Genomic DNA, 70697 nt, shown 5'->3' with positions numbered 1-70697 from the left:
GAATTCAGCTGCAGTAAGTGCTCAGACACTCAAGGCAGCAGGCCCAGTCACCACAAATGAGGCGCGCCTCTCATTTGGAACCAGGATCCGATCCAAATGCCATGGGCTTTGGGATTCTCAACTGGGAACTGGAAGCACGCCTGGGTGAGAGAGAACTACCACCATTTACAAATGGCACCCGCAGGATTCCCAACCCCAAGGTGCTTCATGAGCAGTGTTTAGGAATCTCTTCTCCCCCCCCACAATGCAGCTGCTTCTGGGGTGGAACACTGTAGCAATTTAACAGCCCATAGCAAAACAATTTAGTGCAGGAAGTGAAGCATAATGTATCCAATTAAAACTGCTACGGAAACCTAAGGAGGTGAATGTAATAATGCAAACTGGAATTTATCCAGGACTCTGGTGATTATTAATCCTTTCCATGAGCAAGGGCTAGCCTGTGTCCCACCTGGTGTGGAGAGGTTGGGCTGCTTGTGACAGCTGTCAAAGGGTTAATTAACTCTGAGAGGTCAGGCAGTTAGGTAACAGTGCCCTGCCCGTGGGTTATTTTCAGCCAAAGAAGCTTGTTCTCAGGACCTCATGCTTCTATCTTTGTTTAAGTGGCTGGCTGTGTTGAGAGTCAACATCTTGCTGAGGGAGGGCCATGCCACACCTTCAGAAATCATGGGTTGGGGCCACATCAAAACATCAGGAGATCGGCTTCAAAGCATGAGATTTTTTTTTCTTAAATTCCTTTGTGGATGGTTTTGTATTTGCCTCCTGTTTGCCGTGCCTTTAGCCTGCCCTCACACCAGATTTGCACGGGTTGCTCCACAACCATAAGGACTAGAAACTTACTTTTCTATGAGATCCTTACAGAATCACACGGCTTCAGGAGCTGGGCCTTTAAGAAAAACACCAAGTAGCCTGAGAGACGGCAACCCAAAATCCCCAGCGGTCTCACACTTGCTTGTGTAGAGCAATTGATCTCCCCTAAAAAATACAGATGAGGTTGGTTTTTTTGTTTGTTTTTCTCTCTCCTCTAATTCCCTGTGGTGGCCGTGGATCTACTGTGTAACAAGTTATGAATACTGCATGTGAGCTGGCTATAAGGTGTTTGGGGTTTGTGTTTTTTTTTTTTTTTACTGTATGGATATTGTTTGCCATGTGGGAAAACAAGCCCTGGTCTACACACGCTGTCCTGTGTTGACCTCATTCTGTAAGTGTCTAGGCTCCCGCCAACATAACTCGCCCTCTACACCAACTTAATAGCGCCCTTCCACAAGCGGCACAGAGTCAAGATTGACGTATTTAGGTCGAAGCAGTGTCAATGTGGATGCCGTGTTGCCTACGGAGACTGTTGCTGGCTTTCAGAAGCCGTCCCACGCTGGCAATTCAAGCAGGGTAAGTGCTCCTGGTGAGGACATGCACCGCCGACACAAGGAGCCTAGTGTAGATGTGCACAAGTGATGTAATGCTGATTGTAAATTAGATCAACTTAATTTTGTAGTGTAGACATGGCCCAAGCAGGAAGAATAAAGAATGGCTCAGGATCTGCTGGTGAACGCTTCAGGGTTGAGAGACCCTGTCTCAACTGTTAGCTGTGAAGATCCTATCTCCAGGCTCCAGCCAACAAACAAAACCGGTTTGGCTGCATGGGGGTCAGTGCTGAGAACCAAGTTCAAAAGGACTATACACCATTAAACAGACTCCATCCTGAGACTGGGGGCAGTTGCAGGGAGCTGTTCAGGTTCACAGTCAGGACCTGCTGGTGTCTGAAGAAGCTGGGCCTGCCGGCCTCACCAGCAGGGCTCTAGGTGAGAGGGATACATGTGCAGGAGTGGCAGAAGGTCCTTAAAAGTAGGGGGGCCACCGGTGCCTGAAATGTGGCTCCGCCCCCTTGCACGGCCCTTTCCTCCAAGGCCACGCCCTCATGCCGCCAATCTCCGAGGCCCTCCCCCTGTCACTCGCCCTTGCGGCCAGTAAAAAGCGTGGGGAGGGGCTCTCTTCTGGGGCTCCTGCACGTGTGTGTGTGCGCTGTCTTATTTCGAGGAAGAAGGATTTAAAACCCTTTATTCCTACCAGTCAACCAAAGTCGTGTTTAAACTGAAGAAGGCCTGTCTGGTTACTGCCCCCGGCCTTCTGAAGGGAAGCACCACAAGTGATGCTGAACGCAATAAGCCCAGTGGATACATAGCGAACTGTAGCCCAGTCTGAGAGTGGAGGAATTGTGTGATTCCACCCCAGGGGAGCTAAAGGCATGAGGCCTGATCCGTGAGGGACTCCGAGACCGAAGAAGGAACAGAGGTGCAGCCAGCCCTGTAACCGACCGTCCCTTCTGGACAGCGGCCAAACCAGCCATGGATCAGAATTGTCCCAACTCCAAACAGTTTTTCTAACCGGTGTGCGCTGGGATCAAAAGCCGTTGAACACTGATTTCAAACCCGAGTTTAACTAGATTCAACAAGGGCAGGATACGTTTCATCACAATGTTGCTAACGCTCATGATTTTTATTTAAAAAAGAAGTACTTGTGGCATCTTAGAGACTAACCAACTTATTTGAGCATAAGCTTTCGTGAGCTACAGCTCACTTCATCGGATGCTTATGCTCAAGTAAATTGGTTCGTCTCTCTAAGGTGCCACAAGCACTCCTTTTCTTTTTGCGAATACAGACTAACACGGCTGTTACTCTGAAACATGATTTTTATTGTTAGCCTCACACTAGTTGGGTTTTTTTCCCCCTCTTAAAGCCCCAGCTCCTGGAGTCAAGTGATTAAAATGGAAGCTGAGCGCCTCATATAAATAAAATAAAATGTCTAGCCTTCATGGATGAAGAGAAAAGCCTGGAAATGTGACCTTTGAGTAGCTTAAAATCTCAAAGGCAAATAAAGATAAGATCCTTAAAATTGGGGGAGCGGGATGATTTTTAAGCTTAAACTCTCAATTTTTTTGAGGCCTGACTCGTGAGCTCTGAGCGCTTGGGGCTGTTGGTACTGCTACTCCACAGCCTGGCCCCACAGCCAGACTGCAGTCCAAGTGGTGTGTAACCCCCTTTGCATATGATTTTCCAGTGTTCCCCACAGCTGGGGAATGAAGGCTCTTCGCTTCCCGTCATTGGAAATGCGTCCCAGCATTGGAGAGGGGAGCACGAGGGTGGGAATGGGATGTAGCCCTTCTGAGAGATTGCCTTTGGCAATTAATTCTCTTACAGCCCTTAATGGACAAGTGACTAGGCGACATCTCTCTGGGAATGGCAGATGGTTGCAGAGTAGTAGGAAGGGCCTAATGAGTTAAATCCGTTTCTGTGCCAGTTAGCTTCTCTGCTCCAAATCTCTCTATCTTGGGAAGCACTTGCACTTAAGGGGGAAGGGGAGAAGGTGCCTGGGGGTGTTTCATGTGCCCATCACCATTGCATCTGGCTCCAGGACATTAATTAGATGCAACAATGAATGCAATGAAATCATCAGAGACCCACCCTACTAAAAATCCAAGTGTTGGTCCAGCATCAAGCAAAAAGAGGTGCCTTTGTCCGATGATGATCAGCAAACTTAGCCTCTGACAGGTCATCAGGGGAGTTCATAGGACTCAATAGCCCTGTCCTTGCTACTGCTAGTCTGAGTTATATGTATCCGGGCTCTGCTAGGCTCACCTGACACTCGGGCTGTAGACGACCCATGCTGCAAAGCGTGGTCCAGAATCTGACCTTTCCCAGACTCCAGGGGTTTTCAGCTTCAGGGGTCTGATTCTGGCCCATCACTAGCTTAGTTGGTCAGTGTGGTCCTTACTACAGCTACAAACATGGCTGTTCTGATGCAGCTTGGTATCCCCAACACTCACTGGCCAAACTGGGCTTCAACTCCGCTGCTGTTGGACAGCGTTTGAATTGTGCTTTAGCTGAGATTTTTGAATCACTAATTTTGGCCAGTATGGGCTGGACCAGAGATTAACCTGTCATCCTGCTCACTCGCTCCTGTCCCAAGCCTCTCTTTTCCTCCCCCGCAAGCAACCTTCCTATTTTAAACAGGATTTGAGGGTTTGTTTGTTTTCCCAGTACAGCTGTGTCCCTGTCCACCCCTGTCACGCTGCATACCTGTGTTAATATTGGTGCATTCTGGGGAAATCTGGTCCGCACTCCCATACTGCCTGAGTGGCAGGCACCATGGAAAGACGACCATGGCTGTTTTTCCACGCGGGGCAGTGACCTTCAGCATCTCCTCCTGCCCAGAGCCACAGGAGATGGGAATGGATCCGTGTGAATGCCACTACCCCGGTTAGGAATTCTGTGTGAACCGCGCATGCCATGTCGGAACTGAAACTGTAACCTGGGCAAGGCCTTGAAATCTATGCTTATTGCACTAACTCTGTGTGATGCCTACAACCAACTCGGCAATGGCTAGGCAGCTAGTGGGCTGTGACAGCTGCTTACCATGCTGATCGGATTGTCTCTTTGTTACCTTGTTCTTTCCCCAGCTATTTGTTGAATCTACCTGTTCTCGTCTCTTATACTTAGATTGTAAATGTCTCATCAGGGTAGGGCCATCTCTTTGATCTGTGTTTGTACAGCACCTAGCGCCCTCGGGTCCTGCTCCATGACTGAGGCTCGCAGGCATTATTCAATATAGAAATAGAACCTCTGAGTCTGGCTGGCAAAGCTCAATGCTGAGTTAAAAGCATTTGCCGTTGCTGGATTTCTTGCACCTTCCCCTCGCAGGTCCCTGTCTAGCCATGAGCCTGAGCAGTTCTGCACAACTCAGTCTCTCCATCACCTGAGCGCTTTCATGCCTCGCAATCCTGGGAGTGAAAGAGGGGGAGAGGGGAGACTCCTTCCGATGCAGTGCGTAAGAACTGTCTCTGAGGCTGTCCAGGGCTCCTGACAGAAATGCTTCCTCTGGACAATGCAGCAGTTCCTGCCAAGAGTCATTAATAATGCCCGTGATGTAAACCACTCTGAGCCTGCTGGAAGGGGCTGCCTGACCACAGCATGAGTGATGCAGTGTGATCAGATTCGGGCAGCCAGACTGAACGAGATGAGCCTCCCATTCCTGCCTGCCTTGTGCAGCTGCTATTCTAAGGCATGCGCTCAAGAGCATTAAGCCAGCTACCCAGGGCAGGGGACAAGGGTGAGTCCTCTTTAAACCCTTGGAAAAATCTCTAGATTTGGACCAGAACCCACAACTTCTACGTTCTCTGGGGCTGCTGCATTCTGGGGTTTTTACAGTTCAACATCCCCTCCCCCTTCCCAGACTTCTTAGAAGCAGGGCCACAAGAATCTGAGTTCTCAATCCTCCACTTAGCGGAAGGAACGTGCGGTTGGATTAGTGCATTTCCCTTAAACAACTGGTTCAAGTTATGGGGAAACTTTTTTTCAAAACACAATGCGGGGTGTGGGAGTCCAAAACCCACATTCTGCCAGTTTCTCCCCTCCCCAAAATGCTGTGTCAGGGTTGATAGCCAGGCTGTGGGGGCATACTGTGCCAATAGCAGACTGCTGAGACATGCACAATGCATTCTGGGATACCACTCTGGGGAGCCGGTGCCTGGAGGTGGAGCCATTCCCTGACCACACCCACCCAGTCCTGGGTGGGAGGCATACTGGTGGGTGCACTAATATAATCAAGGTGTGAAGCTTTCTCAGCCAAGGGGCTGGATGTGTGGGTAGAGCAGGTGGGCGGACCTGGGGGACAAGCTCCTTGGCTCTCTGGAGGTTTCCTACTTGAGCCATGGCAATCGAAGTCTTGGTGCTGGCACTGATTTCCCCAGCTGCCCTGCCGGTGTAAACCGCACCCACGCCGTGCGTCACGACTATGTGTCACACCGTGGCCCTGCAGGGGCTGCTGGCACCAGAGCCGGAACCTGGCACCTGTGGATCCAAACCCATGAACTTCTGCTGCCAGAGCTAAAAGACCCAGCCTGCAATATGTGGCCCAGCCACCAACAGAGAGGCCAGGATGCTACACAGGCCTGGGGACTTTCCATGCCTGCCCCATTAATGTGAGACTGCACGGTTCCTGCCCCCCAAACCGGGTCACCATCCATATACCTGACTACCCCGTGAGCTCAATGCTCTGCTTCCACCTGCAGAGCCATGGAGGGGTCGCGCGGCTGGGCCGTCGAGCGCTGAAGCGGTTAAACCCGGCTGGATGCCAGGAGCAGAGAGGCCAGGGGATTAGGTCCATTAACTTTCAGACAAAACAAACTGATTTCTGAGGTTTAACCGGATCAGTGACTTAAGGAGCTCAGGTGGGAAGAGGAACTAGCACAAGCCAAGCTTAGCACAGTAATGCAAGTGGAAGGAGGGGTGGTGGGGATCAGACCGACAGGCAGAAATAGGCTCTTGATACGTGGCAACCTGTCACCGAGTTGGTTACAGGCCGACACGTGGCCTGTCCCACCTACACCCTCTTCCCCCAGGTGAGGCTGGTGCTGCCCTCAGAGACCTGCAGCGCTGGCTGGTGGCGACGCTTGTCAGGCCAGGAGAGCTGTCAGCACTGAAATGGCTAGACAGGTGTGAGGAACCAGAAAGGGGGAGACAGGGCAGAGGAGAGGAAGAGAGACGGAGCAGGGACGCTGGCGTTTGGCACATTGTACTCACCACAGGGCCCTGAGGGCACCTGTATAAGCCAGCAGACAGTGATGAGGAAGTGGAAGAGGAGAGCGAATGAGAGGAAAAGCAAGAGAGGCCTTTGGGGTCCCTTACTGAGGGCAAAATAAGGAGAGCTCTCGACCCAGAAGAAACGGGTCTGCACCCAGCTTACGCCTGGCTGACCTCCCCAGGAGGGAGCTACCGTCTGTCTGCACCCAGCTTAAGAAAAGCAGCCACTCCCGGGGGCACAGCGTCTCCGCCACAGCTCCCTGGGCTGGAGTCTGCCATTCGGATGGGGCGCGGCACTAGCCCCGTGGTTTGGGGCTGAACCCCTGTTGGAATTTGAGATGACAGTTGCGAGGGCTGAGCGCCTCTGAGACTCAAGCCCTCTGTTTTTAAGGTGGTAAAACCCGCTGCAGGCAAAGCACCGATTCGCCCACCTGTTGAACCCACCCCCTCAGCCCTGGACTCTCTGCCCTGCCCCTGCCCTCCCACGACTGGGCTCGGCTGCCTCGCAATGCCTGCTGCATGACTGCAGCCTAAAAGGCCGTCGCCATGAGGAGGGATTGGGGGGCAGGGGCTAGAACAGGGGACTGGGAATCAAGGCTTCTGGGCTCTGATAAAAAGTTCTGCCAGACTCAGGAAAGGATGAGCAGTTGATATGAATAAACAAGAATATCCAGTTACCTGAGCTAGAACAGGGGCTGTACGCTGTCCTTGGCTGGGCTGTAACTTCCCCCACAGACCGCAAATTCCATTAAGGAGACTCGTACGCCTTCCTCTGCAGCGTGGGCCACTAGTCACTATCTGAGATGGGACCCTGGGGTAAATGGACCCTGGGGTAAATGGACCCTAGGGCTGATCCCATGTGGCATCCCCTCCTGTCCTTACTCCTTTTGACTCTCTCAGAGCCATGGGGCAAGTTGCTCAGCCACCATTTCCGCATCTGTAAAATGGGGACACTGATCCCAACCTGCTTCTCTGAGGTATTGAGGCTCATGGGCTTTGAGAGCCATGGGGTAGAAAGGCAGAGAATTAGTGCTGGTTCTGTGGTTTTTGTTAATAGCCTCTTGTCACCTAGCTAGAATTATTCCTGGAGTCATAAAGGCCCCTCTTCCTCTTCCTGCATTTTGGAAGCACGGCCAGATAGGTACTCCAGCAACACACCACCTTCTTGGCTCTAATCCGCAATGCCTGCATCCTCCCTGCTTACGCTGCAGAGGGATTTGTAAGAAACTGGATGGCTTCTAATCCCACGGTTCTTGGGGCAGGCTGACTCAGCAGCCAGCTGCTATCTGGCTGGGACTGGCAGTTGTGAAAGAACTAATGCAGTAGTCATGGGGTGTGGTCCCAGAGGGAGCTGTCATGTCCCCAGCTCCTCCAGAACCTGACCCAAAGCATCTGACTTTGCAACACTTTATCGTGGGATATTCCTACCTGGCTCCCATCCAGAGACCAGTTAACACCCTGAAGCAGGATGGACGGGGAGCCCTGATTATTTTGTTTTATTTTTTAAAATCCTGGTGTCCACATAAGAACGGCCATACTGGGTCAGATCAATGGTCCACATAGCCCACTACTTTGTCTACCAACAGAGGCCAGTGCCAGATGCATCAGAGGGAATGAACAGAACAGGGCAAATATCAAATGATCCATCCCTTGTTGTCCAGTCCCAGTGGCTGGCAGTCAGAGGTTTAGGGGCACCCAGGGCAGCGGGTTGCATCCCTGACCATCTTGGGTAATAGCCGTGGAGAATAGGTCCATCAGTGAACTTATCCAATTCTTTTTTGAACACAGTTATACTTTTGGCCTTCACAGCATCCTCTGGCAACAAGTTCCATAGGCTGACTGTGTGTGGTGTGAAAAAATACTTCCTCATGTTTGTTTTATACCTGCTGCCTATTCATTTCATTAGGTGACGCCGGTTCTTTTGTTATGTGAAGGAGCAAATAACACTTCCTTACTTTCTCCACACCCTCCTTGATTTAATAGATCTTGATCACATCCCTCCTTAGTCCTCTCTTTTCTGACCTGAACAGTCCCCAGTCCTTCTAATCTCTCCTCATACGGAAGCTGTTCTATGCCTCTCATCCTTTGTGTTGCCCTTCTCCGTACTTTTTCCAATTCCAATATTTTTTGGTATGATGGGACGACCAGAACTGCACACAGTATTCAAGGGGTGGGGGTACCATAGTGGCATTATTGATATTTTCTGTTTTGTTGTCTATCCCTTTCCTAATGGTTCCTGACATGGTTAGCTTTTTTGACTGCCGCGGCACACCCGAGCAGATGTTTTCAGAGAACTCTCCACAATGACTCCAAGGTCACTCTCTTGAGTGGTAACAGCTCATTTAGACCCCATTGTTTTCTGTGTATAGTTGAGATTGTTTTCCAATGGGCATTACTTTGCATTTATCAACACTGAATTTCATCTGCTGTTTTGTTGCCCAGTCACCCAGTTTTGTGAGGTCCCTTTGTAGTTCTTCACAGTCAACTTTTGGACTTACAAAATTACTCAAGATTGCGATCATCTGCAAACTTCATCACCTCACTGTTTACCCCTTTTTCCAGATCATTTATTAATATGTTGAGCAGCATTAGTCACAATACAGATCTGTGGGGGACCCCATTATTTACATATCACGTTTGTCTCAGTGTCTGATCATTCTGTTCTTTAGTATAATTTCAACCAATTCATCTGGCACTGAAGTTAGGCTTACCAACCAGTAATTGCCATGATTGCCTCTGGAGACTTTTTTTTTTTTTTTTAACTCAGTGTTTCATTAGCTACCCTCCAGTCATCTGGTACAGAAGCTTATTTTAAGTAATAGGTTACATACACAGTTAGTAGTTCTGCAATTTCATAAGAGTTTCTTCAGAACTCTTGGGTGAAGACCATCTGGTCCTCATGACTTATTACTGTTCAAATTATCAATTTGTTCCAAACCCTCCTCTACTGACTCCTCAGTCTGAGACAGTTCCTCAGACTTATCACCTGAAAAGACTCTTCCTCACATCCTCTGCAGTGAAGACTGATGCAAAAAATTCATTTAGCTTCTCTGCAACAGCCTTGTCTTCCTTGAGTGCTCCATGAGCACCTCAATCGTCCCATGGCCACACTGGCTGTTTGGCAGGCTTCCTGCTTATGATATACTTTTAAAAAATTTGCAGCTGGCTCGTGTGTCTTTTGCTAGCTGTGTTTCAAATTCTTTTTTGGCCTTCCTAATTATACTTTACTTGATAGATTTATGTTCCTTTCTATTTTCCTCAATAGGATTGCCTTTTAGTTTTTAATATACCTTTGTGTTTCCTAACTGTCTCTTCTATTCTGTTTAGCCATGGTGGCATTTTTTTGGTCCTCTTACTGTTGGGGGGGGGGGTTATTGTTGTTATTTGGGGCATACATATAGTTTGACCTTCTGTTATGGTGTTTTTTAAAAGTTTCCATGCAGTTTGCAGGCATTTCACTCTTGTGACTGTTCCTTTTTAAATGTCTGTTTAACTAGTCTCCATATTTTTTGTGTAGTTTCCCTTTTTTGAAGCTACATGCTACCGTGGAGGGTTTCTTTGGCATTTTCCTCCTATAAAGGATGTTAAGTTTAATTACATTATGGTTGCTATTACCAAGCAGTTCAGCTATATTCACCTCTTGGACTGGATCCTGTGCTCCACTTCAGACTAAATCAAGACTTGTCTCTCCACTAGTGGGTTCCAAGACTACCTGCTCCAAGAAGCAGTCACAAATAGTGTCTAAATTCTTATCTCTGTGTCCTGGCCTGAGGTGGCATGTTCCCAGTCAACATGGGGATAGTTGAAATCCCCCATTATTACTGGTTTTTCTGTTTTTTGTAGCCTCTCTAATCTCCCTGAGCATTTCACACAAGATGTAGATAGGGTGAAATCCTAGCCCCAGTTAAATCCATGGCAAAACTCCCATTGAGTTCCGTGGTATCAGGATTTTACCCATAGTGCATAATCCTGCTTTTGGATCTTACTAAATTGTTTGGCGCATTAATCCCCTGCAGCAGTGGGTCCCATGGGTTAAATGCACACAATGTGTGTATCTCTCTGGATTCCCTCACCTCTCAGCGACTGCCCTGAACTCAACGGATGAGCACAGCCCAACCTCCACTTCCAGGCAGCCTGGATCAGCATTTGCTGGGAGCAGCGATGTTTTGGAGAGCTCCGATTCTCACTCCCCTCCCTTTCCCAGCCAGCAGGAGCAGCGTGGCACCTATTGATATTATCCCCCTGAACCAGAGCCTCCTCCTCTGGGAGACCCCATGGTCACTTGACTACCCCACGGGAGGGCGGGGGACACTGCAGATCCATGATCATTTCAGTTCTCCTGCTTCCTTAATGGCTGCTTCTAATCTGCACAAAGCAGCCTTAGGGTCCCTAGTTATTTCCTCAGACTATTGCCCCTCCGATAAGAGGGGGAAGAGTGGCAGCAGCCAGAGGACGGCTGCTCTCTACTGTGGCACTCCTGTAGGTGAGGCAATGGTGAGCCCCCACCTTGAGCTGGCTCCAGTAGCAACAGGGGACTCTGTGGCCGGAGCTGCGCTGCCAGGATGCCCAGGGGAGGTACAAACCAGTGCAGAGGCCTCTCAGGACTTGGCATCTCCAGATTATACTCCAAGATCTGGATGGATCTCCAGGGATCCACTGACTAGGGGGAGGGAGGTAAATTACATCACAATGCCCAAGAGACAGATGAGGAGGGAGCCCCCTCTACTGGGGACAACATGGTCCAAGCTCTGAAGTTCAGGACCAGATCCTGTCTTCCCAGCATGCAAAGGGTTTTTGAACCCATCTCCAAGTCAGGCTCTAGCAACACCTGGGAAATACCAGTGGGATTTAGCATCAGTAGCAGAAGGCAACGTGACGATACCAGAGACAAAATGGCAATTAGTCCTTCTGCGTGTCAGAGTTCTGAGCTAGGGCAGAACCTGATGCCTTGAGTCAATTGCCTGTGCACAGAGCGAGGGACCTTTCTGTGTCGCGTATGGCCTGGCGCAATTGCTCTGGGGCAAGATGGTGGCCTTTTGCCTTCCTCAGAAGTAGGGTTGCCCCAACTTTGTCCCAATGTGGGCAACTTACCAGAAGCCCTGCTCCGCTGCATGAAATTGAGCAGACTGCAGTCTCTGTGACTTTTAAGCAGAGCTGTGGCCTTTGGTAAATACAGGCCCCAGCAAGCGATGCTCAATTGGAGCATTCTGTAGCCAAATGTGACTGCCCGCTCCCAGCCACCAGAAGTCATCCATGGGGATCAAACAGGGGACCTTTGGCACAAGCCCTTACCCAGTAGTGTACTTGAGGGTAAACGCAGGTAAATGGAGTTGACCCACTTCTCCTTTGGGGAATGTGGCAGGTACCCACTTTTCATGGAAGGAATAAAGCATTTGCTCCCTCCTTCTCTCCTGTGAGAAGCAAATCCTGGCTGCACGACCAGTCAGCCAAGGTTCATGTTGTCTACCAGCCGGTAATGCTCAGCAACAGATCAGTCCTGGAAATCGTGGCCTGCAAAAAACTGCAACAGGCCATCCTGGGCTACTTCCCATGTGGTTTGACTGAATGCATTTGCCAACCATTGATAGCGTACAATATTTATTTATTTTTACAACTTTATGTATCTTACTTTAAATTGGGCTTAGGCTAGTAAGGGCATCACTGCACACCCTTTGTGCCTACCTTACCACTGCCCGGCCTGGAACACCAAAAAGGTTACGTTAGCCACTTCATTAGTTTTACCACACTCCCACCACCCTTCCCGCTTGAGCGAAAGGCGCAAATGTGTGAGGTTACGTCTACATTGTACAGCACTGGGTGTAGTGCACGTGTAGCTACACAGCAGACTGAAAAGCAAGCTGCGTCCTTGCTGCGGTGTGTAGCTACACACAGCAGGGAAAGACTATATCTGGATGGAGGCAGCAGGAAAGACTCTGGCAGCTGATGGAGCCTTTCCCTGCCGCCTTTCCCTGTTGCCAGAGTCTTTCGCGGCAGTGGGGAAAGGCTCCTGCAAGAGGGAGCCAGCAGAACGCGACACTGCTTAAAATAGACGTGTAGACAGGGCAGGCACTGCTTGGGCTTGTAGAGAGCTGTGTCGGGTACGTACCTACAGGGTTCAGGCATGTCTTTGCTCACCTAAGCAGTGCCTTACCATCCACACTGCTATTTATACCTGCACTGGAGGGGGGTGCAGTGTAGTATTCTACATGCCACCATAAGATTTGTGCAGTGTCGGCATACCTTTAGTTGCAAATAGCAGGGCTCAGCCACCGGAGGGAGACATGGTAACAGACATAGTAATGGACTGTTATAGCTGAATTCTGGAGCCCGCACTCTGTAGGTGGCATCTGTGGATTAGAACTGGGATCAGCTGTAGGACCAGGATAATGAATGCTGAGCTACACTTGACCCACAACCACGGTTGGACCGCTATTGGTCTGAGTCATCAGGTACAGGGTACTGCTGGGTTAGACGGACCAATGGTCCCATTGGGTATAGCGAACCCTCTGTTTCTAACCTCTATTTTTATTTATTTTATTTCCAAACAACTTGATGTTTAATGAGAAAAAGCTAGCCAATATAAATGACAGATCCATCATAGGCAAAGGGTTTATGCCTTAACAGCAAACTTCCGGACAGGGTACAGGCGCTCTTTTCGCTGCTGTTTTTTGGTCTTATTTAATCTGCGGTGCATGGCATGAGTCGTCTTTGGCCGTAGGTCAAGAGGCTTGTACTTTTTGCCTTTGTAAAATTTCCTCAGGTTCTATGGAAGGCAGATATTGCATCCCTGGACTTCTTGGTAATGCATTTGATCAGTGGGGTCGTAACTTGTTGCTGTTATTCCCTACTGGTATTGCGGTAGGGCCTAGATGCCTCTACCACACCTGGGCCCTGTTTCACAAGGGGCTGCACAGATATATAGCCGGCCTATACAAATAAATGGGCTATTAATTAATGTGGCATTGGAAGATGGAAAAAATAGCCTTTCTGGCTTCAGATGCAGGGCCTGTAGGATGAAAGTTTCCTCCATCTCTTCCCAGAGCTGCTTTCTCGGTTGACATGTGGCCCTGGAGCACCCTGTAATATACAATCTGTTCGGTGTATTGGCAGCACATGGTTATCCTGAGACTAAAGTCCCTGTTCCAAAAGTTTGTCCAAACTGGCTTCCTCCCAAGCTGATTTCTATGCAAGGTATCCAGGGAGATTTCATGCTCTGCAGATGGCTAAAGGGTAGATTTGGGTGGAGTTTCTTGCGGGGGGAGGGTCAGTTGTTTGCTTTGACACAACACGCTTGAGCATGAGTTTCCCTTAGCAAAGACAGGGATGGTTGAGTATTCAAGGGGTGGTTACAAGGGGAGTGGTTTGGTTTCTTGGGGTTTTTTTTGTTTTGTTTTGTTTGGTTGGTTGGTTTGTTTGTTTTTTTGTCAAGCCCTTCATTGCGGGGAAACAGATGGGATTTGATTTTACGGCAGCTCCAGGGAGCTGCAAATAACAGCCCTGAAATCAGTGCTGAGGCGGTGGAAAAGCACAAGAAAAACACCTTTGTGTCCATCTGGACACTGAAGTGAGGAAATATGGCATGACATGCAGAATAAGCGCAAGTGTGACATGCCTTCTTGATGACAGGTGGGTCATATGACAGCCCTACATTCATATTATTACAGTAAGCGCCTAGCTCACTGGGGAGACGACTGCATAATGAATGTTAACATTGCTGACAGGTTTCAGAGTAGCAGCCGTGTTAGTCTGTATTCGCAAAAAGAAAAGGAGGACTTGTGGCACCTTAGAGATTAACCAATTTATTTGAGCATAAGCTTTCGGGAGCTACAGCTCACTTCATCGGATGCATTCAGTGGAAAATACAGTGGGGAGATTTATATACATAGAGAACATGAAACAATGGGTGTTACCATACACACTGTAACGAGAGTGATCACTTAAGATGAGCTATTACCAGCAGGAGAGCCCCCCAACCTGAAGCAAATACTCACCAGCAACCACACAACAGAACCACTAACCCAGGAACCTATCCTTGCAACAAAGCCCGTTGCCAACTGTGCCCACATATCTATTCAGGGGACACCATCACAGGGCCTAATCACATCAGCCACACTATCAGAGGCTCTTTCACCTGCACATCTACCAATGTGATATATGCCATCATGTGCAGGCAATGCCCCTCTGCCATGTCCATTGGTCAAACTGGACAGTCTCTACGTAAAAGAATAAATGGGCACAAATCAGACGTCAAGAATTATGACATTCAAAAACCAGTCGGAGAACACTTCAATCTCTCTGGTTACTCAATTACAGACCTAAAAGTTGCAATTCTTCAACAAAAAAAACTTCAAAAACAGACTCCAATGAGAGACTGCTGAATTGGAATTAATTTGCAAACTGGATACAATTAACTTAGGCTTGAATAGAGACTGGGAGCGGATGGGTCATTATACAAAGTAAAACTATTTCCCCATGTTTATTTCCCCCACCCCCCACTGTTCCTCAGATGTTCTTGTCAACTGCTGGAAATGGCCCACCTTGATTATCACTACAAAATTCCCCCCTCGCCTCCTGCTGGTAATAGCTCATCTTAAGTGACAGGTTTCAGAGTAACAGCCGTGTTAGTCTGTATTCGTAAAAAGAAAAAAGAAAAGGAGTACTTGTGGCACCTTAGAGACTAACCAGTTTATTTGAGCATGAGCTTTCGTGAGCTACAGCTCACTTCATCGGATGCATAGCATATTGATCATCTTAAGTGATCACTCTCGTTACAGTGTGTATGGTAACACCCATTGTTTCATGTTCTCTGTGTATATAAATCTCCCCACTGTATTTTCCACAGTACGCATCCGATGAAGTGAGCTATAGCTCACGAAAGCTTATGCTCAAATAAATGTGTTAGTCTCTAAGGTGCCACAAGTCCTCCTTTTCTGTTAACATTACTGTTACTAATAGTATTTATTAAGCTCCTGGAGCATGTCTAATTCACCCTCTGATTAGGGTTTTCCCAATTATCTTTTGCTGCTGCTTGGCTTTTTGGCTCCGATCCACAGGTCCACCAACTTACTGGAGGGTATGTCAAATACAGCTCCCACCAGCGCAGACTAGCAAGCCTTTTCTCCAGGGTTTTGTTTATTGACAAAGCAAATCAGTGTCAACTCAAGCCACCCCAGAGCCTGCCGTCTGCCCCTTTTTAACGCCTCATCCCATTGATGCTTCTATCACTACTCCCTGCTGGTTATCTTCCCTACCAGACTTTCCAGCTGGCTGGTCCCAGGTCCTTCACCTGATCTCACCTCTGCCTATTTGAGCAGGTGCTAGGCTCCCTCTTCCAGGAAGGACTGCCTCCAAGCTGTCACATGACCCTGTCTTGGTCACCTGACTCAACCCATCAGCCAGAGCTTTGGGGCATGCAATCCATGTCCTGCAGGGCCCTGTTCCACCCACTCCCGCTGATGTCCAGCTTCTCCCATCTTTGTGAAGCGGCTATAGAGACCCGAGTCCAAATGGCCCATTCCTCCCTGCCTAGCCAGGTTTGCAGTGTCCAGCAAATAAAAGGTCTCCGAGTTATAGGCACCACCCACACTGGCATTGCAGGCGCTGTGTGTCCCATGGGCGTTGCACGCTTCTCACGCAGTTGAATGCTCTCTGCCGTCGGCTTCGGCCTGAGACGCGTTGCACAACTGTCCAGAAAAGCCCTGCCTGCCACATCCTGTGTTCTGATATCCATCCCCGAGGCTTGGGAAATAACCCAGCCATTCCCCCATGTTGAGATCATAATTAACGCCCGCCATAAATCAAGCTGTTTCCTGCAGAACAGGACTGGCAGCCCCAGCCCGAAGACTGGAAATGGGGCCTTGCAGCCAGCCCTTTCTGTTCCCACAAACCCCGGGAGCAGTTCCCCAGGGCAGGGGATGGGATGAGGTAGGTGGATATTAGCCCAACACAGCTCCACCAGTTCCCATAGCTCTACAACCACTGGAGCTGTGTGACCCCCTCCTGTGATCTGCCGAGGACAGGAATGAACGCTAGAGTGGAGGGCCGAGAACAGGGGAGCAGTGGTGTCTAGTGGGTAGTGGTGTACGGAGGTCTGGGTTCGGTTCCTGGCTCTGTCACTGACCTGCTGTGTGGCCTTGGGCAAGTTGCTCCCTCACTCTGTGCCTCAGTTTCCCCTCCTGCCTTTTGTCTGCCTTGTCTATTTGGACTGTCCGCTCTTTGGGGCAGAGGCTGTCTCTGACTATGCCTCTGTACAGAACCTACCACAAGGATGGCCTGATTTCGGTTGGGTCAAGTCTGAGCTCAGTAACGACAAAAGGAAGGTACTGGTGCTATCTAATCTCTCTAGGCAGCGGTGTGTGACAGGGGTAAAGAGTCGCTTTCTTCCAGCGCTGAACAAGGAACTCTAATAGAACAAGGAGAAGAGACTCATGCTTAACCCTGTTCAGTCTGTCTCTGCTTCCCTGCAGCCTGCCCCCAACTGGGCTTCCTGCTCCAGGTTAAAGAAGCAGCCTGGGTAATCCCACGAGCAGGGAGATAGCCAGCTGGTCCTCCCTGTATTACACCCCCCTCTATCATCTTTCTCTGCAGTATTTCCCAAGGCTGGATTCCTCCTTGGTGGTTGCGGGGGAATCGTACTGCTCAGGTACTGTCAGCACCAGGGGCTGCCTGCAGTTTCCCCACATCCTTGGTCGTGCTGCGTCACGCAGGGGCTCTGACTGTGACTTACCAGCCCCGGCCTGGCCCAAGCAGGGGCCGTGAGCTCTCCCTTCGCTCTAGTGCTCGTGTGGAATCCTTTGTCTCCATCCTCAGCCTCAAGCCCTGCTCTGGCTGTAGTGGGGGATCCCTGGACCGGCCCTGAGATGATAGATGAAGGGATGGCGGGGGGAATCATGAGCTCTGGGCTAGCCCTGAGGTGATGGGGAGGGAAGCAGGGAACTTGAGCTTCCACGTGGTCTAAAATGATAGCAGCCCGTGTGTTGGGCTCTGGGAGAAGCACTTTTGGAAGTTGGTGGCACACGAGAAGGGTGTCGGAGCATGGAGGCCCTTGCTCCTCTGGACCGCAGGAAGGGCTGGTCCGTGGAAAGTTAGCCGGGTCAGCAGCCCTGGAGGGGCCGTGGCTGTGACTGGGGGAGTGAGACGGCGGAGCTGGCTGCTCCCTGGTCTCTGAGGGCAGAGGAGGCCCCTTTGATCCCGTTGGAAGAATTTTTCCTCTTCTGAGAGAGCCCAACAGTACCACCTGGTGGGCAGCTCCTGAGGCGCAGCCTGCCCTTCACCTGGCTGCAAAGGGAGTCAGTCCCCAGCTAGGACCTGGCGTTCTCTCACCCCTCGGCTTGATGGACAGCTGCTGAACCAGGCCAGCCGTCCAAGAAGGCACTGAGCTCCAGCTCTTGGGGCATGACTCCTGCTTCTGGGCCTGATGGAGTTGGCCACCATCCTGCGATATGGAAACTAACATGGTTAAAAATAACCAGGGTGAAGCTAGGGTGACCAGACAGCAAGTGTGAAAAATCGGGGGAGGAGGGATGTATTGGAAGCCTCTACAAGAAAAAGACCCAAAAATTGGGACTGTCCCTATAAAATCGGGACATCTGGTCACCCTAGGTGAAGCTGTGGCAATCGCAGGTTAGGCCCTGGGGGCCTGTGTGTCTGCCATTGTGGGCAGGTCCCTTGCTAGGATCATCTGGGTACATCTCACTAAATCAATTTGCTGCTCTTGCAGAGGTCGGTGCACCTCAGTCCTTCCTGTTCTCTGCCTGGGACTTGCAGTAGTCAGTCTCCTGAGGAATGTAATACTGTGGTCTAATCCTGGGGGTTGGCTTGGTGCGGGGGGTGGTGGGTAGCAGCCTGTGATATACAGGGGATCAGGTTGGATGATCCGGTGGACTCTTCTGGCCATAAACATTCTGAGTCCGGGTGGGAAGTTGGGGGGGGGGGGAGGGGGGTTGGGCATTGTTCTCTACTCACAAACCTCAGGAACGATATTTTCTGGATCTGTTCATTTCACTTCCCCCACGCTGATTGAGGGGCGCAAGCGCAAGGGAGAAAAGAGGGACGGCACGGAGAGAGGGAACAGAGACAAGGGGGGAAGAGAGAGAGAGAGGGATGCATTTGGAGGGGCACGTTCCTAGCAGCATGGCACGCGTTGCTGTACTCGCTACAGGCCCCGGGGCACCATCCGTCACCGACATGCGGCTGCACTTCACCAGCCGAGAGTAAAGCAAACCCAGTTCCCATGGATGGGGAGTCAATATCCCACCGTGCTTACTGCCCACGGAGGCCTCCTTTGTTTGTCCAGATGTGGCGCTCATGCTGTATCCCATCAGAGGTAATCCGACGGCAGAGCAGCAATCCTGGCAAAATGATCCAGTCGCTTGTAACTTGAGCTCTTAGATTAGACAGCTGTCTGGAGCTCCCCCGCAAGTCAGGCTGCTCTCTGAGTGCAGTTGATGCTCTGCTTGCTCTGTATGTCCTGTGGCTATTGCTCACCTTGTTACAAAAAAAAGTCATTCCTTAATAATGTAGCATTTTGCAGTTGTATTTCTCCAAAGTGCCTAACAGCAGTGGGTCTGTATTGTTACCCCAGAAGAGGAAACTGAGGCATAGAGAAATTAAGGGACTTGCCCCAGGCCATGTTGGCCAGATTCCAATGGGAGTTACTTTGAGGATCTGAGCCTAACTGCTCAGCACACCCCCAGTTGGGGCCAGATTTTCATGAGCTCAGCCCCCTCAGACACCTAAACTAGGGCCTGACTTTCCAAAGAGCTCCGCACCCAGGGTGCTGGCCCCGACTGAGGGTGCTGATCTCTTGTGCAAAGACCAGCCGTGGTAAAGAGAAAGCAGTGCTGGGGTCAGAACCCAGTGTCGTGACTTCTAGCCATACCCTCAGTCCACTCAATCACACCTAGATCCCATAAACCATGATCCACAGGTGTCTTGCCCTGACAGTAGGAAGCTGCAGCCTGACTTCACAATGCTTCTGGTTTTTGCTGCTGTTGGAAAAACCTTGACCAGGTGGCGTGGAGGGGGACTCAATCTTCAACTTATAGAAATATTTCCGGGGGGCGGCGAGAGCATTGTTTGGATTCTTTCCTCCCAACGATGCTTCCAAAGCACTTATATCATGGCCCCGGCTTGGTGCGTGTCTGTTTATTGGGCTGGGATGGATGATTTTTGGAAGAGGAAGGCTCTTTAGCTGCGCGTTGACACTGATCAAGGACATCCCATGCACAGAGAGGGAGGGGAAGTGGAGATGGAGCTCATGTTAACCATGGGGTTGGCATGGAGCCGGATCTGCGTGGAGCCCCAATCGCTGGTAAGATCAGCAGTAAGAGTGATGCCCATGCGAATGTGGTGATCAGTACAAAGCCCTCAGCAGGCACCTCCTTGACTCCAGGATAAAGGCTGGGAAAATCACTCCCCTATGGACATGGCTTCGGGGGCCTTTTGTCAGTCAACATGCCAGGAGGCCTCTGTGTGGTCTGCCCAATAGCCCTCATCCATGTCCTTGGCTTTTGCAGGGGGAGGATGTACCCCACCTCGGAGCAGCCCTTGTCTTTCCAGAGCATGGCCCTGCCCTCCTGCTCTGGCATAGACACACACACACACACACACACACGGCTACAGCCGTAACCCAGAAGCCAAGGAGCGAAGAGCAGGGTTGGCATGATGAGGGGGAGGGGAAGTGTTCTGGGGCTGTGATTCAGGCAAGTCACTTCCTGTCTCTGTCCCTCAGTTTCCCCCAGCTGTAAAATGGGAGCAGTGTCATCACTCCCATGGCAGGGGCCTAACTCTGCAGCAGAGGAGCAGGGCCCCAGAAGGGCTGGCCGGCTCAAGGAATGCATGTGAAGTGCAGTGAAATCCCTGTGTGGAATTGCTAGGGCAGAGCACAGTGTCACTGATTCACCTGCTGTTACTAGGGGCAGGTTATTTTCATCCTGCTCACTTTTATCAACAGCTTCCCCCGCCCCTTCCCCCAGCCCTGCTGCCCCAGGTGGGTTCCCTCCTTTCCCAGGATCCCTCCATAGTCCTGGGGCCCCTGCCTGTCATTTCTCAATATTCCAATCCCACAGCTCCTCTGCCCGGGCCACAGCAGAGGGGACGCGCCTGTCTCCATCTGTCCCCTTTGTGCTAGCCAGTGAAGTCTGCCCAGGGTCGCTTGAGCTCCTCTGCAGTGACTCTCTGCCAGCAGAGACCTGCTGTGCATGCAGCCAGCTGTGTAGGAGGCGAGCAGTGTCACGTGCCAGGGGATTGTGGCCTCAGCCTCTAGGAACAGCAGAGACAAAGCAGCGGACTGTGAACCAGGCGGAGGGCTCACCGATTCCGACAGCAGGGAGTTGGGGCACCCGCAGCACAAACCATGGAAACGTTCTGAGGGAGACCACAGCCCTTTCCCCACACCCCTGGGCCCAGAGGGGAAGGCAGCAGCTTGGTTAACGGCTCAACAAATCTCCCTGTGGTTGTTCGCTGGTCTCTGGAGGGCGTCTCCATCCCAACCCTACCAGCTTGGAGAGAAGGTGCTAGGACAGAGGGGACACCAGCCTAGGGACTCACTCCACCTGCTTCCTCCTGGCCTTTCTCAGGCCCTAGCTCTCCCCAGCCGCCAGATCTAATGTATGGCCGGGGGAGGGGGGACTTGGCTGCACCAAGGTAAGCCCCCCCCCCCCCCCCCCGCTTCTTTCACTTCCCATCTCCTGCCGGCCACCCTCGCCCTCTCTGGGATCAGGCTGCACCCCAACTCTTTGTTGGCACAGAACATGCCTGCTAAATCGGAGGGATTTTCCCTGCAGAGCTGGGAATAACCAGTTTTAGGAGACCTGGCAAGGGGCGCAGTCTGCCCCGCACAAAGGCACAGTATATGTTGCTGTAAAACAATAACCAGCTATGACAGAAACTGCACTTGGCCCAATCCTTCTCAAGGAAAAAGTCCGTGCTCCTCTTGGAGAGGTATCCAAGCACCTCAGTCATTAATGACAGGTTTCAAAGTAACAGCCATGTTAGTCTGTATCAGCAAAAAGAACAGGAGTACTTGTGGCACCTTAATGACAGGTTTCAGAGTAACAGCCGTGTTAGTCTGTATTCGCAAAAAGAAAAGGAGGACTTGTGGCATCTTAGAGACTAACCAATTTATTTGAGCATAAGCTTTCGTGAGCTACAGCTCACTTCATCGGATGCATACTGTGGAAACTGCAGAAGACATTATATACACAGAGACCATGAAACAATACCTCCTCCCACCCCACTCTCCTGCTGGTAATAGCTTATCTAAAGTGATCACTCTCCTTACAATGTGTATGATAATCAAGTTGGGCCATTTCCATCACAAATCCAGGTTTTCTCACCCTCCGCCCCCCCCCCCCCACAAACTCACTCTCCTGCTGGTAATAGCTGGAAATGGCCCAACTTGATTATCATACACATTGTAAGGAGAGTGATCACTTTAGATAAGCTACTACCAGCAGGAGAGTGAGGTGGGAGGAGGTATTGTTTCATGGTCTCTGTGTATATAATGTCTTCTGCAGTTTCCACAGTATGCATCCGATGAAGTGAGCTGTAGCTCCCGAAAGCTTATGCTCAAATAAATTGGTTAGTCTCTAAGGTGCCACAAAAAGAAAAGGAGTACTTGTGGCACCTTAGAGACTAACAAATTTATTTGAGCATAAGCTTTCGGGAGCTACAGCTCACTTCATCAGAGACATAGAATGGAACATATAGTAAGAAGATATTTATACATACAGAGAATATGAAAAGGTGGAAGTACCCATACCAACTGTAAGAGGCTAATTAATTAAGAGGAGCTATTATCAGCAGGGGGAAAAAGACTTTTGAAGTGATCATCAAGATGGCCCATTTCGGACAGTTGACATGAAGGTGTGAGGATACTTAACATGGGGAAATAGATTCAATTAGCATAATGACCCAGCCACTCCCAGTCTCTGTTCAAACCTAAGTTAATGGGATCTAGTTTGCATATTAATTCAAGTTCAGCAGTTTCTCCTTGGAGTCTGTTTTTGAAGCTTTTCTGTTGCAAAATTGTCACCTTTAAGTCTGTCACTGAGTGGCCAGAGAGGTTGAAGTGTTCTCCGACTGGTTTTTGAATGTTATGATTCCTGATGTCAGATTTGTGTCCGTTTATTCTTTTGCGTAGAGACTGTCCAGTTTGGCCAATGTACATGGCAGAGGGGCATTGCTGGCACATGATGGCATCTATCACATTGGTAGATGTGCAGGTGAACGAGCCTCTGATAGTGTGGCTGATGTGATTAGGCCCTATGATGGTGTCCCCTCAATAGATATGTGGACACAGTTGGCAATGGTCTTTGTTGCAAGGATAGGTTCCTGGGTTAGTGGTTCTGTTGTGTGGTGTGTGGTTGCTGGTGAGTATTTGCTTCAGGTTGGGGGGCTGTCTGTAAGCAAGGACTGGTCTGTCTCTCAAGATCTGTGAGTGAGGGATCATCCTTCAGGATAGATTGTAGATCTTTGATGATGCGCTGGAGGGGTTTTAGTTGGGGGCTAAAGGTGACGGCTAGTGGCGTTCTGCTATTCTCTTTGTTGGGCCAGTCCTGTAGTAGGTGACTTCTGGGTACTCTTCTGGCTCTGTCAATCTGTTTCTGCACTTCAGCAGGTGGGTATTGTAGTTGTAAGAATGCTTGATAGAGATCTTGTAGGTGTTTGTCTCTGTCTGAGGGATTGGAGCAAATGTGGTTGTATTTTAGAGCTTGGCTGTAGACAATGGATCGTGTGGTGTGTCCTGGATGAAAGCTGGAGGCATGTAGGTAGGAATAGCGGTCAGTAGGTTTCCAGTATAGGGTGGTGTTTATGTGACCAGCGCTTATTAGCACAGTAGTGTCTAGGAAATGGACCACTTGTGTGGACTGGTCCCGGCTGAGGTTGATGGTGGGATGGAAGTTGTTGAAATCATGGTGGAATTCCTCAAGGGCTTCTTTTCCATGGGTCCAGATGATGAAGATGTCATCAATGTAGCGCAAGTAGAGTAGGGGCGTTAGGGGACGAGAGCTGAGGAAGCGTTGTTCTAAGTCAGCCATAAAAATGTTGGCATACTGTGGGGCCATGCGGGTACCCATAGCAGTGCCGCTGGTTTGAAGGTATACATTGTCCCCAAATGTGAAATAGTTGTGGGTGATCCTCTGGGTGAGTGAGAAGTATTATCTGCACTCCGCCGATGGAGTAAATTTAAAAGTCAGTGGTTCTCAACCAGGGGTATGCGTACTTCCAGGGGTACGCTGAGGTCTTCCAGGGGGTACATGAACTTCTCTAGATATTTGCCTAGTTCTACAACAGGCTACATAAAAAGCACTAACTAAGTCAGTACAATCTAAAATTTCATACAGTGACTTGTTCATACAGCTCTGTATACTGTATACTGAGATGTAAGTACAATATTTATATTTCAGTTGATTTATTTTATAATTATATGGTAAAAATGAGTGTCAGCAATTTTTCAGTAATAATGTGCTGTGATACTGGTTTGTATTTTTATGTCAGATTTTTTAAGCAAGTAGTTTTGAAGGGAGGTGAAACTTGGGGTATGCAAGACAAATCAGACTTCTGAAAGGGGTACAGTCGTCTGGAAAGGTTGAGAACCACTGAATTAAGTGGCTTGCCTCAAGTAACACAGGAAATCACTGTCTGAGCCAGGTTTCAGAGTAGCAGCCGTGTTAGTCTGTATTCGCAAAAAGAAAAGGAGTACTTGTGGGCACCTTAGAGACTAACCAATTTATTTGAGCATAAGCTTTCGTGAGCTACAGCTCACTGAGCCAGGAATCAAACCCAGGTCTCCTGCTGGCTAGTCCACTGCCAGAGCCTCTAGGCCAGCCTTTCTGCCCTAAGTGGTCAAGCCCAAGAACAATCACTTTTTAAAAGTGTCTGTCTTGCGTAGCATCGCAAGACCGGTTAGGATTAATTTACAAAGTTGCTAATCAGAGGCAGGACAGGACCGAGAGAATGCAGCTTCTGCACATGAAGCTGCTGGAAATCAGCATTTCAAAGCTGTAAATTCTGGCTTTGGGCGGCGGGTGAGGTAGTTTAACAGCGTTGCCTAATAGTTTCCTGTTTCTCCTCAGAAAGAAACCGTAAGATCAGTGGAGCAAATAACCCCATTTTAATTTGTCTGGTTATACGGCAGGATTTTACCCCAAAACTGAAAAAGGGCCAGAGACCCTCACCAAGTCCACTAAGAACATTGCTTGTTGCTACTGATTTTATGTGGATGGTGCCCAGATGCTGCGGTGATGGGCAGCAGTATAAAACACTAATATTACAGTACCACCGATAGGCTCCAATCAAGATCAGGGTCCCATTGTGCTAGCTGTTTTACATACACCTAGTAAGAGTCAGTCCCTTCCCTGATAAAGAGATGAGGGCAATAGACAAAGAACATATTATTATCCCTAATGCGCAGATCAGCAAACTACATCAAATGACTTCCCTAAAGGCACACAGCAAATCAGTAGCAAAGCCAAGACATGAACCTAGATCTCCTGAGTCCCAATCCAGTGCTTTAACCACCCCCAGCCCCTTCTTTTCAAGGCCCAGGGCTTCAAAGGAAATGCTCCAGAATGTCTATGAATTCATAGACAATCAGGGTTGGAAGGGACCTCAGGAGGTCATCTAGTCCAACCCCCTGCTCAAAGCAGGACCAATCCCCAATTTTTGGCCCAGATCCCTAAATGGCCCTCTCAAGGATTGAACTCTCAACCCTGGATTTAGCCGGCCAATGCTCAAACCACTGAGCTATCCCTCCTCCCAGTTGTTAGGCTCTAAGGTGCCACAAGTACTCCTTTTCTTTTTTTCATGAATCTATAATAACCCTTCCCCCACCCACCCCTTGCACGTTTGCCTCTGGTCTAAGTTCCTGCTCATAAGCCTCACATGTACTCGTATTTCTATTCCCCTGCAAAAGCTGTGTCCTTGGACTGTATCAATGCATTACTCACCGTCTGTCATTTCATCACTGCCAAAATCTTCCTGCAGCAGATAAACCTATGGCTGTGTCCCTAATGGGAGTTCTTACACTGCCCCCTTGTGTCACCACATCGACATGAACGTGGTTTCAGCATCTGCAAACAGCTGCAGCGAAGGAAGTGCAGATTCTTTGCATTCCACTTTCCTAGCATCCCACGTTGCGTGCACCCTGTGGGCTTTGCAGTTAACATTCAGTATTAGGCCTGTTTTTTAAATCAACATAGTCTCTGGTTTTTTGCATTGTTTTCACACCGAACATTAACGAATGGGAGAATTTCACATCTTTGCCCAAACCTTTCTGAGATAACAACATTAAATGTCAGCGTTAAGAATTTAACAGTTCCCATCCACCTCACAACCCTGTGATCCAGCCTTGTCACATTTTGTTTAGCAGGGCAGTCTCTGGTCTGCCATTGTCTATTTGAATGAGGCTGCAGGCTGTTTGCCTTCAGGGTTGTGATGTACAAATGTCACAAAAGGACTTTGGAAGAACTGAAGTGGAGAGGTCCTAAATAATCCATCCCAGTTTTTACATGAGACGACCGCCCACCACCACCACTCCACCCTGTCAATCTAACTAGGAGTCCTATGTTAGCACAAATAATAATAATCAAAGTGAGTGAGAACCCTCTGCTGATCCTGCCCCCTCCCCAATGCTCTTCATTCCCATCCTATCTGAGACGGGCAAGTCCGAAGACTCTCTAGTTCTTTGTCCCGAGGAGTGATGGGGTATCCAGGGCTGCTTGGCATTCCTCCCTTGGTGCGATGCCAGTGCTCTATCACTGATGTGCTTCATCAGAACTAAACCGAACTGCAGCACAAAGGAGAAAATCTGGGCTTAGGTATTAACATCCCACATTCATTTTTCTAGAAAGACTGTAACGAGATAAGCCTGGAGAGCCAACAAGTGCCAGCGCTATTTAGGGAACATTATTGCTGGCCATTGGCAAGTGGACCAGACTACACATAGGTATTATGGAAACCCTGGGTCAGAAGGATGCTCGCTCCATGCAGGAGGCAAAGGAATTTTTATTTTTCCTTTGAATTTATACTGCGGTTGCCAAGTCTTTATCCATATCTGTGGCCAGAAAATCTGCTAGCCCACCCACTCTCTCCGATGGGATCTCCCGCACTGGATGGGGGTTGGCATTTCAGCCCTCACTCATGCTCTCTCCTCTTTCACCATCATTTTTAATATGTATTCTGGCAGCCCCTAGGAACCCCAGTCAAGGATCGGGGCCCTGTTGTGATAGGTGCTGTAGAGTGAAATAAAGAAGACAGCACAATTTTACAATACAAGTTGTCCATGCTGTAGGATCCATCAACAGTAGCCGAGAGAGGTTTGAGATGGTTCTTCCATAGATTTCAGCCCTGGAGCAGGTCTGGGAGTTAATAGGCTGTGAGAGAACAAGTGTCTTGTCGGAGAATTTAGCGGTAAAGGGGATCAGGGGCATGGCTGGCTTGGAGTAAAAAGGCCAGTTGTAATGAAGCCTGAGAAATCTTGAAGGAATTAGCTATTCGGTCCAGGTGGGCCATAGATTGCAGGTGGTAAGAGGAAGGATGGTCACATGGCTAAGGCACTGGCTGAAGATTCAGGAGATCTGAATTCTCGTCTTGGCCTTGCTACAGGATTCCTGCGTGACACTGGCTAAGTCAGTAATGTGAAAAGCAGCCAGGGTATAGGGTGCCTTGTTCTTGGGCATGCACCTTGGCCTAGTTTTCAGAGCAGCTGCAGCTTCCATCCGTGAGAGCCGCTGATGCTCAGCACCTCTGGAAACCAAGCCCTAGGTACGTTCCCAAATCTGTGGTCACTTCTAACGCTTTTACCTTTGTTTCTCTGCACATCCCTATACCAGTGGAAAGGGGGAGAAGAATGATGCTTCTTTGCGGCCCCACAGGAGGGAGTCACCTTCCAGAGTGGGCATGCGAGGTTGTCACTCCCCACCCTCCCTCCAGTTCTCTACCGGGATTGCAGGTTTCCCTGCATCCCAGTGGGGTGGTTTGGTGCGAAGTGTATTATATTTCATGTGCAGTGTGTTTTCACTGAACACGTCCAAGTAGCTAGTGATTAGAAATCAGGATGCCTGGGTTCTATTTTTAGCTCTTCTACTGACGTCTCCTGCAATCACAGACACACTTGACCACCCTGCGTTTTTCCGATAATACTATGTAACCTCCCACCATGGGGGTGTTGGGAGGCTTAATTAATTAATGTTTGAGCTGAGCAGTAAAAGATGCTGAAGAAAAGCCGTTCATGACGAGACTGTAATTGCACTGTGACCAAGGGGTGAGGGAAAGAGGCTCCTGCATTATTTCAATCCGTGTCATTTAATGGAGCGTGGGTTTCTTTCTGAAAGGTCTTTCCCTGCAATTCCTTTAAGTAGGTTCTCCTATAATTGGGTCAAAAGCTGATTTGCAAATAATCACCAGAGAGGAAAAAAAAAATGGAAGGATTTAAGACCAAGCTGTGCTTTTCATACTATTAATTGAAAACCTCTGGGAGATAATGTGTTCCTTCTCACATGTGAAACCTGTAAGCCGCTATTAAAGTCCCCCTTTCTGCCCTGCTTTTGAAGAAAGGGTCCCTGATGGGATTAAGGCTGCAGCAGGCACAGAGAACCTTCTTCAGTATTCTTCCTTCAGGTGTGAGTTGATTTAGAAAAGGGTCAGGAAGTTACGGGCTGGAATGGGAGCAGTCTCAGTGATGGGATGTGCAAGGCTGTGCAGGGTTCTCTCTGCTGCAGAGTTGCAAACACAGAGTCCTGCAAACTGGGATCATTTTAAATTCAAAAATTCAAAAAGCATTTCCTGACACATAACACTAAGAATTCCTACCACGTTATCTAGCATTTGTCATCCACAGATCTCAAAAGTGCTTTACAAAGGAAGGAGAATTCATCATCCTTGTTTTACAGATGGGGAAACTGAGGCACACAGCAAGGTGAAGTGATTTGCACAAGGTCACCCCAGCAATCTAGGGGCACAGCTGGGACTAGAACCCAGGTGTCAGAGTCCCACTTTAGTGCATGCACATATTTTCTCTCTATCTATCTATACAACCTCCCCTAGAGTGCAGGCAGTTATTCCAGTGTAAATGGACCTGTACCAGTATAGCTTATTCCCCTATGGGAAGGGGACTACACTCTACCGGTGTATACACACACTTATACTGGTATAATTACGCCCACGCTAGGGTTGTGCCGATGTGACTATCAATAAAACAGCACACCCCTAACAGACAGAGTTATACTTTGTGCAGACCAGACCTTCAGCTACAATCCTGGGAGGGAATCTGTGCCCAGTGATGAGCCCCACGCAGGGCTAGGGTGACCAGATGTCCCGATTTTATAGGAACAGTCCCGATTTTGGGGCCTTTTTCTTATATAGGCTCCAATTACCCCCCACCCCCATCCTGATTTTTCACATTTGCTGTCTGGTCACCCTACGCAGGGACCAGGTTGGGGGTGGCTTGTACTTCCCCTGTCCTGGGACAGCTGTTCCGGCCCCTTTGGCCGTGCCTCCTAGCAGCAATAGCCCCATTGTGCCACTGTAGAATAATTGGGCCACTCCCCCTCCTCTCCCCGGCCAGAACCATCCCTGTGGCGGTGAGCAGCATGGAGTCGGCTGTGGCATTATGAGGTGACTTTATCACCATCATAAAGTGGCTGCAACACACCCAAGAATCCCCCACCCCTTCGACTCTTAGAATTCCTCCTGCCCTGCTGGGGTTTCCCATCAAATAGCACTGAATTCCTATTTAAAAACAAACAAGACACATCAACTTCCTCCAGGCCAGGTGGACTTTGAAGGCTTCCAGATCAGGTGCTGAGCACTGCACAGGCCTTACTTCATATATGAACACCCACCACCACCGAAGTGGCCAATTTTTGTAATACTAGGTGTTAACCTGAAAGCCCCAGTTCCTGGAATCATGGGATTATCTGGGCCTCTCAGCTTTCCTTTAAACAAGAAAGTAAGTTTCTAGTCCTTGTGGTGGCAGAAGCTTGAAAATACAGTCTCTACAGGTTTACAAACCAGGAGATAAATATATATTTAAAATCTCATGATTTTGTAAGCCAGTCTCATAACTTTTGGGGGGTCTGGTGATTTTTTGACTACTTGGCCATGCCGATCCCCTGAAAGTTACTGGGAGTGGCACCGCACGGAGATCACTGTTGTTTGGTTTCCAGGGCGGTCAATCTCTTTGTCTTTGGATAATTGAACATTACAAATGAAACAGAGCAGGAAAGTTGCCCCCAGGCACAAACAAACTCATCAGGTACTTAACTAGATCACAAGCTGATATGTGTGTCTCATAGAAGGAGAACTGGGTGACTATTGTTTTCATGGAAAGAGGCCCAAGAGTCTGAGTACATTATAAGCAAAACTGGTTCAAAAAATACTTTAACAAATTTCAGAGTAACAGCCGTGTTAGTCTGTATTCGCAAAAAGAAAAGGAGTACTTGTGGCACCTTAGAGACTAACCAATTTATCTGAGCATGAGCTTTCGCGATGAAGTGAGCTGTAGCTCACGAAAGCTCATGCTCAGATAAATTGGTTAGTCTCTAAGGTGCCACAAGTACTCCTTTTCTTTTTACTTTAACAAAGAGTTTCTTTACTGTAAAACGGCCTAGCACTGAAACCTGGGACCCAGGAGTCCGCCTATGTAGGTTTTGCTCTTAACAGAGTTATCAAGTCACTTCAGACCAGATCCTGGAAGGTATTTAGGTATCTAACTCCTATTGAAATCAATAGGATTTAGGTACCTAAAACTTCTGAGGCTCTGGGCCTTCATTTCTTAGGGCCCATTTTATAGAAGTGGGATGATAATACTGACCAATTTCCCACGCTGGCTGGGAGGCTCAATTCAGTACTGTTTGTAAAGTGCTTTAAGATCCCAGATGAAAAGGGCTAAGATCACGTGAAGTCTTAGCATGGGAAAAAGCCCCCTCCGGTGACCCTGGCACAAGCAGACTGTGCACTCAGAATCCTGTGCAGCTGTGGCCCTGTCGGTCCCAGGATATTCGAGGGACATGATTGGGGAAGGTCTTTTTTTTTTTTTTTTAATTGGACCCTCTTCAGAATCCCTGAGTTTTGCTGTAAAAGAGAGAAGGCAGCTTACACTTTCCAAAATACATTGTTAATTTTTTAAAATCCAAGATGCCCAAGTGTCCCGTCCCCATTCCCTGCTCTTCTTTCCTCCCCCCACCAAAAAAAAATTAGTCTGGTCATGAAAAGAAAAGGAGGACTTGTGGCACCTTAGAGACTAACAAATTTATTTGAGCATAAGCTTTCGTTTTCTTTTTGTGTATACAGACTAACACGGCTGCTACTCTGAAATCTGGTCATGAACACATCAGAGCCATTTAAAGTCCCTTCATCGCTGCCCTGATCCTTGTGCAGTCACTGACACCAGGTGTAAAATGCTACCAGCCTGGAGTGGTAGCGTCTCACATGCACCGTGCGCTGCTCTAATTGCAGACACAACAGTGATCTGGGCTCCTGGGGGTTTCTCCACAAAGCCCAGCTGGCAGCTGAAGTCACCAGGTTGTGTTTGGGAGCGGGGACGGGTGATGGGGTGGAGGTGTGGGGAGTTTTGTGCGGGGTATTGCAGCTGCAAACAACGATGAAGTATTCAGGTATGAAAGTGAACTTTTTTTAGAGCAAAAATAGCTGTTGTCACATTGAAGCTGCAAGCAGAAAAGAGCTGGTTACTTTACTTCTAAATGTTGCTCTTTTGCTCTCAAGACTGAGTCATCTGCCCTGCCCCTCCCCCAGCTCCTGACTCCCTAGGGGCTTAACGCTGACCCCAATCTTTGGAATAAGACTAGAGTGAAAGGGCCTGATCCAGAGCCTGTTGAAGTAGATGAAATGACCCCCAGGACTCCAGTGGGCTCTGGATCAGGGCCTAAATGAGACAAACTCCATCCAGGTGATTTTCCTTCTAGGCTTTGCTTTCTTTTAGTCCAGTCTAGCAGAGGGGCTGAGTGAGTCTGTGATGTCTCTGCATTTCTATAAGCAGACTCCTGAGGTGTTGGCTATTACTCCACCTTTATTCTGGCAACCTCTCATTGACTTCAGTAGGATTTCACCCCAGCAGGGACAGATTAAAGCTCATAGGGGTTTAGTCTGTTTAATCTGGTAGGAGTCCTGTCGCCAATGCATTGAATTGCAGATGGCATTGTTGGCTGGGAAAGTTTTCAAAAGTGACCAGGGGATTTAGAAGCACAGGCCCTTTGACTATCAGTGAGACCTGTGCTCCTAAATCTCAGAGGTGTAATGAGTCATTCAAATTATTCCCTCCAATGTGCATCAGTTTTCACTCACCTGTATGGAATTTCATCTGCTATGGTGCTGCCCAGGCACCTAGCTATCAGGTCCCCATGGTCTTCTCTAGTCACAACTAACCTACCTGTTGGTCTTCTGAAAATGTTGTTTACAGCCTTCTCCAGACAATTAATAAATACACTAACCTCAGACTGGATATGGAACATTTCACCATGATCAAAATGTATTCCTATTCTCTGTTTTCTCTCTCAGCCCAGGACTGGACTTAACCTCTTAATAAGTGCTCGATTAGGAGGGGATGTAACCATTTCAGATAGCAAGGGATTTTGCATTAGTGAGGTTGTACTGTAATGCAAACACTGTGAGACGAGAGAGTTCAGAGTCATGTGCGTCCTTGTCCGAAAGCTCAGGAGCAATGAAAGTTTCCCCTTTAGCGTTCTACTATAAGAGCTCAGACAGGGCCTTGTGCAGGCAACGAATGGGGTTTATTGCCATATAAAGCCAAGTCTATCCCCAGCCTCTTGCAGGCCATGCCCTAAGAGAGTCCCCTGTCCTGTACGCTGCCATCTCACTACAGCCCAGCAGGTGGCACGCAAAGATTACTACCAGTGAATACGTTTGTTACCCTGTCGGCCTCTCTCCACACAGTGTGCGGTTGTGTCACCTGCTTATTGTGTCTTGTCCTCAAGGTGCAAGCTCCTCAGGCCAGGGACTCTCCGTTACTAGGGGCAAGTCTACACTGAAAACGCTGCCTTGGCACACCGTAGCGCTTTAACGCAGATGCTTTAAGCCGATGGGAGAGAGCGCTCCTGTCGGCGTAGTTAATCCACCTCCCCACGAGGTAGTAGCTGTGTCGACAGGGGAAGTTTTCCTGCTGCCACAGCACTGTTTACACAGGGGGTGAGGTCGGTATAACTACATTGCTCAGATGCAAGGATTTTCCACACCCTTGAGCGATGGAGTTATCCCCATATAGGGCTGTAGACCAGACCTAAATATGTGCCCCATGCCTGTGCACAGAAAGATCCCAGTCACATTCATGTCCCAAGGCACCAGCACAATACAGATATTCCTAGTCCAATCATTGTGGTTCTGTTGCAACTAACACAAAATATTAAAAGTAAGAATACCCAGGTGATGGGGAGGCCAAAGGGATGCAGAGCCCAGCTAGCAAACAAGCAGTTGTTTGGCTTATTTTTCAGTTTTCCTATCCCAACCTCCCCTTCCATATTTAAAGCAACCCCTCAAGACACCATATATAATGAATAAAATATATAGCTATTTATTTATGTACATGCTGACTTCCAGAAAGTGCCTGCTATAAAGCACCAAGTGCAACATGTGTATATTCAGTACAAGTCCAGATATAGCAGCTGCTCTGGATCTATCCAGCATAAACACGAGGCAAAGATTATATAACAGACCTGCTGTCTCGCTCTCCCTCTCTCTCACACGCACATCAAGGTAGTCTCTGAACATTCATGAGTCAGTGTGATCAAAAAAAGTGATCCAGTTTAAAAAAATAAAAGGGATGAGATAAGCCTCTTCTGGCAGAAGAGTCAAAGAGTCCCATGCAAAGTGAACAATAGAAGCCAGTGATGGACGAGGCCCGGTGCAAAGAGATACTTTAACCATCGTTTTGTGACTTGTTCCACGTGGTTGATTCTGTTTCTGCACAGGGCTTGAATCGTGGCACTGTTCTTTGTATCCAACCTGAAACTTGCAAGCAGGTTTTCAGCAAGGGAGTTTGCCATCAGAACCCATTACAACCTTGCCCTGAAGGACTTCCAACAGGGAAGTGTCAACGCTGCTTATTGTACTGTTCACTCAGACTGAGCTCCACCCTTGTGCAGCGGGCCAGCACAAAGCATCTAAACCACTTCAATCCCATACCAGTGGGCTTAGGCTAGGCGAGCTCAGGTAGAGGACATGGAAGGGCAAGTCAGATGTAAGCAATGCCTAGGCCTAATGCTAGCCCTCTTCCCAGGGGTAAGTTTCACCCTGAGGGCACAAACCTCTTGGAGAACTTAAGGCCAAATCATGGCCCCATGAAAGTCAGTGGCAAAATTCCCAAAAATTTCTATGGGATCATGATTAAGGTCTAGCTCAGTTCTAGGGCACCTCAGAATGTAACAATTAGATTCTGAATGCGAGAGTATATTGCTTCTAAATTGAAACATTCATTCAAAGCTGCGGGAGACTGTTTGGGCACCTTTGTGTCCCAGCTGGGAGGCTTTGTGGTCATTACAATCACTGAAGAGGAGAATGTTCCTTTTTGGTCTCTGCCCCACTAAGCTGTCTCAGTGGATACTGGTCCATGAATAGAAACATTGTCCAAAACTGCAAGAGAGCTACTGACCAGCTGCAGATATTTCAGGTTTGGTGCAGTCCAGTAGCGATGTCCCCAGGTGGATTGCTGAAGTCTCAGGCTGGAGATGTGCAGGGGTAAATTAAGGCAGGATTCTTGGATCCAGTCCCCCCATTAGAAAGGGGACCAGATGCAGCAGAGAGTCAGAGCAACAGGCTGATTGCTGCCAGCAGCCTGATGAGGTGGGAGAAACAGATGAGTCTTTGCAGGAGCCGGTAAGGTCAGTCTGTCTGGGGGAGGCAGTCTCTCTCTAGAGGGCCCATTTGGTCTGAAAGCACCCTGGACAGCAAAACAGATTGGACCATGACACAGCACACTGGGGTCTTCTACATGTGACATGGGATTGTCCCACATTGGGGTTTGTTCTGCTCCTGATGAATTGAATCTTCATTAACTTCTTTACAGATCAGAGCTCTTACACTTGTGAGGAGCTGCCTGTGGTTCAAGAGGCCAATCTACCAGCACTGGTGCTGTCATGAACTAGATGGGTGAGTAGTCGTGGAACAGGAGTTCTGCAAGCCAAGGTGGGGTGCTACCTGGGGCCCCACAACAATTGAACCCTTCTTAGGATGGGTGCTATGGAAAGTCCCCAAGTGCAAGCCTAGAGTGGATGCATTTCCCTATACCTATGGGTGCTCTCCCTCCCAGTTTCCCCCAGGTGACACGGGTGCTGACTTAAAGGTGGGTGGGTCAAGCACAACTTTCCATTTCCCAAAAGGGCCCAGGAAAGGCAGTTGCTGAGTGGGGTCCACCCAGGTCTCAGATCAGAGTGCTGTGGAGGGGGAAGCTGCTCCTTCCCACAGGTCCCAGCTGAAATGGGTGCTCCTCCCTCCCATCCACCCAGGATGGGGCCCCTCATAAGGGCAAGGTGCACCCCCCCGGCACTGGGGTCCTCCCCTCCCTCCCTCCCTCCCACCTGACGGGGCCCCTCGCGAGGACAAGGTGACCCCCCCCCCAGCACAGGGGTCCTCCCCTCCCTCCCGGGATGGGGCCCCTCATAAGGGCAAGGTGCCCCCCCCGGCACTGGGGTCCTCCCCCCCACCTGATGGGGCCCCTCATAAGGGCAAGGTGCCCCCCCCCGGCACAGGGGTGCCCGCCCGCTGCTCTCAGGCCGGGGGCTGCCCCGGCGGGCTCCTCTTGAAGGGGGACTCGGGCGGCTCCGGGGCGGCGCCCCCCCGGCCGCGGCGCAGCCGGCCGGCCGCCCAGGGCACGCAGCCGCCCAGCGCCGAGGCCAGCAGGGCGGGCGGCCGCGCCTTCCGGGAGCGCCGCAGGCTCTTCTTGAGGCGCTGCCCGTGGGCGGCCAGGCGGAGCTGGGCCTGGCCGGCGCCGCTGCCCAGCCGGGCCAGGCTCTCGGCGCGGCCGGCCACGCGCAGCTCGGCCTGCACCAGGACGCGGTGCAGCTGCTGCACCCGGCTCTCCAGCTCCAGCACCAGCCGCCGCCGGGCCTCCGCCTCCAGCAGCCGCCGCCGGGCCTCGGCCAGCTCCAGCCCGGGCAGCGCCGAGCCGCCCGCCGCCTGCGCCCGCGGCCGGGGCTTGCCCGCGCCGGCGCTGCCGGGCATCAGGGGCTCCTGCTGCTCCCCGCTGCCCTCCCCTGCGGCTGCTCGCCTCGGACCGGGAGCCCCGGCCACGATGCGCCCGCCGCTCTAGCAGCGGCGCCGGGCGCCGGCAGCCCTTATAAGGGGACCGGGGGCTGGCGCGGAGCTGAGAGACGCTTCCCCGAGCCAGTCACCGGAGCCGCAGCGCCCCCGCCCCGCCCGCCGCCAGGTGCCTTCCCCTTCCCAGCCCCCTCGCACCCCCGGCCCCTGGTCCACTGGCTTCCCCTCTTCTCTGCAGCCTGTTCGCAGCCCCCCTCGCTCTCAGGAATAAACTCCTTGTGAAGGAAGGAATTTACAAACTGGGTTCAAAAGAGAATTAGACAAGTTCCGCGGGGGAGGGGGGATATCATCAGTGGCTATTAGCCAAGATGCTCAGGGAGGCAACCGCATGCTCAGGATGGCCTGAAACCGCTGATTCTCAGAAGCTGGGGCTGGACAACGGGATGGATCACTTGATAACTGCCCTGTTCTGTTCCTTCCTGCTGAAGCATCTGGTACCGGCCGCTGTCGGAAGACAGGATACTGGGCTAGGTGGACTGTAGGTCTGACCCATTATGGCCGTTCTTATATTTGTATGAATTCTGAGCACAAACACTGCTCAAGCAGCCCTCACGACGCTCCCCAAAACCTCAGCCCCACACACCCCATACCCTGACCTAGACCCACAGGCTCTATGCAGGCATACACCCCTTCCTCAAACACACATCCTTACCCAAGCATACACACCCTCCCCATACACACAAACCCTGTACAGGTGTACACCCCTTCCATAAATACCTCTGTATCCATACACGTCCCTTCCCCAGACATCCCCCCACCCATTCCCCAAACCCACACTCTCCTCAAATGCAACACTCTCCTCACACACTCACACTGTTGTATTCTCTTCTGTTCAGGCCATGCTCATCACCTGGGCATCTGAGGGCACTAGCCTTCCCCCAAACCTCCCAGACACACTCCTTTTTCCCCAAAAACGCACACAGCTCTGCTTGAAATTGAGTACTCTGCCCTAAGTAATGACTTTGTGTTCCTGGAATGGTGATGGTTATTGTCGTTTAACTCTGTGGGTATCATCAGTAAATAGACTGAAGGGAAGTGAGGTGGGCAGGGAGCTGACTAGAGACTATCTTGCGAGGCACCTAGAGACATCCGATATGCCTTCAGAGCTCTGCTGAGATGAATATGTACAGCTTAAAATCATCTCTATTTACCAGCCTAGCCATGAGAAGAATTCTTTACATTTGACATTGTTTTTGGTGCATTTATTCTGCAAACCTCCTCCATTCTTCTCCCCTCGTGAGATTCTTGGGTGTGGTAGGGCCTCGAAGGGCTAAATAGAATAGGGATTTCTTTCCTGGACTTAGTGAGACAGTTAACGAAGATTCTGGGGCTGATGGTTTTTTTCTCTGCAGTTTGCAGAATTCAAGTGTCTGAGCGTCTTGCCATGCTACCGGAAAGAACAAATGGAGAGGCTACCACAAGCCTGATTCAGTTTCTCCCAGGCCTGTAGCTTCAGGCATCCTCAGTCACAGTGTTTGAGTTTAGCCATTGGAAGGTAGAGAGAAGTTGATCCCTTTGCAGCTTCCTCAGGGAAATGTTTTGCTAAATCTATACGGGCTGTGGATCACAAAGGCAAAATATCTGCTCTTCAGATGTAATGCTATGAGCTAGGAGGGAAAGTCAGACCGACAAAGCAGGGGTCAGCAGTAACTAGGAAGGGGGTGAGCTCATTCCAGGATCCCCTTATTGCCCAGTGAGGGTGGTCCCCCATCTTCATAAAGATGTTCAATAGGAAAATAAAGGTGATTTGTCAATAGAGCCTAGTGGCCCGGAACTGCAGATCCTTTGTTTCATCATTCACACTGTCATAAATATAAAGGAAACCCTTTAAATATAAATATAAATGTAAACCCCTTTAAAATCCCTCCTGGCCAGAGGAAAAAATCCTCTCACCTGTAAAGGGTTAAGAAGCTAAAGGTAACCTCGCTGGCACCTGACCAAAATGACCAATGAGGAGACAAGATACTTTCAAAAGCTGGGAGGAGGGAGAGAAACAAAGGGTCTGTGTCTGTCTGTATGCTGCTTTTGCCAGGGATAGACCAGGAATGGAGTCTTAGAACTTTAGTAAGTAATCTAGCTAGGTATGTGTTAGATTATGATTTCTTTAAATGGCTGAGAAAAGAACTGTGCTGAATAGAATGACTATTCCTGTCTGTGTGTCTTTTTTGTAACTTAAGGTTTTGCCTAGAGGGATTCTCTATGTTTTGAATCTAATTACCCTGTAAGGTATCTACCATCCTGATTTTACAGAGGTGATTTCTTTACTTTTATTAAAAGTCTTCTTGTAAGAAAACTGAATGCTTTTTCATTGTTCTCAGATCCAAGGGTTTGGGTCTGTGGTCACCTATGCAAATTGGTGAGGATTTTTACCAAACCTTCCCCAGGAAGTGGGGTTCAAGGTTTGGGAGGATTTTGGGGGGGAAAGACGTGTCCAAACTACGTTTCCCAGTAAACCCAGTTAGAGTTTGGTGGTGGCAGTAGAGATCCAGGGACAAAGGATAAAATTAATTTGTACCTTGGGGAAGTTTTAACCTAAGCTGGTGAAAGTAAGCTTAGGAGGTTTTCATGCAGGTCCCCACATCTGTACCCTAGAGTTCAGAGTGCGGGAGGAACCTTGACACACGCTGATAGTGCAGCATGACTGCTAATAACGTTATTATATAAGACTTTATTAATAAAGCTTAGAGTGGGCTGGGTTGACAGGAGATCACAGAACTGTCAAAAAAAGAGAGAGAGAGCATTCTGGAGTGAGAAGGTGACATCTGCTCCCAGCTGGCAAACAGAGGCAGCAGCACTGGCCATCCCCGTCCTGGGGTATTTTCCTCTTAAGTTTCCTGCTCTGATCAGGACAGAGTGCGGCTAACAGCTGGGCCTTAATGCACATGGATATGTGCACTGGGGTCAGGGTGGGTGTGCATTTCACACTGTTAAGAAGCAAACTCTTGAGTTTGACAATGCTGCCACATGCCAGTCAGACATCAGTGCCACATCAGACTGTTGCATCACCTCTCGGCCTGCCCCTGGCTGCCAGCTAGTGCAATCAACAACAGCCCTCTCACCAGTTAGCAAACCTGTTTTGATATCACCTCTGCTTCTGCCACAATGCCTAGGATTGAAAGCTCTTCCTTGCTCCTCCAAAGGAAGCCGCTGTGTTCTAAGCACCTGTCATAAATATAAAGGGAAGGGTAACCACCTTTCTGTCCACAGTGCTATAAAATCCCTCCTGGCCAGAAGCAAAACCCTTTCACCTGTAAAGCATTAAGAAGCTAAGATAACCTCGCTGGCACCTGACCAAAATGACCAATGAGGAGACAAGATACTTTCAAAGCTGGAAGGGGGGGAACAAAGGGTCGGTCTGTCTGTCTGTGTGATGCTTTTGCCGGGAACAGATCAGGAGTGCTCTTCATAACTCTTTAAGTTAGTAAGTAATCTAGCTAGAAATGCGTTAGATTTCCTTTTGTTTAATGGCTGGCAAAATAGCTGTGCTGAATAGAATGTATATTCCTGTTTTTTGTGTCTTTTTGTAACTTAAGGTTTTGCCTAGAGGGATTCTCTATGTTTTGAATCTGATTATCCTGTAAGATATTTACCATCCTGATTTTACAGAGGTGATTGTTTTACTTTTTCTTTAATTAAAATTCTTCTTTTAAGAACCTGATTTGCTTTTTCATTGTTCTTAAGATCCAAGGGTTTGGGTCTGTGTTCACCTATGCAAGTTGGTGAGGATTTTTATCAAGCCTTCCCCAGGAAAGGGGGTGTAGGGCTTGGGAGGATATTTTGGGGGGAAGACGTCTCAAAGTGGGCTCTTTCCCTGTTCTTAGAATCACAGACTATCAGGGTTGGAAGGGACCTCAGGAGGTCATCTAGTCCAACCCCCTTGCTCAAAGCAGGACCAATCCCCAACTAAATCATCCCAGCCAGGGCTTTGTCAAGCCTGATCTTAAAAACTTCTAAGGAAGGAGATTCCACCACCTCCCTAGGTAACGTATTCCAGTGTTTCACCACCCTCCTAGTGAAAAAGTTTTTCCTAATATCCAACCTAAACCTCCCCACTGCAACTTGAGACCATTACTCCTTGTTCTGTCATCAGCTACCACTGAGAACAGTCTAGATCCATCCTCTTTGGAACCCCCTTTCAGGTAGTTGAAAGCAGCTATCAAATCCCCCCTCATTCTTCTCTTCCGCAGACTAAACAATCCCAGTTCCCTCAGCCTCTCCTCATAAGTCATGTGTTCCAGTCCCCTAATCATTTTTGTTGCCCTCCACTGGACGTTTTCCAATTTTTCCACATCCTTCTTGTAGTGTGGGGCCCAAAACTGGACACAGTTCTTTGTTTAACACGCTTGGTGGTGGCAGCGTAGGGTTCAAGGACAAGGCAAAGTTTGTACCTTGAGGAAGTTTTTAACCTAAGCTGGTAAGAATAAACTTAGGGGGGTCTTTCATGCAGGTCCCCACATCTGTACCCTAGAGTTCAGCGTGGGGCAGGAACCTTGACAGCACCCTTGAACAAGACATTGAGCACAAAAACGTTGTTATGGACTAAGGCAATATTGAGGAATGATACCTATTCTAAACCTGAGTTGTTGCTTTATATTTGTGTGGAACGTGCTGTATAAAATCTAAGGCAAAATCCAGGCTCGGTTTAACTGTGGGACCACTGTTAGTGCCATAGCGTATTCTTCGTTGTTATTTAACGAGGCCCCTTTTGTAAGATGCACCTTGTTGTTGCATACAAAGTTATCTCCTCACCTTCTATCCACCACTCCAAAACAGCCCTCCACAGGGTGAGTGGTGCTAGGTATAATTTATGAGTCAGAAAATCCTCCTCTGTAATTATTGACTCTGCTTTGATGGAACTTGTACCCCCAAGGAGTGAAAAAAAACATCTTGAAAAGACTGGTTGCATCTTCCCCCAGCCCGTGGGAGCAATAAAGAAAGGAGAGAAAGAGCCTTGCTCCCCTTGGATAAAAATCTAATGATGAAATAATTGCATGTTGTTCTGATTTTTCCCTCCTTAAGCTGGAGAGCAGAAATTCCCTTGGCTGTATTCGTGCTCTCAGGTGAGCTTTTGAGCCATGTTCCGCATTAATTTGCGATAGCTCAGCTATGAAGAACCACACACATCACACAGGCGCCTGTATGTGACTGACTATCAGGGACTGAAAATTACTTTGTTTATTTCCTTACATATATTTCATCTCTTTTCACATCAACTGCACCTGGTGAAACATGCTGCAGGGAAACAAAAGGCGGACAGGCAGAAATATAAACTGAGCAGACAGGAGAAAAAAGACAGGAAGCTGGGAACTGGACAGAAATTTGCTGACACGTGCAATCATTTGGGATTATGAATTGTTGAGCACCACACTCAATATAGATGCAGATGTTTGCTGGCTGCGAATGTTCATTTTAAAGGAAAAACCTCAGGAATTAGTTACGAGGCCACATTTTCAACCGCGCTCAGCTGCTTTCATTGTCCCCAGCAGCGGCGGAGTTGTTTTGGGTTGACTTATTCTTAGGGACTGATTCTGCTGCCATTTAAATCAATGGCAAAAATACGTTTGATTTAAAGTAAAGCAGTATCCTATTAATGATACTTCATCCATAGATCCCAAAGCACTTTACAAAAGAACTTAAGTATTGTTATCCCCATTTTACGAACAGGGAAACTCAGAGGGGAAGTGACTGCCTACAATCATTTAGCAGCTCTGTGGCAGAACTGGGATGAGAACTCGGATGCCCTGATGCCTAATCCGGTGTCCTGGCCACTGTACCACACAGCTAAAGCAATCTCTAGAAGTGTATTTGCAGATGGATGGTCAGACTGTTTTTAGACATAACTCTTCTTGTGTCATTCTTTCCTCACCCTTGAATGATGCTGGGAGCTGCCCTTTTGATGATATGTTAGACTCCTGCTGGGAAATAATCCTTTGTGCTTCTCTAGCACCCTTCGTCTAAGACAGCTGTTAATATTCACCTCTCCCCTTTCAGGCGGGTGAGTATTATTATATCCAGTTTACAAATGGGTAAACTAAGATTAAGTGATTTATCCAAAGCCAGTCAATGGTGGAGCTGGGAGTAGAACCCAGGAGACCTGACTTCTTCTTCCTTGCACCATATAACCCTTTGACTAGATTCCCTTCTGAATAATAAATAAGAATAAGTGACATGACCAAGGCTTCTTTTTTTAATAATAGAACTTTCCAGACAACAGCTTTGGAAAGTCTCCTGCCTTTCTTATGTATGCAAATCTGAGCTGCATTTATTGTGTCTTCACTATAAGCCATCAGACTGTCAGTATGACAGCTTCCTGTTTGAATTTTAATCATTGTGCTATTTTAATGTTCAGTGTACATTTTATTTTTGGTTTGCTCTTCTTTGCACTTGGATGTAATTAGAATATTACAGATCTTGCATTGCAGATTGCCTTGTTCTTCCCTTTTATCCGTTCTTCAATCCCTGGGTCTGGCTTCCAATACACAGCTATACTGTGGCAGGCTATGTGATTCATCGGCCACAATATAGCCGTGATTCAGTCAGACAGCAGGCCCCTGCTCTATTTAAATGAGCTATTCTCAGTACATCACCCAGAAGTAATCAAGATCAAACGCAACTGAAGTCTCAGTAATTGTGAGCTGAATCCTGAAGCTCTTCAAGGGGAGTTTTGCCTCAGTAAGGATGACAGAATTGCCCACCTTGTCAACATCTATCAGTTGAGTCCGGAAGTGTTGGATTACATTGCCAGCCACTGGAACGTGGATCTCCTTTCTGACTTTTCCTGTATTTGCTTTTAGACTGGTTCAGGAAACTCTGGGTTAAGGAACATCCCCTGACCCCAGCACCCAATCTGGCTGTTCCCTGGATCCGAGTACTTACAAATCTGACCCTGTTAGTTCACAAATTTTCACACAAATAAGGCATGTCCCCTCTTCGAAGCACTTCACACATGTTAATCCATCCCTCAACACCCCTGGGAAACAGGTAACTAAAAATTACCCCTCAGTTGCCAAAGGCAGAGAAGTTAATGGCCTGATCCTGCTCCCACTGCTGTAGAAATGACAGTTTTGTCTTCTCTACAATGGGTGCAGGCTCAGGCCCTCAGTGACTTACTCAAGGCCAGACAGTGAGCCAGTGGCTAAGCATGGATTTGAACTCAAGCCTCCTTGAGGCCCTGCCACTTCTTTAGCCAACAGGACCCCACTGCCTCTCACAACTAAGGCCGGCCTCCTGAGCTGGAGCCATCCAAGGAGCCCTCTCACACTGGCATGGCTCTTCTCCCATCGGTAGTTCTGGATCCAGGGCACTCCTTCCTTTTTCCGCCCCAAGCTTTCAGTGATAGAATCATCTGCCATGAGGATTCCCCCCACCGTTGCCTAGCACTGGAGCAGCTCCAGGGCTCAAGTGTTTTAACCACCACGTCCTCTAAACCTGCACAGAGCAAGGGGTAAACAGGCCAGCAGCTGCTGCACACTCGTGCTTCCATAACCACCTGTGCCAGCATCCAAGCAAAGCAGGGAGAAGTACAAGGCTCCCAGTTAGACCACAGAGGAGAGATCTCGGGCGTTCTGCTCCACGGCCGAGTGTCTCACAGCCCTTCCGATGGGTCGTAAAAGGCTCCAGGCGTCCCATCCGTCACTGATGCACCGCACAGTCCAACTGCCCACAAGCAGAGAGAAAATGGATGAATGCAAACAAAGGGAAAGTATTATATTAAAGGCCATAGCCCCCCCCACCCACCCCCCCACACACACATACAGGCACCCACCCTCATCCCCAGAACAAATGTTACCCCGCAAGCCCTTTGTGCCTGGAAATAGTGCCTCCACCATAAGAGACAGGCTGCAATGCTGATGGATCTTTGCCCAGGCTGACAAGCTTTTAATAATTTAGCAGAGAAGTCTGGATTTAGCAGCACTCAGAATAAACCTCTTTGATGTAAAAGCTGGTTTGTGAGCCTTGCCAGTAACGGACACTAGCACACATGCTTATACAGGTAATTTGATACCACCACTTTGCAACCCAAGACACACAAAAACACACCCAACCCAAATGTGCAGGTATATGTGATAATGATTATTTAATATACTCGATACCCAGCTGCTCTTGCATTGTTACCAACCCTCACGATATTATCCTGAGTCTCACGATATTATCCTGAGTCTCACGATATCTGGTGTTTTACTTCAAGCCACAGCTCCTGGAGTCATGGGATTATGTCAGGCTCTCAGCTTGTTCTTAAAAAAAAAAGTGTCTAGCCTTCATGATTGCAGAGAAAAACTGGACAATGTGACCTGCAGGTGCCCCTAAAATGTCAGAAGCCAGAAAGCAAATAAAAAGTACTCCAGGTTTTTTAAACTCATTTTTAAACCGATGATACTGTATACTACATCAAGTATGGAACAGAGAGCAAGACACCGAGTGGCAGGGAAGTGACTTGCTCAAGGCCACAAGGAGAGTAACCAGGCTGCTGTCTCCCATGCACCTGAGGGTCACACAACAGGGAGCCGGCCTCAGTTTCCCCTCTTGGACTGCTAAAAAAACTAAAAATAAACCCTTTTGTCCATTCCTGTCCCTTCTCAGCTTGTGCTTTATTAAATTAACAAACATTAAACAAACACATTAAATTAACAAACATTCAAAACAAAGTTTTCAAGTGCATCCAACTACAAAACAGTTTTCTCGGCTTTCCTGCCTGGGGCCTTTACTACTTTGGCAGGCAACTCCCAGGCTGTCTTCACTCCCAGAAGTCTCTAGTCCCTGAGGGAGTATGTATGTATTTCTCTCTCTCTCCCTCCCTCCATTGCAGCCTCCTGCTGCTCTTTCTAGGGCAATCACCTTGAGCTCTTCCAGGGGATAGCTCATTCTGTGATCAGGGCTGGTTAGCCCGAGCCCTCCAGTGGTGAGCCACCTTGTTACAGAGAGTCAGTAGCAGAGTGGGGAATAGGGCTGGGCATATTGACTCGCAGTCCTAGGTCCTATTCACTGCCTCCCTGGTAGTAAGACCTTAATTTTTCAGCTTGCAAGAAGCCACAGGAGCAACTGCCTATAGCAATAGATAGACCAGGGGTTCTCAAACTGGGGGTCGGGACCCAGAGGGGGTCACAAGGTTCTTACATGGGGGGTCGTGAGCTGTGAGCCTCCACCCCAAACCCTGCTTTGCCTCCAGCATTTATAATGGTGTTAAATATATAAAAAGTGTTTTTAATTTATAAAAAGGGGTTGCACTCAAAGGCTTTCTATGTGAAAGGGATTACCAGTACAAAAATTTGAGAACCACTGAGATAGACACATGGCAGACATTTAGAAAAACACCTGAGAGCAATTTGCAACCATTCATACACACAACCTACCATACACCCTCCAACAGACAGGACAGAAACAAGACACACAATCCCCCCTTGCACACTGATGTCAACATGCTCTAATGTGCACACCTTCCCCCCCACCTCCATTGGTGACACATTCATACAGATAAGAGATGGGGCCATGCCACAGGATTAGGGCTTCCCTGAAATGTTTGCGGGTGTCATGGTCAGACCTGGGGGCAAACCCATTTCAAACATAGATACATCCCTTCCTCCCCTGCTGCGGCCTGTCTCTCCCATCACCCTCTGGAGTTCATGTTCCAGGCAGGATATTTTCCAGGCTAGTCTGAGTCCTGATTTGTTTCAAACAGATTGTACTGTGGAGACTAGGCATTTGGAGAGAACACATTTAATCTGCTTTTAGCATTCCGTGATTCAGCAATAGCCCAGCTGTTCCTGGTGCTCTGATGCATCCACGCTGCCTCTGCTTCCCTTGGCATACCCTGGTTCACCCTCTTCACCCATTTAACCCCGGGGGCAAAGGTAACTCCAGCATCCTTGCCATCTCTGCACTAGGAAGGACACTGTGCTTCTCTCTGCTTCAGAGTCTGACATCCTCTCTGCGAGGCCTGTGGGCCTGGAGTGGGCATGAGACACCCTGCCTCAGTCAGTGGACTGCAGCTGCATGCTGCCAAAGGGGGGGGCTCATGCCCACAAGGAATTAGAGGTAAAGCTTTAGGTATTGGGCAGATTTTGTCTCTGTTGTGTGCACATGAAGGAATTGGGGCAGGGGGTGATCATGAGCAGCATGGGACAAATCCTGTTTCCCTCCTTCCACAGCAGAACCAGCTCAAGGGTGGGGGTGCGTGGGGAGAAGGCAATGTTATCTGCTGGTTACAGCTGGAGGCTGGGTGTCAGGAGACCTGTGTCCTACTTCTAGCTTTGCCACTGACTTGCTGTGTGTAACCTTGGGTAAGTTACTTAACCTCAGTTAAATCATCTGTAAACTGAGGAAAACGGTACTGCCCCACCCCTGACCAGGTTGGGAAGCTTTGCTGATGTGTGTACTCCTCACATGGGAGCCCCACAGAAGGACTAAGTTGTGTTATTACAGACGGGGTGGGGTGGAGACAGCCTTTGGCAGAGGCTGAGCCAGTCGCTGTGCTTTATGAGGACCCTCTCCCGTCTGACCTGATCTTCTCCATCTGCACATCCTGGTCCCCTGTCCAAGCAGGAGTCCAGGTTCCTGCTCAATAATCTGCAGCCGGCATCCCTCTGCCATTGCCAGCAGGTGCAAAGGATCCTGGGAGCACATTTGGGAACTAGAGGCGTCCGTTGCAGTATCTCAGCAACAGCAAAGATGCCCATGGGGGGGAGGACAACTTGGCTGATAGGGCCCAGGATGGGCTGGGAGGAGGGAGAAAGGGAATGGAACAAGAAGAAAATTCCTAGGGGTGCCTGGTTTCAGCTTTACTGAGGGCCTAATAAAGTTTTGGCTTCACCTAGGACACTAATGGACCTGGGGAGAGAGAGGGAAACAGAGAGGGGGTGTATTGGCCCTTCAGTTCTTGCTGAAAGCAGCGTGTTCCTGGGCTTCTCTTTGCAAAGCTGACCCCAAGGATGGGGTTGGCTGGTCTGGTCCCTATGGCTTACTCATGCCCTCACGCTGCATTACTGGCTGGAGCATCGGCCGTACTGGAGCTTCAACCCCCCGACGGGCCAGTTAGCTTGAGTTTAACACACCACCTACCTCGAGCTGGTGATTGTTGTGTGGGAATGGGAGGTGGGTTCAGGGCTACCCTGGAGTTATACCAGGAGCTAACACTGCGGTGAAGACAAGTCCAGAGAGCCATGGGCTGGCCCTTACTGTCTGCCAACCATTTAAAAGCTGGTGGCTGGTGGACTCTTTAGAAGTGCAGAATAATATAACCTTCATGAATTAATTAATGCGATTACTATCACTTCCCCAGTTGCCCAGAAGCTTTTCCCATGCGTCACTGGTGCCAGCATGGGGAATCTAAGAGCTGCAGCTTTCCCCTCTACTCCACAGACCCTGATCTAGCTAAAGAAGAGAGCAGAGAAAAATCACATCTAGTGGTTAGAGCACATTAGGGTGACCAGATATCAAATGTGAAAAATTGGGACGGGGGTGGGGGGTAATAGGTGCCTATATAAGAAAAAGCCCCAAATATCGGGACTGTCCCTATACAATCGGGACATCTGGTCACCCTAGAGCACATGACTTGGAGTCAGGCTGCTTGGGTTCATTCTCAGCTGTGCTGCTGACTCACTGCATGACCTTGGGCATGTCCCTTTCCCTCTTTGTGCTTCTGTGAACTCATCTAAAACAGGGATAATGACACTGGATCTGAGGATGGACAGGAACTGTGAGGATTAACTTGTTAATCTTTGCCAAGGGCTTTGAGACCCTCAGATGGAAACAGGCTAGTGGAGGGCAAATTGCTCCTGATAAATAGGAAATGTGGATGCACTGCTGGAATACTGCTCATGTGCAGCTCCTGGGGCGAATCCTGTGACCCCCCCGCCCACCATGAGTGACCCTGGTATGGAATTATTGTCAGGGGTGTCTGGGGTCACTGAAACGTCCTGGCATAAACTGGAGCATGTTCAAAGTCCTTCTCCAGCACCCGGAGCTCCAGAAGGAGTAAGGACCATGCCAGAGTTGCTAGCAATGAAAAGAACAGACGTTAAAATTAGCAGCACGCCTGACCTCCGCTAAAGATGCTTTCAAGCACTTTTAAAAGCCTTTCAGTCTTCTGGGAGCTCAGGCCATGCACTGCACAGACCCTGATGAACAGGCCTGACGTCAGCAGGTGCCTTGCGTGCTGCGAGCTAGGCAGCTCTGGCTGATGCATTCGCCTCCGTGCTGCTGACTAATGCAGCTTCCTTGCCCACACCGTGACGCAGAACAGTGCTCAGCAGCAAACTGATCTTCTCTTCCTACCCAGGCCACGTTCCTGCTGTCACTAGGCTTAAGAGTCTGCTCAATGCCCAGCACTAGCATGACAGCCTTTGCACTGGGGAGAAGAGTGGAGAATGTTGGTCATAAACTTGGAGGGAACCAACCTGAGCTGTGTCCATCGCTAAAGCACTGCATATTCCCTGGGGCTGCAGTGAAGATCAGCTGGATTCAATGCATACCCTTATTCCAAATAAAGCCCAGAGCACTTCCAGTCTAGAAGGTGACTGCTCGGGTTGGAGGAATCTTATGAGCAAATGAAAACCAGTGTCCAGATATTTTTAAATAGAGCTGGAGCCAAAGTGAAATGCCAGAGCCCAACAGCCCTGAACTCAGGGGAAGTTTGAACTTCATGGGCCCGTCTCTAATAATGCAAGAATAATAAATGAATAATGCCCGGGAGGTGTTTTCGCTCTCTTGACCAGCACTCTGGACACCTGACGAGGAAAAAGGCAACACGTTTCCAGGCAGCGCTTTGAACTGCACACAAATCAAACCCCAGCCAGCGAAACGACATGAGCGGGAGTGAAGCACCACGCTCCCATTGCCGCGGCTTCAACAGATCCACCCAAAGTCTCTGTGCTCTTTTGAAAAGGAACCAGCCGCCTGGTACTAACAGCACATTGTGATCTGATTCCTCTCTCTCTCCTTCTGGCAGCCTGGCTGGTGCATCTCACACAATCCCGTGTCAGTCACAGCTGCTGCTGGGCAGGGTGCTTTGGTGTTCCACAGATGTCAGCCTCATTCTTCTCAGACCCTTGCCAGCCAGCTGTCCCGGGAAGTGCCCTGCACCCCATCACTTCCCTCCTTTCCCCGAACCCTGGAGCAGAACTAAGCATCCCCCACCCCTACACTCCAGGCTGGTGAGTCATCAGCATTCAGAGATCCAGTGAGTCACTCAAGGCAGCAGGAAAAGAGAGTGAATGAGCCGAGCTGCCTGGCAGGTCTGCTCCGTGGAAAGCGCAGTGCGTCTCCAGCGTGCATAATTGCAGGCCACCACCATGCAGCGAACGACACCAAACCAAAGCAACAATGCCCGCAAGCTCCTCTCTCTGGTGAAAGCAGGGACTGTGTTTGCATGGGACTTGTTTTTAGCCACCATCGCCTTGTTAAAAGAAAAGGAGGACTTGTGGCACCTTAGAGACGAACCAATTTATTTGAGCATAAGCTTTCGTAAGCTACAGCTCACTTCATCGGCTGCTGTAGCTCACGAAAGCTTATGCTCAAATAAATTGGTTCGTCTCTAAGGTGCCACAAGTCCTCTTTTTCTTTTTGCGAATACAGACTAACACGGCTGCTACTCTGAAACCTGTCATCGCCTTGTTGTTACCCGGAATTCTTTTAATCCAAAGCTCTTAGTAACGTTTATTCTGTGCGAGGTGGTGTCAGGAAATAAATCAGGGAGGACATGACCGTCCGACCTAGATGGCTGGCACAAAGAGGACAACGCAAGAGTGCTTTCACTTAAAGCTAAGCCTTTCTTAGTCTCAAGCACTTACACACGTCCACAATAGGTTAGTAAAACACCCCCAACCCTCGATAATTACCGAAGCTGAGTGTGGCTTTCGAGTGGCACCGTAACTGGCTTCTGCTGGCCAGGCTTCCGTCTGCCAGTGGGGACCAAGATGCATCCAGAGGGAGCATTCCTGAAGAGCCCCTTCTGAGAGAAGTCCAATTACCTTAAACTTTCCCCCCTTATTTATACATTAGTAATACAATGACATATTCCTTAAAGAAAACTTGCTAAGCAAGCAGTTTTAAAAGGTCAAACACCTTATGATCGTCAGTTAACCAGAGATTTTTTTTTTCAGCGTGTCCATGCCTTTGGGCCCTGACAAACATTCCCAGGGGCACATATAAACAGACTTCTTGGTTTTTTTTAAATATTTGCATCAGCAATTCCAACACTCTTAGCAGGAAGGGCGCGGGGACAAGCAGCCCTGTCCGTGGCACCTAAAACCCCCTCCCCTGCTGCCTTGGTTACACTGAGGCCGCTGCATGACCAATTTACGCCCTGCTGACTTGGCTACTTTTAGCAATAAGCAAGAATGGCTCAGTCCGGCCTGCTAACTTGACTACTGTTAGCAACAAGCGAGAGTGGTTTAGGCACTTTACTGGTTTGCCAAAATCTCCCCAAACGCTGTCTACACTGGGGCTCCCATCCTGGCTCCCACAGGCAGGGCTGCTCTGGCAGGAAATGATCAAGACAAAAGTTTAGTGGAGACAAGGCCATGAGACATGCAACTCACCCAGAGCCTGATCCAAAGGAATGACCCCCCCACCACACACACGCTTCAGAGGGCTTTGGATCAAGCCCACAGCTTGCATATTCCCGTCCCTGCCACATAGCAGCAGTTTGTAGAGGTGCATATGAGGCTTTTGACCAGGTTTTGCTTTGTGTGGATTTCTGCCTTTTCTTTGCTTTGATCCCTGCCTTTGTCATTCCCGTGAGCTCAGACCCTCAGCAAACACGCAGTTATTACCATTTGACATTGTTTAGATAGCACCAGAGGGGCACACTGCACCTACCAAGTATCTGAACTGCACCCATGGGTCTTACAATCAGGCCCAAACCTGCAAACTCTGGCTACTGGGCATAGCACTTACTGCCAGGCTATTGACTCCAAAGCAACTGGGCCCGCCGGTAAGCAGTGTGCCTGGTAGTGTTGCACAATCAGGTCCTAAATTAGATCTAGGATAAAACAAATGGCAAATCTTTAAAGCCCTGCTTTAGGAAAGCATTTAAGCACACGCTTAACTTTAAGCATGTAAGTCCCCCTGGATTGCTATTGCTGTCTGGCATTTTCAGAGGAGAGTTCTTCATTCTGGAACTCACCTCTCCTCTCCTTCATCCAATATGGTCTGAGATCGTCAAGTCTCAGGGCACAGGGTTTACCCATAGGAGGCAGCAAGGTCCAGTCAGGAGATCTGGATCTGTTCCTGGTTCTGCAGTTGACTGGCTGCGTGACCCGGGCAAATCACTGAAGACCAACATTTGCAAAAGTGGCCTCTGATTTCGGGCGATTCCGTTTCTGGGTGCCCTGAACCAGCCACTGTGAGCCTGGTTTTCAAGCCTTGAGCACCCCTCAACTCCAGATGAAGTCAATGGGAGTCACAGGAGCTCGGCACCCCAGAAAATCATGCTCAACGGTGTCTCAAAATGAGCATCCAAAAATCAGAGGCCGTTCTTGCAAATGTTGGCCGTAACCTCTGTGCCCTGGCTTCCCCGTCTTTAACGCAGGGATGACTTTTGTGAAGAACTTTGAGATCTATGCACGAAGAGCACCAGGCTGAGTGGATGACAGTGAGGTGGACTTTTGCTTCAAGCAAAGAGTGGGGTTGGGTGTTCAGCATTAGCCTAGTGAATTTTGTGGTATTATCTTTCACATACGGGGCTGGGAGACCACAAGATGGTGCCTTCTTTTTAAAAAAATCTCAAAATATAAATAAAAGGCTAGGGTGGGTTTCGCTAGATAAGGGGTCGTGTGTGGCAGCAGGGTTAAAATATTAGTAATTAGGAAGGGAGATTTGCCCTTGTGGGGGACGGGCTGTTATTCCCGCAGAGCAGGTTATTTGAGTTGATTAGTTTCATTTTGGTTGTGCTGTGTTTTCATATGTGTGGATTACTTTAAACTGTCTCCTTGGTACTTGTTGTTTCCAGGCCTGTTGAGAGAAGCCTGTTTGAAGGTGGGGTTAAAGCAGAGCGGGGTGCGCACACAGCAAAGCATGACTCAAGGATGCGATCGCTGCAGACCATGCTTTGGCATATTGCAGTGGCACGGCCCTCATAAAAGGGCTTTGGAAGTCCCCCTCTAAAGGGAAGGGGAGGGAGCGGTGGCAGTACTCTTGTACGCATATGTGTAAAGAGAGACATGAATTTACCTTTTGCCCTTCTATGGCAATTCCCATCAGAGATCTCAAAGCACTTTATAAATATTAATAATTTGTATTATTGTAGCACCTAGGAGCCTGAGACAGGGAAATACTATTTCCATTTTACATGTGGGTGAATTGAAGCAAAGAGATTTGAGATGATTTCCACAGTATAATGGAGGGAGTTCATGACAGAGCCAGGATCAGAACCAAAGTCTTGATGCCAAGCCTCTCCTCTAACCACTAGACAACGCTCCCTCTCTACATTGTAACAGGCTGATGCTTTGAGTTTGTATTGTGGTGTGAACAAAGCTTTACGTGGCCCTCTGCAGAACCATGCTAGTCTGACGGCCCAGACAGTCCCACAGTGCACAGCACCATGCCCTCAAGGGAAGCCCTCAAGGCCTGCTTCCCACCCAGCAGCACAGTGCAGGTCAGCAAGAATGGTGTGCGGGATTCCTTGTCTTGCCCCAGGATTCCGAACACCCTGCCCTTTGGACTACTAGTGTGGATGCAGAAATGCTTTAACTTAACATGGTTACAGTTTAAACCCTCCAAATAAACCATTTTCAAAGTGATTTAATTTGGTGCCAGTGTGGGCAGGGCATAACAGTCCAGATTAGCCGTCGCTGAGAGTGGATCGGGGCACTGCCGGCTCCCTTCCTTTGTCAAGACACTGCCACTTTGCTCCAGCCTCTGCTTGGTTTGCTATATGCAAGGCCACCATTCATTTCTCCTCTCTGCTCTCCCACCCCATTTCTGAGCCCCCAGATGTCAGCACATGCGGAAGTACAAGGACATTGCTATCAGCAGTAGGAGCGGGTATCTTGGCAACAGTATCAGCTAAGACAGTTTAAAAGTAGAGGGGGTCCTGAGTGTCTCTGCTCTGCTGCGATGGATGAAGAACTGTAAAAAACTCCAGCCCCACTTCCATTTCTCAGAACGGCAGCCATGTTAGTCTGTATCAGCAAAAAGAACGAGGAGTACTTGTGGCACCTTAGAGACTAACAAATTTATTTGAGCATAAGCTTTCGTGAGCTACAGCTCACTTCATCGGATGCATGCAGTGGAAAATACAGTAGGAAGATAGATATATACACAGAGAACATGAAGAAATGGGTGTTGCCATACCCACTATAATGAGAGTGATCAGTTAAGGTGAACTATTATCAGCAGGAAAAAAAAACAACCTTTCGTAGTGATAATCAGGATGGCCCATTTCCAACAGTTGACAAGAAGGTGTGAATAACAGTGGGCGGGGGGAGGGAAATAAGCATGGGGAAATAGAATCATAGAATCATAGAATATCAGGGTTGGAAGGGACCTCATGAGGTCATCTAGTCCAGCCCCCTGCTCAAAGCAGGACCAATCCCCAATTTTTGCCTAAATGGACCCCTCAAGGATTGAGCTCACAACCCTTTTACTTTGTGTAATGACCCATCCACTCCCAGTCTTTATTCAGGCCTAATTTAATGGTGTCGTTTGAAAATTAATTCCAATTCAGCAGTTTCTCATTGGAGTCTGTTTTTGAAGTTTATTTGTTGTAGTATTGCGACTTTTAGGTTTGTAATCGAGTGACCAGGGAGATTGAAGTGTTCGGTTTTTGAATGTTATAATTCTTGACGTCTGATTTGTGTCCATTTATTCTTTTACGTAGAGACTGTCCAGTTTGGCCAATGTACATGGCAGAGGGGCATTGCTGGCACATGATGGCATCTATCACATTGGTAGATGTGCAGGTGAATGAGCCTCTGATAGTGTGGCTGATGTGATTAGGTCCTATGATGGTGTCCCCTGAATAGATATGTGGACAGAGTTGGCAACGGGCTTTGATGCAAGGATAGGTTCCTGGGTTAGTGTTTTTGTTGTGTGGTTGCTGGTGAGTATTTGCTTCAGGTTGGGGAGCTGTCTGTAAGCAGGACTGGCCTGTCTCATTTCTGGATCTTGTTTGAACTACAGGTGAAGAAGAATAATTACTGGAGGTCAAGGCTGCCACCTACTGGCCAACACACCTCAGTGTGGGCTACCACTTATTTCTTCATTCTAGTGCTTTGCTTTTCTGCAGCTTCTCCCGCCTCAAGATCTCAAAGCCTGTTACAAATCTTAATTAATTAAGCTTCCCTGTAAGGTGGTCAGTATCATTATCCCCATTTCAGGGATAGGTAAACTGAGGCATAGAGCGGGGATGTGGGTTGCCCAAGCCCACACAAGAGATTAGAGTCAGGTGTAGAACCCAGGAGTCCTGACTCACTCCCCTGCAATAACCATTAGGCCAGACTCCGTTTTGCACGCGTGGTCTGTACATCCAATAGTTTCAGTGTTCAGATACTAACTATAGGGGAGTCCCGGCTGAGGCCTTGTGAAGCCTGGTACTTGGGGGAGCAGTAGGGCTCAGGGGAAGAGCTCCGGAACCGGGGGTCAGTCGGTGAAGGGATCTCGGGGTGGGGGGTAATTCCTGGAGGAGAGTCAGTAGCTGCAGAAATTGGGGGGAAGGGTGAGAGGAGGGTTTGGTGGACACTCCATGGAGGGGGGCAGGAGCAATGATTGGGAGGAGTCAGTCCCGGTTAGGGGTCCTGGGGGGGTGTCAGTGTCTGGGGGGGGGTCAGTCCTGTTTGGGGCTCTGGGGGTGTCAGTGTCTGGGAGGAATTGGGGGCATCAGTCCCGGTTGGGATCCTAGGGGGTGTCAGTGTCCGGGTGGAGTTGGGGGGTGTGTCAGTCCCATTTGAGGGTCCCGAGGGGTGTCAGTGTCTAGGGGGGATCAGTCCCTGTTAAGGATCCCAGGGGGTGTCAGTGTCGGGGGGGGGTATCAGTCCCAGTTGGGGTTCCCGGGGGTGTCAGTGTCTGGGGGAGTCAGTCCCGGTTAGGGGTCCCAGCGGGTGTCAGTGTCTGGGGGGTCACTCCCGTTTGGGGGTCCCGGTGGGGGTCAGTGTCTGGGGGGGTCAGTCCCAGAGCGGGAGGAAATCAGTGGCTGGGGATCCCGGGGTCCGTGGCTGGGAGGATCCGGCCCGGAGAAGCGGGAGGTCCCCGGCGGGGCGAGGGCGAGAGGCTGGGTGCAGGGCCCAGGAGCTCAGTCCCTGGGCCCTCGTCTGGGGAGGGGGAGGGGGGAGGAGCTTCGCCTCTCCGAGAAGCGTGTCCCGAGCGGCAGCCCGTAGCGGCGGGTCACATGGTCTCACCTGGCTCAGGTGAGGGAGGGGCCGGACGCCGTTCACCTGGCTCGGCACAGGTAACTCCAGGGCCGGGCCTGGCCAGCGACCCCCCCCCCCCGGCGGGAGGGGGCCCGCTTGGGGAGCCCCCCCCCGCGTCCGGGGGGAGCAGGCCCCGCCCTGCCCAGGTCGCTCCCCCCCCGACACACTGCGGGGGGCCGGGCCCCGCCCCTGCCCGGCTCGGGGCGCCCCAGACCCACCTCAGAGACCCCGCCGGCGGGGGCCGCCCTGGGGGAGCCGTTCAGACCCCGCGCGGGGGGGGCGGGGGCCCTTGGAGCCGGGGCGGGGTTCTCCCGCCTCTGCTCGGGGGCTAGGGATTTGTGTGCCGCGGGCAGCGGTTGGGTGTCGTTTGCGGGCCCCCGACGGAGGTGCGGGCCCCTGTGGAGATCGTAGGCATCGTGCGCAGCCCCCCAGGGGTCAGCGGACCAGAGGGTGTAACCCACCGGTCTCGTGAGCTCCAAAGCCGCGGATTCCTCGCTGCCTTGAGGCAGGGGGACCTCTCCTTCCCCCTCCCCACGGAATCGGTCTCCGCTCCTTGTGACAGCCCTTCTCCAACACACCCCCCCACCAGGCCTGTTCGATGATGTGTGACATTCACCCAAGCACTCTGTGTCCCCCTCCCTGCCTCCCCCAGCCTGCTCGCTCTGGAGGCGGGAGGGACACGCATGTTGTGCTCCCTTTGTGTTGCTGGGCTTGGGAGGGTCCTGAGCTCCATGTGGGATGACAGATCTGGTGTGTGTGTTCAAGAAATGTGATCAGCTTTCTAGGGAGCGTGTGATTGACTGGAACCACAAACGCCAGTGCAGCCGTTGCCACTTCCTGTCCTGTCCTCTGAAAGAGCTGCTGTGGACCCAATGCCTACAGTGCCATCGCTACACTAGATGCACATCTGTTACTCTTTCTTTGGAAAATATTTTTAGTTAAGTTTTTAAAAAGTAGCAGTGTGCTGTGTTGTTGGGAACGCCCAAGGTGTTTGTGTCAGAGGTAGATGTACCTCCGTTTATGTGAAAATAACTTTGTCTCTAGTCGCAAAAAGACAAGGAGGACTTGTGGCACATTAGAGACTAACCAATTTATTTGAGCATAAGCTTTCATGAGCTACAGTTCACTGCATCCGATGAAGTGAGCTGTAGCTCACGAAAGCTTATGCTCAAATAAATTGGTTCGTCTCTCAGGTGCCACAAGTACTCCTTTTCTTTTTGTGACTACAGACTAACACGGCTGCTACTCTGAAATTTGTCTGTAGTGAATCTTCAGGAGAATGAACAGTTTATTATGATTTGTACAACAGTGGTGTCTAGGATCGCCAACTGAGATTGGCAACTCCATTGTGCTAATGTACAAACGTATAGTGAGAGACGAGCTTTTGATCTAAATAGAGAAGACAGATGTGAGGTGAGAGGGGAAACTGAGGCACAGCAGCAAAGTGACTTGCACCAGATTGCCCAGCAAATAAGTGGTAGAGCTGGGAATAGAACCTGGATGTCCTGAGGCCCAATCTACTGTCAGCAAAACCACTGTAAGGCAGGTTTGAACCATGGCAGCAGTGTAGTTTTTGAAGAAACTGTAAAAGCTATTGAGGGTTGTGTGTGTTTGGATGCAGGTCACATTAGAAATCAAGAAAGGATTAAATTTGAAATACAGCAGTTTGGATGTTTTGAAAGGCCCCCTTCTATCCAGTGTTTCCAAATCCTCCAGTACTAGATAGGGATGAGTCAAAGCTGTGGCCAGCCTGGTTATTGGCTTACTGGTTTCGATAATTCAGCTAAAATAACAAGGAGTCCGGTGACACCTTAAAGACTAACCGATTTATTTGGGCATAAGCTTTCGTGGGTAAAAAACCACTTCTTCATGCAGATGCATCCAACTGAGGAAGTGGTTTTTTACCCATGAAAGCTTATGCCCAAATAGTCTTTAAGGTGCCACCAGACTCCTTGTTGTTTTTGTGGATACAGACTAACACTGCGACCCCTTAATACTTGATAATTCAGCTTGTTCTTATAACTGATCTTGAAGGAGATTTCCTCTCCCTCTCAACAAGGAAGATCTTAAACCCTGGATAATTAGAAGTTCCAACTACTCACAAATACCATTCTTCTGAAATGGATGCTTAACCTCTTTAGAAAGATCTTGTTGGTTCAAATAAGATTGATGCTTGAGGAGGAAGAAGGCTACCAACTTCATTGTCAGTGTCAATTTGGCAAGTGGGTTTTAACCCAAATATTTATTTGCCATTGTTATGCAGCTGGTTACAATTTAGCATCTGGGCCTACAGTCAAAGGGAACACGTCTTTGGAATCCTGGTAGTTGGGCTTTGACTGTAGTTTGATATCTGTGTTGGTTGAGAAGTCTTTATAGTCTTAAACTTGTGATCTTGTGGTGAATACAGTGTGCAGCTGTGATCTAATGGATTGAGCACAGGGTGTGAGCAGGAGATAGGTTCTATCCCTGACACTGTATTTTGCACAACCTTAGATAAGTCATTTAACTGCTGTGCCTCAGATATTTTTTCTTCTACAGTGGTAATAATACCCACTTTATAAGACACTTTGAAACCTCAGGATACTAAGCGCTATATAAATGACCATTACTTTATGGGCTTTGGAGATATGTCATTCTTTTAACATGACCTCTGTATTATGACTAATCTGTCTTCCTGCTGACCGGTAATGGCTCTCCACTTGGAGAATTTGATCAGCTCAGATGGGTTTTTTGGTGCATGAAAACTTGATGACATTGAGCAAAAGCTGATGGCCTGACTCAGCAGTGCCAAGCACCCACAGCTCCCAGTGAAGGCAATGCGAGCTGGGGGTGCTTATCCTCTTTTTCAGAAGGTGCTATCTGAGTTTTTATATTTAAAATGTCTAGGAGTCAGGGAAGGGGAACTCTCAGGGTGTGTGTTAATCTTATAAAATACATAGGTGAGACCAGATGGCCTGAAGAAGAGCTCTGTGTCGCTCAAAAGCGCGTCTCTTTCACCAACAGAAGGTGGTCCAGTAAAAGATACTGCCTCACTCACCTTGTCTCTTTTATATCCTGGGACCAACCCAACTACAACACTGCAAGATACATAAGTATCAGCCAAGGCTAATGAAGCCAAAATGTCCATGGAAAACAGCGGCACGGAGGCTAGGGAAGCTTGTCCCCAATGTATAAATATCTGCCAAGCACTCCCAGTCCCCATGTCAGTTACTTTGGCAGGGCTACTTTTAAAAAGTGGCAGTGGTCGCCCTAGCTAGGGTAGGAGTAGGGAGGTTATATTACCTTTGTATTTGACACTGATGTGACCACTGTTGGAATACTGTGTCCAGTTCTGGTGTCTACATTATAAGAAGGATGTTGATACATAATACAGAGGGTTCTGAAGAGATCTGCAAAAATGATTAAAGGATTGAAAAGCATGCCTTATAGCGATAGACTCATGGAGCTCAATCTGTTTAGCTTAACAAAGAGAAGGCTAAGGGGTGACTTGATCCCAATACCTATAAGTACCTATATACGGAGCAAATATTTGATATTAGAATCATAGAAATGTAGGGCTGGAAGGGACCTTGAGGGGCCATCAAGTCCATCCCCCTGCACTGAGGAAGGACCAAGTAAACCTAGTCCATCCCTGACTGGTGTTTGTCCAACTCATTTTTAAAAGCTTCCAAAGATGAGGGGAGGGATAGCTCAGTGGCTCAAGCATTGGCCTGCTAAACCCAGGGACCACCCGCCTTCTGAACAACTTCAGAGTCTGAATCTCCTTCCATGTATGCTGGGGAAGCATCTTCTGAAGGTTATAGTGACTCTGATGCCGCTAAAAGTAGCATTTTAAAAAATAAGTGGCTTTTCTGACTTTCTGCTTCCTTTTGGAAGGCACTTAAAACTCAATGTTTAAAGCACTAGTAAAAGTACTGCAGGGAACATTGCCCTGGTCAGGGGTTGGGCAGTGGTTCTCAAACTTCATTGCACCATGACCCCGTTCTGACAACAAAAATTACTACATGACCCCAGGAGAGGGGACCGAAGCCTGAGCCTGCCTGAGTCTCACTGCCTAGGGTGGTGGGGTCAAAGCCCGAGGGCTTCAGCCCTTGGTGGGGGGCCTGTAACCTGAGCCCTGTCTCCACGGGCCGAAGCTTGAGCCCTGCCGCCCAGGGCTTGAAGCCCTCAGGCTTCAGCTTTAGCCCCAGACCCCAGGAAGTCTAACGCCAGCCCTGGTGACCCCATTAAAACAGGTTGCAACCCACTATGGGGTCCACACCCACAGTTTGAGAACCACTGGGCTAAATGATCCAGGTGTCGTCCTTCTCTGATGATTCTTAGACGCTGGCTGGAGACAAAGTTACTGTGACAATGGCTCTAAATTTGACATGAGACCTTCTTGTTCTTCAGGTGCCTGAGGTGGTGAGCCATGCTGGGCAGGAGAACAAGACATCCCCAAGAAATAATCAGCAAGCACCGGATGAACCTATCCCACCAGGATGCTGTGCCCCAAAGGATCAACCCATCCAAAGAGTGTGACATCAGCCTGGAGGTGTTTAGCAAATCCACACCTGAACTCAAACAGAGCCGCAAGCTGGCACAGCAAGCACGGGACAGGAGAGCCCGCAAAGCTGACCTCAAAGACTCCAACGGGAGGGAGGCAGAAACAATTACCTTTATTTCTGGCACAGCAGAGGCTCCCCAGACCCAGAGCTTGTGCTGTCTTTCTTTGTCTCAGGCCTGGAACGCCTCCAAGGCTGTTCTCTGCTGTATAGTGGCCTGTGGGGGCTGCTTTAAGAATTGCAGCATTCACATCCCCTGCATGGGTCACACGGAGACTTCAACTGATGATGGAAGAAACAGAGAGCAAAATGGACGTGTGCCTAGCAACAGCCCTGCCAACATCTCCCCTGTTGAAAAGAATGGGAACCAGATCAAAAAGAACACCATGGGGAGCAGCTTCAGCTACCCAGATGTGAAACTGAAGGGGATCCCTGTCTATCCGAACCGGAGCCCTGGTAACCATACAGATGCAGATTCGTGCTACAAAGAGCCCCTGCCAGAGAAGACCTTCAGAAACAGCATAGAAAAGCCACCACTCCCCAGCAGCCACCGGAGCTCGGAGGAGTATTACTCCTTCCATGAGTCTGATCTGGATCTCAGTGAGTTGAGCAGCTCTATGTCCAGCAAAGAGATTGATGTCTTGATCTTCAAGAAACTGACAGAGCTCTTCAGCGTCCACCAGATTGATGAGCTGGCCAAGTGCACATCAGACACAGTCTTCCTGGAGAAGACCAACAAGATCTCAGACCTGATTAATAGCATCACTCAGGACTACAACCTGGATGAGCAGGATGCTGAGTGCAGGCTAGTCCGAGGCATTATACGCATCAGCACCCGGAAGAGCAGGGTCCGGCCCCCCATTTCCATTCCTGCCACCAAGAGCCACGAGGAGAAGATGAGCAGAGGAAACCCACCGGACAGCGGCAATGAAACCATGCTGGAGTCCCTAATCCCCAGCCAAGACGGTATGTGCAAGTCCCTTGTCCACACTAGCTTTGCAGCTCAGCTCCCTGTGTTTGAGAGCTGGGTTCACCTTGGGATATGGAAACCCTGGTCTTGTGAGAGCTCCTACTTTGGATTTTGCAGGGAAAGGAGTTGGAAACTGAACTGTAGCATCAAGGTTATTTTCCTGAGTTAGGGGGATCCCTATTCCCCTTCTAAATCCTGAAGATAGCCACTTAATACTGTCCAAGTCCCTGAGAACCCACTTTGCAGCTAGTATCCTTCTCAATAACTCACCATACTTTACTCTGCCAGAGGGGTTTGTGCTCAGTGATATAAGGGGCTGGCCATGCTGGTTCTGTGCTAGTCCTGGCTCTCCTCCCTAACCCCATCTTAGGAAGCAAGGCCATGAGTCAAACTCAGGTCACTGGGATGATCAGATCTGGCACATGCCAGAGCACTTCCACTAAGGCTAGTAAGCTGGCCTTCTTAATTAAGCTTGGCCAATGTTGTTCTTGGATAATGTTCACCTCCTGATGCTTTCTTCCCCATGTCTCATTCTCAAGCCAAAGGAATCTCAGTTTCTCTGCCCGTAGCATGAAGGAACTTTCCCAATCTAGTAACAAATCTGAAACAATTGTTTATCAACAGTCTTGGAAAACTGGCTGGGTGTGTGTGGTGGGGTTTCACCATGTTAATTTTCTAGTCTCTTTCATTCCATTTCCGGAAAGCCTTTCCTTCCCCCACTCTCACCCTTAACTTAGAGTCCAGTAACGTAACCGTATACACTTCCAGACTTCTGAACTGCACATTGAGGCCGGTCACTAGCTTGTCCCCTATCGTTCTTCTCTTAGGTGTTAGTTACCTGCAAGTATCTCAAGTGCTGCCTAACCCTAAAAGAAAAGGGGGAGCTGCTGACAGAGTGGGAGGGCCTCTTTCTTTGGAATGTGCACCCCCTGTCCGAGTACCTGAAACTGCTCACCTCCGGGACATACCACAAGGCGCGCTGTCTTAGGGCTCTTGAAGAAGCAAATATTGTTGGATGTGATGGGGAAGAAGTAAGACTACTCTATTTTTGGGCTCACTGATTACTTAGTTATAGGGTTGCTGTTCCTTTATTGTATTTCAATAGTTGTCAGAGACACAAGAATGTTTCTTAAAACTAAAGAATAAAGAAGTAGTGAGCTTAGTCCTAATACTCAGCTGGATACATGCAAATGATAGTGGCTGTTGGGAAAGAACTTTATATGTTGCTGGCAGGTTTGTCTGCTCATGGCACCATATACACCTTCAGTCTCTCCCCTCTCAGCACTTCTGAATTCTCTTTCCAGATTTGGCTGTGCAGATATCAGAGGAAACCACAGCAGATGTGATAGCCAGGAACATGAGGCGGTTCAGCGCTGCAGGTAACACCTCTGTCTCTGTCATAGTGAGAAAGCAAAGGTTACAGCTCTTCCAGCTTCCATCTGTGACTCTGGGATGCGGCACTTGTTGAATAGAGGCCATTTCCTTCATTGGGAGGACCCAGGCTAGTACGTATGTACGTACACGCATACTCTTTTCTCCTGGGGCCTGAGACCAAGCCTGAGGGTTTTCAGTCCCCAAACCTCTTGACAAAGTTTGAAGGGAAGTGAAAGCATAGTTAGGATGGGATTTTGACTTCAGCCTGAGGGTAACTTACAGTGAAGTGAAGCAGCAGGGGCGAATTATTTACCAGCAGGTGCCTTGGGCTCTGTTCCTCTCCCATATTGCTTTTAATGTTTTGCATCAGAGAGCGGCCGTAGGCTGAGCTGCTAGTTCCCCTGTGTGTGTGAAGTGACAGGATCTCTTCTGAAAGTTGCCTCTGATACTCTGGGCTGTTCCCTGCCTGAGGGCGTCAGCTGCTTTCTCTTCCCTCGCCATCCGTAAGCCCCTTCATGGCAGCTGTATCTGTCTAGCTCCTGAGGATTTTGCTGCTGCAGTCTGTGCCATTTTATTTGAACTTATCCCCCCCCCCCCTTTTTTTTTCCCAAGGGTCTCCAATGAGCAGAGCTTCCTCCTACCAGGACACAGAGACTGATTCGTCTGGAGCACCGCTGCTTCAGGTTTACTGTTAGAATAATGGACCAAGGCAGGACTCTGTGGCGGGAGAGGTCGCTGGGCCTTACAGCAAACAGAGTTCCTCATCTCTTTTCATATAGAACATGCTATGCCACTTTATTTTCTTCAGTTCTCTTTTTCCCTTGTTAAAGTTCAACTTGCCCCTCAATCTGTGGGGTGCATTGGATTATTTTTCTGTGTGTGGGGGATCATAACAGAACCTTAAGGAAATGGACCATGAATCTAGTGAACTTATTCAGACAGTGGGACGTGAGTTCTGGGAACAGAAGATGGACAAGGGGATACTGACAAAGGGAATATGTTCTGCCTTTGTGGGAACTTGGGGTACTACCTCCACTCTTGGAGTGCAGTTTTAGTACCCAACCAGCCATCCAGCTGTTGCCCAGCTCCAAGAGTCAGCTGTACAGTTTTTGCCCTTTTGGTACTGTAGATGTTAATGTATGTTGTGTAGCTTTGTTGATGATAGGAATGTCTTTACATTTGTAGCAATTCTGTTGAGGTGAACTCCAAGGCTGTAAGAACACCCGTTTAAGATCCCAGATGTCTACTTACCGTTGCTGGCCTTGATTGTCCCAGAGGCTGAGTCCTCTAGGCACAGTAGCCAGACAAGCTTTCTTGACAAAGTGCCTTACACCTGTCCTGGAGGGACCACCTCAGAAAAGAGAGGGTAGTTCAGCCTTCAGGGTTCGTTTAATCCTTGGCCTCTTTGTAGTGGGTGCCAACAAAGCAACCAACCCAATTAATGCTAACTGCAACGTGGACAACTTGTTGACGAGACTAACTGGACTGCGACCCAACTCTTGTCTCTCAGGTTATCATGCAACCATTGAATAACAACTTTAAATCACTGCCAGTCTGAGAACTACTGACATGAGGTATTAAATAGACAAAGGTGTTGATTTATAACTCATTTGCCAATCGGCTTTTCCCTCACTCACCTGCCAAGGCTTACATAGCCCTTGGTGATCATGTGAACTGCTGGAGAAAGCCCTGACCTTGGGTCTTAGCAGGTAAGTGAAAGACCAGACTTTTTTTAAAATTACAAACCAGTCCTCCCTGTAACTCTACCTGTGTGTCTGGGATCTTAAATGCTCCGTAGAAATGCTCCCTGGAAAACTTTGCTGTTGCCTTTAAAGGGAGGGAGAAGGGCTTTGTGGGGGAACTCTCCATGAAGTATATGTAGGGAACTGATTATTGCTGTGTAAATGTGACTCACCCCCCTTCGCACAGGGGAGTTCAGTGTGCTCAGCCTCTTTCCTAGGAGCTGTGGCCACCCTAAAGGCAGCAAACTGGGTGACCTTGAGGGCTGCAGCTTTGCAGAAGCCTGAGGGCTGCACCTCATTGGCATCTCCACTGGCTCGTTTATCAGAAAGTAAACACACCCAGCCGTGAGATTTGTTTATACACCTCGGTGCCTTAGCAGGGAAGTAGGAAATGCTCGTTGGTGGAATTAACCAGCAGTGAAACCGGTGTCCAGTGTTGCTAGAGACAGACAGTGGCAAAGGTGGGCTCTTGCCCTGGTGTATGCCGCACTTCTGTGCTTAAGCAAAGGAAAGGTGTCTTGAGCTTGTAGGTTGGGACTCTAGAGCCTGTGTTTGCCTCCTGTGCTTTTCAAAGATTTGGAGCTTTTGGTTCCTCACTTCACTAATTAGGGCTTATATAGCTGCCAGTTGTGGACAGAACCCCTTTGAAACATACCATTCACCTGAGCCACATTTAAGTCCCACTCAGACCTACTTGCTGTTCTTGTAAATTACTTGCTTTTAAAAAATACAGATTCAATCATATCACTTGAAACATCAGAAACACTAGCTCATGAATCAGTGTTGACTCGGCAATGATATTTAGGCTAAATAACTGATCCCACATCACTTCGAAGCTTCTTCCACATTTGCCTGTGTTTTCTTGTGGCGCTGTGTTCCACGTTTGGGCCTTTGGCGGGCTCAGAGGGATGGTCTGGCAATGCGGGGGCCACTGAAGTTGTGATGAGTTCGATTGTATTTCCTTAGGCTTTGTTTTTAAAGCAATGAAATGTAAATTTGAAAAGGCCCTCCCGCTTGTTCATGTGAGGACCTGACTCCTGGCAAACAGAGACTGACTGTAAATACGTAATATTTTACATACTACATTTGATAGGCCTTGCTGACTCTTGGCTTCTGAGCTAGTTTGTAAATATGTATTTGGATAAGTTTGCTTTTTTAAATGCACATTTACGTGACAACATAGCCTGGTGCCTACTGCTGGAACAAACTAGTTCCATATAGCACCTATGACGAGGCAGTTTCAGGAAGAGCTGCCAATGGCTGCTGCCCAGATGCAACAGCAGACTTTTACAACTGTTTATACAGCCAGTTATGCCAATGGTGCCTGACAATGTATGCGTCTTAAAACTCCGAGTGAAAAAACCAGTGGGTGTTAGAGGTATAAAACAATCCCTGAAACTGGCAAACCTGTTGTATGTTATGTGGGACTCCATCTTTCTGTTTTTTGTTTTTTTAATTGCTCCCTATTTAATTATGCTTTAAATTTCAGCCTGAAGCAGATTTTAAGCACATCCTTTGCTGAAGGGTCTGGGAGAGAAGGGCGTGTGTAGTGCCCTGCAGCTGGCAGACAGCAGTGTTCCAGCCAGAAGTTTCTCTTGTGGTTGACCATTGTGTTAATGACAGGTTTCAGAGTAACAGCCGTTAGTCTGTATTCGCAAAAAGAAAAGGAGTACTTTTGGCACCTTAGAGACTAACCAATTGTGTTAAGTCTGTATATCTTTTTTCCCCAGTTGATTTAATGCAGCCTGGTGTCTGGGGAGCAATGAGGGTCTGTGTAAATAAAGTGGTCTCTTGGGAGCTGTCTGTGTGCAGGGAAATGTGTGTGGGGGAGTTAATAAAGGGGAGACACTGTCAATGACAATTCTACAGAACTGAGGCCAATCTTCTCTACAGTGTCTCTCTTCTCCCCCCCACCCCCAAATCTTGTACTCGTTTAATCCATCTGGAGGAGCCACACCCTCATGAAGCGGGGGGGGGGGGGGGTCAGAGCTTTTTGTTCTCCTGACCCTCTGACTTGAAGGACCAGTTTTGCCTTTTTAAAGTCAGTTACTCATCTAGCAGCGAGTTTGCAAAGTCCTGCTCCTGCACCTGGTGTTGCGCTCCTTTTTTGGGGTGGGGAGGGGATGTGAGAGAGATGGTCAATCAAAGGAACTCCCATGTCTCTCTAGCCTTGTCATTAGACGAGGGAGTGTGGCTGCTTGTAGGGTAACTATCTTGTCATACACTTTTTCAAAGGTATGGGGGTGTGGTAAGAATTGGTGCCAGACCCTTCTTTCTCCTCTTTGCAAGACACTTCCTAGTGACAGTGGGGCTCCATTGAGACCCGATTGTTGGATTGGAAGGTGGTTGGTTTGGGGAGAAGGAGGGATTTAAATCCCCCTTGTTAGGTCAGGGGTTGCTAGGAGCCTTTCAGTCTGATCTGAAATCTGGAGCTTTCTACATCTAAGTTGCCATTTGAATGGTGCTGCAGGCAGTAATGATGGAAAACTCCCCACTGTTGCGTGGCTGGTGTGAAACAAGCTGGTTGGTGTCAAGCCAGTGATTCCCAGCACAACCCCCTGTTCCATTTGGGAGCTACGGTTCTCTGTCTAGAGAGGCAAAAGATTGAGACCAAACTCCCCACTTGCTTCTGCAGATAGACCCTCCATGTGGAGGTCCAGGGAAAGACGTTTGGACTGCATTTACCCGTTGGGCTAAGTAGAGGACATCAGACTGTAGACCTGTCAAGCTGCCATCTTCCACCAGCACTAAATATCCAGTCAGACCCCTGCAGGGAGACAGCCTTCCTTTTTAATGTTCTTTATTTTCATTTAAAAAATATGAAGGGAGGAAAAAATCCTTTCTCTAGGCTGGCAGTGGGTCTTGGCTGGAAGGACTCTGCCAGGGAAGAACCTTTGCTTGTGAACAGAGCTGGTTTATTGGTGAACCAGGGCAACAGGTATATAGAACTAATACGGCCAGCTCCACTTAAGTGGCAGTAACTTAAGCTGCCTTTCAGCCAACTTTCTGAATAGCTGCCTCATCCGGGTCCTGCAACTGGGCTCTGGCCACAGAATGTCTTCTCCACTATCCCAGTCTGTTTCGAAGCAGCTTTGGAAGAGGGCCCGACAGCTTGCAGCCAGCTAATCACAGGGCAGCCCCCTCACAAAAAGCCACTCTAGGATGCGCCACTTACTCTTTTCCAGCTGCTTTATGGGACCCAAGTAGGTTTCCCTTCTGTTTGGCCAGCTTCCTGTTTGGGGTTAGCTTATTTTGAATTAGTGGTGGGGAACGGCTGATTACCACAGAATTGCTCTGTTGTTTTGTACTAGTGATCAAGCATATTTTTGACACACCAGGCCATCCTAAAAGCTGTGACTCAAGTTATTACTTATTTGTACTGCAGCCGTGACTAGAGGTCTCACCCACAATTGGGAGCCCATCAAGTTACCCACTTTGTACCCACATGGTGAGACATGTCCCGGCCCCCAAAGAGCCATGTAATCATACCGAGCTGGCCCTTGGTTCCAAACCCTCATTAATTGCTGTTCTCAGAATATTTCTAGGGAGTAACTAGGATGTCTTCTGCCACCTTAGACTGTTTAAAATAAAGATCTGACAATGCATCCATCTCACTTCTTGGTTCCTTGTAGAATAGCAGTGAAAGTGCTTTAAATTCTCACTCCCGAGCCTGGGTGTCACTTTGTTTTTTGACTGCTGTGTTCTCCCCATTCATGCCTGGGTGTTGAATGAATTTGCAACATCTTTTTGCTACTGGAAGAGTTGTCATGTTTGTCAGTCCAGCAGTTTCTTAGGCTGTGTCTACACTACACAGCTTTTAGCATAGCTGCTGTTTGTCGCGTTTTCTGCTGACAAAAAAAACTTCCACCCCCAACGAGCGGCATTTGCCGGCAGCTCTCCTGCTGACAACACGCAGTTCACGCTGATGCTTGTCAAGGCAAAACTTTTGTCTTTTAGGGTTGTTGTGTTTTTTTTTTTAACACCTCTAAAAGACAAAAGAATTGTCAGTGTAGACCTAACCTTAGTTGCTGTATCTGGATCCACTCTGAGTTTCAGTATTGGGCGTGGTACTGAATGGGGCAAGTGATCTTTTGGGAAGAATATGGTGACTAGGGAACTAGTGCCATAACACTAAAAGAGACCAAGAGCTGAGCAACACAGGAGGACAGGGATTTTTAGGCAGACTGGTTTTAACATACATTTACCTCCAATGTCTAAATGAACACCTGTGAGAGAGGATTTCCCCCCTCCCACCGCTCAGTTGAGAGCTCACAAAACCTTCAACTTATGGGTGTTTCCTTAAAAGAGAGTCTGATTCATGATGAATCTAAGTGTCAGTGCTATCTCATTGTCTCACACCTGTTAGTTACATAAATATCTGTGGATTTAACCCGAAGCGGTCTTCATGATGAACATACATGCAGCTAAAATCAGCAGGAGCAGGACTGAGGTTATGTTGGGAAACCACCTGTGAATTTACTTCCTTTTGGGAGCTTGAGTCAGCATCTTTATTTCACTGTTGACGTCTTTGATTTTTTTGGTTAAGTTTTTCAGTGAAATAAATAGCAAGTCTCTACTGAGAATGTGTCTTAATCACCATTGGAAAACCACCTAATGGTGCTCTTCAGAGATTTTATGATCTGTCACATGACTATGCCCTTAGCAGAAATCCAGGACCATGCAGGTCATTGACCTGAGCAACCATGGTCCTATTGGAAAACGCAGGAAGTGGGTGGGCGCAAGCCCATGGTAGCACCTTCATCCTGGCTGTGTTTCTCTGCATACATATGAATCTAGAACATCCTTGTGCAAAAATCAACTCTATATGCACAGGCCCCTGCTTTCAACCCCCTTGGCAGTGATTCAGTTTTATTTTGTTAAAGTTAGCAAAAAGCGATTGATCTTCCTGTGAATGAACAGACTCTGGTTAGGTTTGGCAATTTTGATTGTATTCCTGGAGGTTTCATCACATGACATCTTTAATTCCTGGAGACTCTGGGACAATTCTGGAGGGTTAGCAACCCTAACTCTGGTCTGTGTTTTTTAATTACTGTTTGGAGCATGCAAAGAAAAGCAAATAAATGCCATGTTCCTCTCACCCACCCACCTCTTGAAAATGACTGAATGGTTTCTTTCCATGTGGTCAAAAAGTGATGTTGGAAAATGGACTGTTCTACCTTGATCCTTTCCCAGCCCAGTCCTTATTAGCTTCCTCCCTTAAAGTGGGAGCTGCAGCCTCTGTTCAAATTAAAAAGCAGTGATTTTAAATGCCTAGTACTTGTTCTTTCTCCTGCGAGGCTTCGCTAGTGAATAGTTTGTTTATAAAGTAGTACCACAGCCTGGTTGGCTTCTCGTACTGTTTAAACATGTAGCTTAAAAAGCTACACCAGGGGCTGGTGTTAGAAAAAGGAAAGTGGGAGGGGGAGAGAATTGTATTTCAGCCTGGAAACACCTCTACAAAGAGTCTTCAGGGCTTTGCCTAAATGTGTGGGAAGGGAAGAGCTGAGGCCCCCTGAGGATATGTCTACACTGCAGCTGAGAGTGAGCCTCCCAGCCCAGGCAGCCAGATTCAAGCAGGGCCTGAGTTAGCCTGGATGTTGCATCTTGGGCTGGAGTTCAGGCTCTGAAGCTTAGGAAGTCAAGTGGGCTTGAGAGCCAGAGCCCCAATGTATACATGACAAGTGTTAGGATGCTAGCTCGAGCCCTGCTAGTAAGTGTCTCTACCCGGGCTGGGAGCCTTGCTCCCAGCTGCAGTGTAGCCATAGCCAAAGAGGTGCATGATAAATTGCTGACCTAAGGAACCATTGTTGAACCCAAAGGCTCGAGTAGATCTTTCATGGGTGTTCGGCTGCTTCTGTTGTTCCTGCTCTTGTCTGTCACCTATGCACAGTGCAGAGCTAGCTCCCCTGTCTGCTCCCTGTAGAGTTCTATTGCGTGGAGGCATGCTTGTCTTCGGCAACTCCAGCTCCTGTCACAGGATGATTGATTTTGTTGTGCTTCCTGCATGCAGTTTGAGTGTCCACAGCAGGGCAGGGAGCCTGGGGACATTGCCCCTATCTTGAAAACCACCTTTCAAGTTAAACCTGCTTGGGAATGGTGACTACTATTAACATACTTGTGTGCTGAATTCTCCTTTCTTTGCCAAGGGGTGGCAGCACTGACCCAGATGATTGACTGCTTTTGTAGCAAAGCAGTTAAAAGTGGTGATGAGCTGCCAAAATCTTAACAACCGGTTCCCTATAAAAAGTTCTGATTTAAGGGATGTGCCTCTGTCCTGCTCCCTCCTGCCTCCCCAGGCCCGTTCTCCATCCCAGGTGCCTGCTGGTGGTGCAGGAGTCCCACCACCCCCGATTCCACCCCTTCCCCAAATCCCTGGCCCCGCCTCCTCCCCCAGGCATGCCACATTTCCTCCCCCCCCCCTGCTTTCTACGGCTTTCCCCTGCAACCCCCCGCCCTAGCTCACCTCCACTCCACCTGCTCCCCTGAACACGCCGCCGCTCCGCTTCTCCCCCGTCCCTCCCAGGCGTGGGAGAGGCAGTGCGTTCAGGGGAGCAGGCGGAGTGGAGGTGAGCGAGGGTCACGGAGGAGCGCAGGAAGTAATGGGGGGGGGGGGTTTAGAGGAACTGCTCCCTGCCCCAGCTCTCCTCCACTCCACCACTGCCACCTCCCACAACTGAGCCGCAGCTCGGCTTCTCCCTCCCTCCCAGGCTTGCCGCGCCAAACAGCTGTTTGGAGAAGCGGAGCGGCGGCGGTGCGCTCAGGGGAGGGGCGGAGCGGAGGTGAGCTGGGGCACATTTCCAGGGGCAGCATGGCATCGGAATGCCACCCCTAGAAATGTGCCACCCCAAGCACCTGCTTGT

The 70697-nt window shown here is 49.0% G+C and overlaps 2 protein-coding genes across 2 annotated transcripts; one reads left to right on the top strand and one right to left on the bottom strand.

The window, feature by feature from the left end:
* Positions 1–35315: 35315 nt before the first annotated feature.
* On the bottom strand, positions 35316–43216 carry TRNP1 (TMF1 regulated nuclear protein 1). The gene is made up of 2 exons (XM_074934728.1): positions 43124–43216; positions 35316–35852 (listed from the first exon to the last, which is right to left on the bottom strand). The coding sequence occupies exons 1-2, from the start codon at positions 43214–43216 to the stop codon at positions 35316–35318; spliced, it is 630 nt and encodes a 209-aa protein (XP_074790829.1).
* An 11977-nt stretch (positions 43217–55193) lies between these two features.
* KDF1 (keratinocyte differentiation factor 1) lies at positions 55194–63843 on the top strand. The gene is made up of 4 exons (XM_074934308.1): positions 55194–55245; positions 59600–60717; positions 62026–62100; positions 62708–63843. The coding sequence occupies exons 2-4, from the start codon at positions 59619–59621 to the stop codon at positions 62788–62790; spliced, it is 1257 nt and encodes a 418-aa protein (XP_074790409.1). The 5' UTR covers positions 55194–55245; positions 59600–59618; the 3' UTR covers positions 62791–63843.
* The last annotated feature ends 6854 nt before the right edge of the window (positions 63844–70697 follow it).

This window comes from Natator depressus, chromosome 19 (assembly GCF_965152275.1).
Source record: "Natator depressus isolate rNatDep1 chromosome 19, rNatDep2.hap1, whole genome shotgun sequence".
NCBI lineage: Eukaryota > Metazoa > Chordata > Testudines > Cheloniidae > Natator > Natator depressus.
This window is presented reverse-complemented; position numbering and strand designations above follow the sequence as displayed.

What these genes read in the sequence shown, in the direction of transcription:
- KDF1 (XM_074934308.1), top strand. Translation starts at nt 59,619, where the DNA reads ATGCTGGGCAGGAGAACAAGACATCCCCAAGAAATAATCAGCAAGCAC. An exon ending in CCTAATCCCCAGCCAAGACG is followed by an intron (nt 60,718 to 62,025) that starts GTATGTGCAAGT and finishes TTCTCTTTCCAG; the next exon opens with ATTTGGCTGTGCAGATATCA. An exon ending in GAGGCGGTTCAGCGCTGCAG is followed by an intron (nt 62,101 to 62,707) that starts GTAACACCTCTG and finishes TTTTTTCCCAAG; the next exon opens with GGTCTCCAATGAGCAGAGCT.
- TRNP1 (XM_074934728.1), bottom strand. Translation starts at nt 43,216, where the DNA reads ATGGCAGATGATTCTATCACTGAAAGCTTGGGGCGGAAAAAGGAAGGA. An exon ending in GGGAGAAGAGCCATGCCAGT is followed by an intron (nt 35,853 to 43,123) that starts GTGAGAGGGCTC and finishes CGCCGCTGCTAG; the next exon opens with AGCGGCGGGCGCATCGTGGC.